Here is a 72,089-nt window from a genome sequence, read left to right on the forward strand (position 1 = left end):
AGAAACAAGAAACATCTCAAATAAACAACCTAATCTTACACTTAAAGCAATTAGAGAAAGAAGAATGAAAAAAACCCAAATTTAGAAGAAGAAAATAAATCATAATAGATCAGAAATAAATAAAAAAGAAATGAAGAAAATGATAGCAAAGGTCAATAAAATTGAAGGCTGTTTCTTTGAGAAGATAAACAAAGTTGATAAACAATTAGCCAGACTCATCAAGAAAAAAAGGGAGAAGACTCAAATCAATAGAATTAGAAATGAACAAGGAGAAGTAACAACTGACACTGCAGAAATACAAGGATCATGAGAGATTACTACAAGCAACTATATGCCAATAAAATGGACAACCTGGAGGAAATGGACAAATTTTTAGAAAAGCACAACCTTCTGAGACTGAACCAGGAAGAAATAGAAAATATAAACAGACTAATCACAAGCACTGAAATTGAAACTGTGATTAAAAATCTCCCAAAATACAAAAGCCCAGGACCAGGTGGCTTCACAGGCAAATTCTATCAAACATTTAGAGAAGAGTTAACAGCTACTCTTCTCAAACTCTTCCAAAATATAGCAGAGGGAGGAACACTACCAAACTCATTCTATGAGACCACCATCACCCTGATACCAAAACCAGACATAGATGTCACAAAAAAACAAAACTACAGGCCTATATCACTGATGAACATAGATGCAAAAATCCTGAACAAAATAGTAGCAAACAGAATCCAGCAGCATGTTAAAAGGATGATACAACATGATCAAGTGGGGTTTATCCCAGGAATGCAAGGATTCTTCAATATATGCAAATCAAGCAATGTGATACACCATATTAACAAATTGAAGGAGAAAAACCATAAGATCATCTCAATAGATGCAGAAAAGCTTTTGACAAAATTCAACACCCATTTGTGATAAAAAAATCCTCCAGAAAGTAGGGATAGAAGGAACTTACCTCAACATAATAAAGGCCATATATGACAAACCCACAGCCAACATCGTTCTCAATGGTGAAAAACTGAAACCATTTCCACTAAGATCAGGAATAAGACAAGGTTGCCCACTCTCATCTCTATTATTCAACATAGTTTTGGAAGATTTAGCTACATCAATCAGAGAAGAAAAAGAAATAAAAGGAATCCAAATAGGAAAAGAAGAAGTAAAACTGTCACTGTTTTCAGATGACATGATACTATACATAGAGAATCCTAAAGATGCTACCAGAAAACTACTAGAGCTAATCAATTAATCTGGTATAGTAGCAGGATACAAAATCAATGCATAGAAATCTCTTGCATTCCTATTCACTGATGATGAAAAATCTGAAAGAGAAATTAAGTAAACACTCCCAATTACCATTGCAACCAAAAGAATAAAATACCCAGGAATAAAGCTACCTAAGGAGACAAAAGATCTGTAGGCAGAAAACTATAAGACACTGATGAAAGAAATTAAAGATGATACAAACAGATGGAGAGATATACCATGTTCTTGGATTGGAAGAATCAACATTGTGAAAACGACTATACTACCCAAAGAAATCTACAGATTCAATGCAATCCCTATCAAACTACTACTGGCATTTTTCACAGAACTAGAACAAAAAATTTCACAATTCGTATGGAAACACAAAAGACCCTAAATAGCCAAAGCAATCTTGAGAAAGAAAAACAGAGCTGGAGGAATCAGGCTCCCTGTCTTCAGGCTATACTACAAAGCTACAGTAATCAAGACAGTATGGTACTGGCACAAAAACAACAATAGAGATCAATGGAACAGGATTGAAAGCCCAGAGATAAACCCACTCACATATGGTCACCTTATCTTTGATAAAGGAGGCAAGAGTATACAGTGGAGAAAAGACAGCCTCTTCAATAAGTGGTACTGGGAAAACTGGACAGCTACACGTGAAAAAGTGAAATTAGACCTCTCCCTAACACCATACACAAAAATAAACTCTAAATGGATTAAAGACCTAAATGTAAGGCCAGACACTATAAACCTCTTAGAGGAAAACATAAGCAGAACACTCTATGACATAAATCACGGCAAGATTCTTTTTGACCCTCCTCCTAGAGAAATGGAAATAAAACAAAAATAAACAAATGGGACCTAATGAAACTTAAAAGCTTTTGCACAGCAATCGAAACCATAAACAAGACGAAAATACACCCCTCAGAATGAGAGAAAATATTTGCAAATGAAGCAACTGACAAAGGATTAATCTCCAAAATATACAAGCAGCTCATGCAGCACAATATCAAAAAAAAAAAAAATCCAAAAATGGGCAGAAGACCTAAATAGACATTTCTGTAAAGAAGATATTCAGATTGCCAACAAACACATGAAGGAATGCACAACATCATTAATCATTAGAGAAATGCAAATCAAAACTACAATAGGCTATCACCTCACACCAGTCAGAATGGCCATCATCAAAAAATCTACAAACAATAAATCCTGGAGAGGATGTGGAGAAAAAGGAACCCTGTTGCATTGTTGGTGGGAATGTAAATTGATACAGCCACTATGGAGAACAGTATGGAGGTTTCTTAAAAAAACTAAAAATAGAAGTACCATACGACCCAGCACTCCCACTACTGGGCATATACCCTGAGAAAACCATAATTCAAAAGAGTCACGTACCACAATGTTCATTGCAGCTCTATTTACAATAGCCAGGACATGGAAGCAACCTAAATGTCCATCGACAGATGAATGGATAAAGAAGATGTGGCACATATGTACAATGGAATATTACTCATCCATAAAAAGAAAGGAAGTTGAGTTATTTGTAGTGAGGTGGGCGGACCTAGAGTCTGTCATACAGAGTGAAGTAAGTCAGAAAGAGAAAAACAAATACCGTATGCTAACACATACATATGGAATAAAAAAAAAAAAAAGTCCTTCTGATGAACCTAAGGGCAAGACAGGAATAAAGATGCAGACGTAGAGAATGGACTTGAGGACATGGGGACAGGGAAGATTAAGCTGGGACAAAGTGAGAGAGTGGCATTGACATATATACAGTACCAAATGTAAAATAGATAGCTAGTGGGAAGCAGCCACAAAGCACAGGGAGATCAGGTCAGTGCTTTGTGTCCGCCCAGAGGGGTGGGATAGGGAGGGTGGGAAGGAGATGCAAGAGGGAGGGGATATGGAGATATACGTATACATATAGCTAATGCACGTTGTTATACAGCAGAAACTAACACATCAGTGTAAGCCAATTATACTCCAATAAAGATGTTAAAAAAAAAATTCTATCACTTCACACAAACCCCCCTGAGAATGTGGACTTGATTCTGGGCCCACAGTCTCCTGGCCTGGACTTCTACCTACTTTGCAATGTTATATGTGTATATGCACTGAACTGTGGATTCCACTTTTATTCATCCCAACCTCAGTGTTCTATATATTATACATTTATGTTTTAGTTTTGCTGCAAGAATCCCAGAAGGGATGGCAAAAAAAGTTTCCCTTTCTTTTCTCTTTTATGTCAACTCTCTTCTTTCTTTTTTCTCTTGAAAACCAGAGCAAAAAAATCATGAACTGAAAATAACATAAACACTCAAACAAAAACTAAGTCATAAGGAAACATCAGTGATGTTTTGAAGAAAGCTCTGTGGTTCAGAATCCCAGCCCACTGACCGCTCCAACACGTTCCTCTTGCCTTTGTTCTCAGAGTCACAAGATCCTCTGCAGCACCCCCTGCAGTTGTGCAGAGAAACTGACGTGGTGAGGCTGGAGGATGTGGAGCTCCTCGTTCACCTGCACGATGTTCTCCTGTCCCAAATGTCCACGCACTGCTCTATTCACAGGCCTGACGACGTTGCCAAAGTCTGGTTCCAGCAGCATCTCTTGTCAATGTTTTCCCTAATGCTGGTGTTAGAAGCACTTTCTTCCTCTTCTGAGCCCTCACTGCCCAGGCATATCCCTCAGCTGGCATTCAAGACTTCCATGTTTCCTGCCCTATGCCTCATCTTCCCCTGCTATGCTCTGTATCCCCTGAGGACAGGGTCGTGGGTCTCGTAAATGCTCACTTGGCACACAGTGTTTCGTACCACACTCAAAGTATATACTTGTTAAATGCATGCAGAAGGAAGGGGCAAGAATCCTTCTAAGACAAAGATCCCTGTGAAATTCTTAATTCTCTGTTAATAGCACCGACATTACATGTAAGGGACCTTATTTCTGGAAGGTCCCTTGACAAAAACAATATGAAAAAAATGTATGTAAGAAGAAATTATCTTCTACTTTGGATGATTAGCTAAATCTTGTCAGAAGAAAGACAGTAGTGGAACAATGGATGATTTTATATTACAAAAGTGCTCTATTTTTTCCCTTGGTAGGGATTAAAAAAAAAAAATTGGCAATGCTCAGATCATTGCTTGATTTGGCACTGAAAGTTTTCTCATTGTGTCAAAATAAAACATTATTGCTCAGGATGTTTTCTTATCTTGATGTTCAGGAGAATGACTTTGAATTTTTACAGTGGAATTATGTTACCATTTTATTTCTTAACTTACTAGAGTTACCTGATTTATCCACCCCAGGAACAATATAGAGATTTTTCATTGCTGAATGAATGATTTACATTGGCAAGGGAATGCAAAACATCTATCAAATATAAGAGAATGAGAGAAATGGGGGGGGCATAGACACTTTAATTATTATGTTTCAAAGACTCTGTTTTGTAGGCATGGCAACTGCCCAGTATAAAGTGACCACAGGCTATGAAAATATTATACAAGTAAGCCACCACAGGAAGTTGTTCCTGAACATTTACAGCCAGAAGGGAACTTGGAAGCTCAGATCCTTGGGTCTTCTCCCTGGCTCTCAGCAGGGAAGTCTCTCCACTTCTAACATACCTGCCCTCTTTTTGAAAAGGAAGCTTTACTCTCGTCCATCTGGGCTGGTTTTCACAATTGCTGTCAGGCTCTAGGTAGCCATCAAGGTGACTTCTGAGTTGCCTGATATGTAAAATGTTTCTTCTGTGGCCTCCTTTCCAGAAGTTTGCATTTTGAAATGAAACAGTACACTTCTTAATAATCTGTGGGTCAACAGGAAATCTCAAGAGAATGATTATGAAAATACAACCTATCAAAATTGGTGAGATGCAGCTAAAGCAATCCTGAGAGGACAAAAAATAACACTAACTGCTTATTGACAAAAGTGAAGAGGTCTTTTCTTAGGTCTCTCAGCATCATTAGTGTACCTTGGTGAAGGTTGAATTTGTTTCTTCCAGAGAAATATGTTGAAGTCTTAATCCTAGAACCTGTGTGTGTGACCTTATTTGGGAATTGGGTTTTTGCAGACTTTATCAAGATGAGGTCATACTGGATTGGAGTGGGCCCTTAGTCCAGTGACTAAGGTCCTATCAGAAGAGGGAAATGTGGGAACAGACACACAGGGACAAGGCCATGTGACAACACAGGTGAGACTGCAGTTACACTGCCACAAGCTAAGGATCACCAATAATCCCCTCAATCATCAGAGGCTGGAAAAGACAACGAAGGGTCCCTCCAAGGAGCATAGCCCTGCTGGTGGTGCATTGACCTCAGACTTCTATCCTCCAGAACAGTGAGGGGATATATCTCTGTTGTTCTAAGCCTCCCAGCTGTGGTGCTTTGTTATGGAAACTGACACATGTGGACACCACTTTTGAAGGAGTATCAGGTCATCTTTATCTGCCACTTACCTGACATGTCCAGAGAAATGAAGTCACAGAAAACACATTTCTCCATTTCCGGAATGTTATGATTCCAAAGTGTACAGACCTGTAGCTCCCCCTTGCCGACTGACCCCATGCTGTGCAGCCTCAGCCCCATGAAGACGGCATCAACCAGATCCAGTGCCCTTATGGAGGGAGCGATGGCCCTAAGGACAGTCACATCCAAACGTGAGCATGGGATCCTTTTGTGACCGTGACTGTAGCACATGTAGGGAGTTATCCTGCCATTTTCAACTCCATTTCAGGCTTTCTTCTTGACTCCCAGTTATGTTTGGCTTGGAAAACAGGCTTCCTCACTTCCTGCACAGTCCACTGCCTCCTGAACTCACCCAGGTAACCAGCCACACATAGCAAGTTAGACAGGCATACAGCCTGACTCTGGGCTCTCCTACCATCACTGTCACAGCTGGACATGCCCACATCTGCCCTCCTGTGCAGCTCTGAGTCCCCACTGCCCTGCAACCTTCCCAAACTCTGGATTCAGCTGCAACTCCATACCCTCCGGGAAATGATCTGATAAGTTTTCACCCTGAAGAGTGGTGCCCAGTCACACTCGTTTTAGGATTATTTGCAATTTAACAAGAAGAAAGATTTTAGCCATAGATGCTCACAGCACAATAAAATATTTTAGGGGCTAGGGTTTGGGAGAGTGAGGTGAATGGGTGAGCTTTTTTCACCCATAAGTCAACTCTCATGCAGACCTCTGACCCTCACACACAAATGAACTCTTTTGTGGCTTTTGTCCTAAAGCTACCCTGAACTATAATTATTTTAGACATAATATAGGAAGAGCTTTCTTAAAATTAACTGTATAACACAACAATCCTCTAGGAATTAGACAAGTTATAGGTTCTTTCATTTTATGCATTCTTATCCGGGGGACCACTGGAGGTTGCGCCAAGAAAAGGTACTAGTGTTAGTTGGTAGGCTGGTTTCATTAAATCAAACCTGTCTACACCAAAGTCTTTCCTTAAGGTAGTCTCCACTATTCTTCCTTAAGAGATAACTTTCTCAAGTCAGAGAGATGGCACGGGACAGAGTGAACAGCAAACACTCCCGGTGCCTGACATAAACCAGTTAAAACGTGGAGATTCACCTTTCCAGGACCCGCTTAGGACATACACATTTATGAGAATTTTCATTATGTTCAAATCAAATTCACGGGACACAGTTTTACTCTTTGGGACTAAAACTACTCCTTTGAAATACACTGAGATGACTGAACTACACATTTAATGAACCAGCAAGCCCTTGTTTTACAGACTGCCTGGAATCATTTCCTCTTTGTTTTCTTCTCTAGAGGTGAGTTGAACTGATTGCAGCCACTTACTCCATTGATTTAGTCTACCGAGGGACGGAACATTCATAGGTAAAGTACTTTCTCACTTGTTATGAAAATGATGAGTTATCAACATTTTGCTTGAAGGCACAAGATATAGCTCCATCTTCATTCAAATCCATTAAATATGCCAGAGACCCAGCTGTCAATACCATTGTGGAGTAAATTTAATTTCCAGAGTCAGTATAGGCCAGCTGCATTAAGCATAAGATAATTCTGGCACATTATTAATTTGAATGGCCATGTAAGGCATTGTCTAGACAAGATATAAGCCCAAGTCTTCATAAGCGATCTGTGCATAAAATGCAGTGTGCATTGTAGAGAATACGACAATACTACTGCAAGGTTGTAGAGAATACTAATAACACCGATCTGGCTTTTTAACCGATACTGATTGCTTTTACTCCAACACGGTCCAGAAGCCTCAGAGGTGAAATGCTGAGACCTACGGCACTAATGCTCTTGTTTCGACAAAACAGTAAATATTCCAAAGGAGTTGCAAAGTGCAAGGTATAAGGAATTTTTTTACAGATAACAACTCAATTTGCAATTCTCAGAAAAATTCATAGCATGATTATGGACTTCCGTATGATGGGAAATATTAGTATCATTAATGTTATAATATTAGTGGCAGCTGGCAACACCTACTCTTCATAATGATTTTAATTAGGTATTGCACACTCCAAGTGCTTCCCAGAGACTTTTCTTTCATATCATTTTCATTTCATATCTTTCTAGGTCCTGTCCTGCTCAGCCTGATGCAACATTAGTCATTGATATTAACTACAGCCCTCTTAACTGGGTGTGGTTTACCTCTTGAAGTTCAATGACAGTCCACTGACCCATCCAACACTGGTTTAGAAGAACTCTCACTGCCAATCACCAAGAAACAAGGATGAAAACATTTAGTCTCCTGTCTACAGCTACTGGTGTCAGAGGGTGGCCATTTTTTGGCAGTTACATTGCAAGGGATATTCAAAACTAACACTAGCAAAACCCAGTCTAGACCCACTCATCAGGAGCATGTTACGGCTCTCTGCTAATCAGCGCTGGTAGAAACAACATGCATCCTAGAGACAGACAGCCCTGAGTTAGAGTCCCAACTCTACCACTTACCAGACAAAGAATTGTGGATAAGGCATTTGTGTGTGTGTGTGTGTGTGAGACTCAGTTTCCTCTCGTTCAAATAAAGAAGAGTAACTGATTTATATTAGTCTAGGTCCAACTAGAAAGTGAAACCATTCTAGGTATTTCAAACAGAGGTAAATTAAAGCAGGGGGTTTGTTACCAGGTGATGAAAGAACTGAGAAACCAAATAAGGGGTGGTGAGTCAACCCAGAGATTAGCCATGGCAGGATACTCTATCACCCCTTGACTGGGGGACGGGTGGGTGGGGCACACCCAAAGTTGACGATGGAACTCTGGCCATGACGGGGCTGTCCAGAGGCACTGTGACCAGCGAGGATGTCATTACGGTCAGAAAACAATTCCTGGGGAATTGGGGAGAAATACTCTGGCTTCTCCCCTATTCCTTCTCTCCAGCTTTCAGCCAGCACCCAGAATCCAAAGGCGAAGGAGGCTGAGAGAGCTAGACCCACTGACACAGCGTGGGGTGAACAGGGCTGGGAATGTACGGGGAGCAGAGACAATGCCAGGTGTAGGGCAGAAGGAGACAAAGCAGGGAGAGTGTCTGGGTCCAGTGGAGCAGCCCACTTTCTCTCATCTAACTATCAATACAAACCTCTCTTTCTCCATCTTCCGTTAAAATAATTGACAAGAGTACATTTTAGGGGAACAGAGCTCAGCTTAGGAAAGACCATGATCATCTCTGGCGGTGGTCAAATCATACAAAGAGGAAAGATGCACAGGGGTAAGGGAAGCCTTGGAGAATGAACACAAAGAGAGAAATGGTGGAATATAAAAACCCCTTTTGTAACTTCTGATGACTGGATTAGTACACCACTGCATCGAGACAAGACAGACTTGGGAAGATGAGTCAATGTAAGTTGTTTTAATGAGGGAATTCTGTGCCTAAGCAATTAAGATCTAAGAAGAAGCAATTCTGCCTTTGCTACATAACATTTTTTTTTGCAATTAGAACTCTATCAGTTTATATTTTCAAATTAATAAACAGTTTGGTATCCTGCAAGTAAGCTTGCCCTAGCCATCAGAAAGTCTGGATTCTGGTCAATGATCTTGCCATTTACTAGATGCCTAAATTTGGGTAAGTCCAGCTATTTCTAAGACTTAGTCTCCTAATTTGTAATACATGGTTTTCCTATGAGAAGCAAGTTAGCAAAATTCCATTAAAAACATAAAATCTTCCGAAGTAACAATCCTTTCAGGAAAATCCAAAGTTTTTGAGGATAATTAATTGAACAGATTTCTATTGAGTATCTAACACTATATCAAGGATAATTCTAGGTTTGGGTGAAGACCTGACATCCTGAAGCTTTTAGTCTAGTGTAAACAACATTTAGACAAATAATTAATATACAATGTAACAGGTACTATCCTTTATGAATAATAGTGAGAGAATTGTCCCTGTCACAGAGATAATGTTCATATGCAAAAGATAAATCACCCAGAACACAACTATAAACACTTCCTATGTTGAATTTGTGGGTTTTGTATAGAGCAATGTGTCCGTCTGTGGGTCTCTCTCCAATTATAATAGGTGGAATTCATTTTATGAATAGACCGCTCCATAAAAAATAAATATAAGTCATTATTCTTCATGACTAGTTCATTGTGGTATCAATGGAATAACAGTCTGGGATTCATTTTTAAAATTGGTAAATTTTTAAGCAATTTGATTAACATCTTCTTAACTTGCAAATACAGTACTTTAAAAGTCTACTTATGTACTTTTCACCCCTTCCAATAAGAATCCAGCACAAAGCAAAGCAAACAGATATACAAACAGAAAACACCACCACCACCACAAACAATGAGAATCGTAAAACAAATGGCAAAGGACCCTTAGATGATGCATAACCAGGGCCTCCTGCTTTGTGGGCCAAAAAACTGATCTTGAAGAGATGTAAATATAACATTTTCCCATATTTTGTGTCCATGAGCTAAAGTAACACAATTGCTCAAAAATACCCCTCCTCCTGGGATGAGACAGGGGAGGAATTTCAGTAGAAGCGGTGCAGCAATATTCCCACCATCTTGTCTATTAACGTCACCGTCTTGACTTTAATTCAATTAATTGAGTAATGAGTTCCATGAGAGAGGGCTCTGATCACAGATCGGGTGCATCAGGGCCAACCGGCATGTGATGCCAACATGCCTCCAGTGAAGGACAGGGGCTGCAAAGTGCAGGCAGGGGGATGTTTCTGAACCTCCCTAGAGCTAAGCATGGTTTTTACATTTTTAAAGGGTTGTAAAAAAATAAAAATGAAAAATCTGGGGCTGCAAAGCCTAAGATTTATATTATCTGGCTTTCACAGAAAAGATCTTCCAACCCCTGCTCCAAGCATCCAAAACAATGAAATTTAAGCTCAGAGCTATTTGACAGCCAAATCTAATTGACTAAGTGATTGATGCTGTTTTTCAAAAATATTTTCTGAGTCCCTACTAAGGACCAGGCACTTCTCTAGGTTCTAGGGGAAAAAAAAGTAAATAAAACAGACAAGGAATTCTACCTTCTCCTCCTCTAGAGGAGAGAGAGAGAGGAAATAAATATGTAAGTACACCAAACTCCTCCAAAGTTCCATAATATTAAAAAAAAAAAAAAAAAAAAAGAGCTATGAGGTATTTCTTACAAGCCTATGAGAACAAGAGATCAAGGATCCAGGCTGGTCTCAGTGGGCAGTTTTTCTGGTCATATGTGGGCTCAGGCACAAGTGATAAGCCTGGGGGCTGGCTGGTCTTGGCTGATCTTAGCTGGTCTTGGCTGGGTTCACTTAAGGATGCATATCCAGAGAGGAGTCGCTAATCCCAGCTGGGCCTGGCAGGGTGGCTCTGTTTGTTTCACTTGTCTCTTATCCTCCTCACTGAATTAGCAGGCACACGCGGGTACATCATTTCCACGATGGGGGCAGAGGTTCAAGGGAGCAAAGGAAACACACAGAGCCTCTCCAGGTCTGGGCTCAAAACATGCACACCATCACATCTACCTCTTTCGACTGTCTAAACCAGGTCAGGAGGGAAAGAGGATCTGTGGTCAGAGGACACTGTAAAGTCCCCTGGACAGAGGGAGGGGAGGCGAGTGGGGGCCACAATGCAGCCCACTGCAGGAGTAAATGACAAAGCATCAGCAGTTGATACAAATCATCAGACATGAAGGGGCATAAAGAAAAGGGAGCATGGGATCTGGAGGGCGAGTTTAATTAGGATTCAAGGCTGGAAAGACCAGCACTTCCTGAACCTAACAGGACAGTGGGGTCAACCAGGAAGGCCCTGCCCAGGCTACCTGGGGGGCACCTTTTTATACGTGCTGTTTGACTGACTCTGCTTCTCCTAAATTGAGACACAGCATGGAATTCAGTGAAGTTTTATTTCAGAAAAGAGCAGTCAACAAGACGCCTTTTAAAGCACACTCTAATTTGTTTCAAAGGAGAGAGTTTATTTACAGTAAGTTCAGGATTGAAATGCTTTGATGATGTTAACTCCTTTGTCATTCCGCCTTGGAGGGTTCATATCACTGAATAAAAACTGAGATGGTGTCGTAAAGGAAGAATCAGAATAGCCAGGTTTGCATATGTAAAATCCTAGAAGCCTTCTCAATAAACACAGAAATCAATCATGTGAGAAAATTAACTTTTCACTATTTCTAATCAGTTATAGCTGAACTTGCTTGGAGAGACTAAGGAATGTAGTGTGCCAAGCAAAGATGGTGCAAAGACATTCTGGGGGCAGTTTGGCTTGCTGAGCGAACATGAACGTGAAATGAAGTTGCCCATGGGTTTTGCGTGAGGCTTAGGCCAGCTGTATTGGCGGGAAACACTTGAAACTTCTTCTTGGACACTTGGCTCCCACTTAAACTGCTCAACACCTGCAGAAACTAAGCCAGTTTCCTTAGAAGGAAACTTTGGTCTGAAATATCTTTTTGCTGGAATTTCGTGATATATGCAGTCTTCTGCAATCATTTCCTGAATGAAGATGACTCATTCTGCATACACCACATTGTAGGAAGTGAAAATAGAAAACTCTTCTGCTTCTCCCTAATTCCTCTTCATGGCCATCTTAAAACATGCATAGCCCACTGACCCCCCACTACATTGTTTTTTTTCCCCCTTTTAATGTTTTATTTTCTTGATTTTTACAAAAGATTATGGAAGGGATCTTTGCTATGATGGCTTTACATCATTCATGCATTTTTTTATCCCCTCTTCACACAGCCTGACGTGGCGTTCATTCTTTCTGACTGGTGCTCTGTGCAGAGCAGATGTTTCCACTGCGCTATGACGGTTTTTAGACCTTATTCTCAGGAGGCTACAACTAATTCAGAACCCTCCAGCATAGAGGAAATGTTTAATTTATTCTGGTAAGTTTCCCCTTATCTGCAGTGGATTTCATCTGCCGTCAGGTTGCCCAGTTACTGAGTTTTGTTCCGACCAACTAGGGTGCTCCACCATCCTCCCTGGTCTCCATCAACCTAATCATTTCATGTCATCAGCACATTTCACCCTCCTGCTATTCAGGCACATTTAACATCATTAATAATCAGCCTTGAACTCTCTGTCCCCTTCAACTCTGCCTTCAATACTGCTGGGCAGCAGAGAAACTATGTGAAAGGCAATCTCAAGATCAAACCTGCTTTAGGTTCTACCAACCAACCTCACCCATCCACTCTTTCAGAAAGACTGCTTGACCACTTCATTTTTCTGCTGCCACCTCTGGATCAAGTGTGCGTGTATAGTTTTACATCTTCTTGGTTCCTTGTACCTCTTGCTCCCCGGGAGAAAACCAGTTTGGATATTCCAACATAATTCCTCAATCTGTTCAGTCATCTTCTCAGACACACCACTGTGACGTGTTTAGCTCTAAAGAAAGGTAAAAATATTTTCCACAACTATTTCCATCCTTGTGTTATCTTTTGAGCAAACCAAAAGCACCCAGAGATTCTGTGATTCAAGAGGAGGAAGGAAAAGACAAGGGTGTTCGAGTATGTGCAGGAAGGGCAGTGGGTGGCCTTCCCCGCATGCTCTCCCTGACTTCATGGGTGGTGATGAACATGCAGAAGCTGAGTCCTTTGCCCAGTCCTTTTGCTATTTGCATAAGCTCTCAAGGTCTTCCTTCCATCCACAGAATCCAAGTATTTAACTAGGACAGGGAAAAATTAATTCAAAGACAAAAAACTCAGGGCAACTGTTGTAAGATCACAAATAAAGATCCTGTTTATCCTAATTTACATGTTTTCTCCCTCTGCTGAATCTGAACCCTCCTGCTCATCTTTAATAATAAATATGCTGGCATTTTTCACTGGAACTACCTGGTTGCTGCTGCCTGCACAGGTGACAGGTGTGCGGTCTGCCTACTCCCCCCTCTATTCACCAAACCTCCCATCTTCCAGCTACCTGTTTCAGTGCCTTATACTTTTCCAACAGAAACGGTCACACAACGATCTCTCACAACAGTATGCTGCTAACAGTTCAGAACGATGTGCTGATTCCTCATCGAAATGGTGCTACTGATGACAGGGTGAGATTACCTTGAAAAAGAAGGAAGTAACTGAACGAATGTGGGTGTTCATTACAAACACAAACCATTGGAAATGCTGGTAAATAATTTAAAAAATACTTCAGGCAACGTACCATGTGGGTGTAAAACACTTACCCTTTTGTCCAACACCCCTCATAATTTACCCTAACTATAGGGGGAAAAAAACGAGCTTCTAGTCTTCCATAATTCCAATTTTATCTCTCACCCCACGATTAATTCCTTGTTGAATCCTGTTGGCTCTGCCTTCTAGATATTTTCAGTGTACCCCATCATACCAATTTAGAGACCACAACTCCAGTCCAAGCTGTCACATTTACCACCTGGACTTTTTTAGTATTAGTTTCCTAGTCTCAGCAGATCTTATAGCGTCCTTCCTCTCTTGCTTTCACCTTTCCGGTTCCTACAGGAGCCAGGGGACACTTCAATACACACACACACACACACACACACACCACAATTTAGATGATGCTACTTACGGCTCAAAATTCTCCAATAGTTTCCCGCCTCCTGGGAAAAAAAAGATGGCAGTCCTCACCATAGCCCCGAAGGTCCTGCATCATCCCAACTGCCTACTGCAAATCCTCTGACCTCAGCTCCTCCTTCTCTATGCCTCTTGCCTCCAGCCCATCTCAGCCCGTCTCTACTGCTCCCCTTCCTGTGCCCAGCTTCTGCTCTCATGGTTCCCAGGCTCTTCCCTCCAGAGAGAACACTGCTTATATGGCACCTTGCGGAGCAGTCTTTCCTGGACACCTCTACCATCATCCTTGGAATCACATCACTGCCTGGCATGGTTTTTATTACCCTAGTTCATTCATTCATTCATTCTTTCATTCCTTCATTCGTTCGTTCCTTCCTTCCTTTCGCTCTTTCTTTCCTCTCACTTTCTCTTTCTTGCTTGCTTGTTTTCTTTCTGGCTTCCTCCCTCCCTCCCTCTCTCCCTGACCCTCCCTCCCTCCCTCCTCCCTCCTCCCTCTCTCCCTCTTTCTCTCCCTCCTTCCCCCTCCCTCCTCCATCTCTCCCTCCCTCCTCCCTCCCTCCCTCCCTCTCTCCCTGACCCTCCCTCCCTCCCTCCTCCCTCTCTCCCTCCCTCCCTCTCTCCCTGACCCTCCCTCCCTCCTCCCTCTCTCCCTCCCTCCCTCCTCCCTCTCTCCCTCCCTCCCTCCTCCCTCTCTCCCTCCCTCCATCTCTCCCTCCCTCCCTCCTCCCTCTCTCCCTCCCTCCATCTCTCCCTCCCTCCCTCCTCCCTCCCTCCCTCCTCCCTCTCTCCCTCCCTCCCTCCTCCCTCTCTCCCTCTCTCCCTCCCTTGTTTTCTCCCTCTCTCTCTCCCTTCTGTGTGCTTGGTTGGTTATTATCCTGTTTCCTCCCATGATGAAGCTCCCTGAGAGCAGGGCTTTTGAATTAGCTCTGCGTCTTTTGTTCCTCAAATAGTACCCAGCATACAGTAGCTGCTAAATATTTGCTACATGAATAATTGTCAGTGCATTCTCTTTGACTAAAGAAAAATAAAGTGTTTTACTCTAGTAGAACAATGAATTATCAGTAACTGACTCACTCGTTGGGAAGGCAGCTGGTCTGGTGCTATGCCAGCAGCGTGAGCTGCTTCAGACTGTGCGCTGACTTCCATAAAGCGTGTCCTGGAATTCAAGAAATTGTAGTGCTAGTTCTGTTCCATCACCAACAGGGACTTGGGACAATTCTGTCCCATCACTAACCAGCTACGGGAATTTGGGGCTCTCACTAATTTCCCTGAGGTGCTTGTTCTTACCCATCAAATGTAGGAGGCATCTGGTGTGGCCACAATGTCATGGAAACTGAATGTTATTATTGAACTATGTTTTACTTGTGTAATAGTTACTTAGCAAATATTGAACTCTGTTTTACTTGTGTAATTGTTATTTAGCAAAGAAAGGCCACTCACTGTGTATCCCATTGGCCTTGAATATTGGTGGGCACTAGCTGTAGACGCTGAAACAGCAGGTGACAAGGCAGGAGAAGGGCTGACCCCTTAACTGCAGAAACGGTAACCTGAGGAATGTGTGCTCAGGAAGTAATCTACCACATATAAACAAACACGTGTGTCATCCCCACAGGCGTGAAGTGTCCCCTGCACTACTTCTACTAAAAAGGATAACAGAAACTGTAAAACGTTGTATTATAAGTCAGTTTTAAAGTTATGTACTTAGTTTTTAATAGTCTAGACCCAAAAGGACTATATAAACAAGCTTATTAAGAAAAACTTTGAAGTTTTTCTTTGAAGAAAAACGATTTAAATGTCTATGAGTAGAGAAAAGGGTGAATTCCAATACATTCTTTGAAAGAAATATTACAGTCATTTGAAAATATGTGTAGAAAATTGCATAGCCCTAGAAAACAATGCTTCTGTTAAGTGAAAAATGCAGAATGCAGGAACTATGTAATCTGATTACACTTTTGCAAAGTATCTGTGTATGTGTGAGCACAGACTGGAAGAGACTGTTCAAAATCAATATATTGTTGAGGCGAGAAGATAATAGTGTTTTTAAAAATTATTTTCATGTTGTTTCATTGTTTGCATACAAGGATTCCAGAGAAGGAAATGAAGGTCTCTTCTGAAGCATAGCTACTCATCCACAGTGCGGATTTGGTTGCCATTGGTTTGGGAGAACTCCTTACTGGGCATTCGAAGAAGACTGGGCTGGATGGTCTCTAACAGGGCTTCCATGTTGTCCCTGTAACTGACCTTGTCCAGGGCATGGACCATGACATCTCCGTCCTCGGCCAGAGCTAGGGAAGGAGGGTGGATAGAGCATACTCAGATGAGTGAAAGTCAGGTGGCCTGGATGGAGAGACCCAGGAGAGAATGAACCACAATGAGAAGAGCCAGAGAGACACAGGGAGGAGAGATGTGTGTCAACCAAGACCCAGATCTCACCTACCTCTGTCACCTCCACCAACTGCATCCTTGCCTTGAGCTGGGGGGCCTCCCAAGTGCACTCACCATGGGCTTCAGGATGGAAGTGTTGAGGAGTGGGCTGGACCATGCCAGCTGTCCCGAGTTGATGACTCACAGAGCTTCTGACCAAGTTTTCATTCTGACGATTGAACTTGGTATACAGAACGTCTTAGTTCATTTGAACTGCTATAACAGAATCCCTTAGACATGTTGGCTTATAAACAACAGAAATTTATTTCTCACAGTTTTGGAGGCAGGAAGTCCAAGATTGAGGAGCTGGCAGATTAGGTGTCAGGTGAGGACCCGCTTCTGGTTCACAGACAGCTGTCTTCTCACTATGTCCTCACATGCCCAAGGGGCAATGGAGCTCTCTGGGGTCTCTTGGGGGAATTAAGCCCATCATGGGTGTTCCATCCTCATGATACTAATCACCTCCCAATGACCCCACTTCCAAACACCAACACATGGAGGTTAGGTTTCAACATATGAATTTTGGGAAACAAAAACCTTCAGCCTAGAGCACAGAATGATGATACTGCCCCCTCCAAATTCAAGACAAATTTGTAATTGCACTTTAAACAGACATTGCTCACGTCTTTGCTATTACCAACCACATTTTTTATTTTAAAAATACTTTGAATTCAAATTCACATGAAACATATTTCAAAGGTGCTAAAAATAGCTGAAATTAAATGCTTACTGAATTCCTTGCAGAAATCCTCAAAGATGCTTTTCCATCTGATCTTGATCTAACATAAAAATGATTTTCAGAAACTTCTTATTATCATAGGAGCAAATATAAATGTATCTATTAATAAGGTTTTGTGTATTTATTAGTTGAATACTGTACACCAATTTTTTCAATTAACCTTTTTTATTTATGCAGACGTTGAGGATCAGAGAGGTTGATCCCACTGTGAGCAGATGGCAGAGAGAGGGTTACACATAGGAACCATAACTGCCAACAAAACCTGCTTCCACACGTTGAAACTGTCTCTTAAAACCCCGGGGTCTGGGGTAGGGAACCGAGGCTGGGGACAGGTCAGCCATAAAGTTTGGAGAGACAGGTTAATTCAGATGTGCCCACCAAGGGGGTGGCCAGAACATGCTGACTCCCTCAGCCGAGACTAGGAGACCAGAGGACAGGATATGACAGGGAGCCTGTTTTCTAGTTAAAAATGCACTTAGTCACATGATACCAACTTGTTTAAACTTAGACTTCAAAAGAACAAAGACACATTACATTTTAAAAACGATTGATTGAATGAATAAATTCTACGTCAATACTGTAAATACTTTAACAAAACTGGACTGGGCTGAATCCTGTTGAACTAACATTCATTGGGTAGCTTGCCACATGCTAAGCACTAGGTTAGGTTTTTTTACGTGTATTACTGCATTTCCTCTTTACAAGTGGACCCTAATATCCCAGTCTTATATATTGATAATCAGGAAACTGACACTCAGAGGGGCCACGTGGCCTGCATGAGGTCACAGATGCCATCTATGCATGTGTGTGTGTGTGTCATTGCATGTCAGTGTGGATTCTGGTGGAAGACAAGACCTCATATGAAGGAGCCCATCACATGCAAACAAGGGGCTGTCATTGAAATCCTCAGCTCCCCCGCCTGGAACTGCCTACGGCCAGGTTTCTGGACATCACTCCCTTGTTGGAGCATCACACAGAGGTTTTGTGAAATAGTGATAACTAAAATAAGGCTTAAGGTGAATATATGCATATGTACGGCTGAATCACTTTGCTGTACACCTGAAACTAACACAACATTGTAAATCAGCTATCCTTCAATAAAAGAAAGAATTAAATAAAATGCTTAAGGTAATGTTTTTTACCCTACTATTTGGATTTTTTTTAAGTCACAGCTCTTAAAGAAAGCACCTGTAACTTTCTACTCAGAAGCAGAGGCCGTCAACCAAAATCCCAGAGGGATTTGTTTCAAACACCATCTCTCCATTATCTTTCTCATTTCTAATTCTTACCCACTTGCTAATTGAGCCTGAACTTCCATGGGAAGGGGCTGAATCCCGAATAGAAGACCTCTTATCTTGACATGTGGCCTGGGCAAAGGAGGGAAGCGATATAGCTTCATCAGGCAGCACCAATCCCGGTTTAAAGTCAGCCGCATCTGCCTTCCTCACTGAAGTGCCCTTGATCAAGAACGGCAGCACAAAGGATTTGTCTGGGCATTAGTCCTCTCTACTGTGTTTGAAAATACAACAAAACTTTGTGCGCAATACAAGTTATGCCATCTGAACGATGAAACTTGGGGGAGACAGCTTCTGACATATCATATTTATACTAAATCCCATCCTGTTATTTTCAATTTCCTCAGGAAAGCTATCATTAGCAACACTTAATGACCAGCTTGAGGCAAAACCCAAGGTCTTCTCACCTCAAAAAGTCATAATCTGTAGCAGTGATGGGCAGAGAAGAGATTAGCACAATTATGAAATTCAGCCACTGCTCCAAATGGCACTGGGGACGGCTATCACCCTTCCCGAGTTGACAAGTGATCTGAATGAAGATTAGTCCGGACGCGCCTGACTGTGACTCCCTTTGCTATCCCGTCTCTGTCCCTCTAGAAGCTACCTGAAGGTACGCTGGCATTGAGATTGTATTCTCTTCATTTACAGTGAGAAAGACATTCCTAAAATTGCTCTGATTCTCAAAGCATCATGCCACCGAATGGTTATATGATATCAAATTGCTCTATGCAGAGTAATTTCCCTTGGAAGGTTGATATATTTTTAAGCGCGTAGAAGTAGCAAATATACATTTTCACATAGAAACACATCTTTCCTTGAAGGGTTAGTAAGTGATCTATGTTGCTTACCTTTCAAAATAGAAGCCAGCAAGAGAGCTTCATATTTTAAAAGAAAATGTATTCTTTAAAGGAAAGAAAAATAAACCAAGAACAAACGTTGTGAGGGCAACTAGTTATAATCTCTTAAGTTGTCCATAAGTGAGCCTGGCATAAGGCATGGTAGAAAGTATTTCTGAAGAACTGTCCTAATATGTTCGGCCTCAATATTCCTCATATTGAATTTTGCAGCTTTTTCACCTCAGTGGAAACTCAAGGACTGCTCAGTTATTGTAACTGTGGGCATAAACGATTTCAGCTATCAGTGGACATGAAATGGCCATCTGAACAAGTGGCAAAGGACAGGACGGCAAGGAAAAGGTGCTGACACAGGGGAGGACCGCCTGCACCCCGGGGTCAGTGACCCTGGCTCTGACATCAGAGTGCTTGCCCTCTGAGCACGGCCCCCTTCAGCCCTGGGTTGGGGCCCTTGCAGGGCTGTGAGTGGCATTTTACTCAGGAAAGATCTAATTCCAGTAGGCAGCAGGGGCTGTACTAGGGCCAGTGTCCGCCTCAACTTCAGGAGGTCTTTTTGGACCCGGGAACTAAGCTGTCACCTGCAGACTCAGAGCTCCAGCTTCTGGGACAGACTAGGAATGGTGTCAGGTCCTGGGATGTGCCAGCTGCCGCCGCCCGGCCCCTGAGGGTCTCCCTCCTCGGCCGGGAGGCCAGGGCCTTGTGTGAGGGTCTGAGCCAGAGCAGGCCCTTCCCTTGAAGGCTCCTGCAGAGAATTTGGCCTCAGCTTAGGTCTGAGGGTTCACATTTCAGGACTGTGAAGGATTCTGCACCTCTGAGCTGATTCCTGGAGACTCTCAGATCCCCAGCTTCCAAAGAGAGATATCCGTTCCAATTTCCCAAGGCTGCCCTCCTCTTGTCACTGGGGTTCATGTAGACCAGGGGCAAGGGGGCTGGCCTGGCCCAGGCACCCAGGCCTCAGGACTTGCCAAGCGTGTGGCTTTGGGCTTCTTACCTGCCCTTTCCTTGACTTACTTTCCCAACTGCAGAGTGGAGATAATAATCACACTTTCTTGAGAATTTTGCAGGGCTGGTAAGTGGACCCGTGTAAGGAAGAGCCAAGAAGGGCGCTGGTCCAGCATAACTCCTCGGAAGGGCGCTCCCTGGAGCCTGTGGTCAGGTGATGGCCTCCACCTGGCACCACTGCCCCACCCCCACCGGGACAATGCATCTGTGCTGCTGCCCTGTCCCTCCAGACATTTACCATCTCTAGGTAGAAGCCTCATCCTCTTCACGGCCCTGTGTGTGTTCCCAGGGCCTTGCGCACAAGGCCAAGTCAGATTCCTGCAAAGCAGGTTCACTGCTCACCCGCTCCCACTTCCTGATCTCTCCCCTTTCGGGACATACCTGGGTCTTACGAAGCAGTCCTTCATGTAGTATGGCCTCCCCACAAAGGGAGCTTGTCTTCAGACATCAGTTCTACTCTGGCCTCCACCAGGAGACCTGCTCGGACAACATCTCCCCTTCTTTCACCCACTGTTGTCAGCAAACATCCCTCCTGGGCAGCTGGTCTGTCCTTACACACTGGTGGGTCCTTATCCAAACCCACTTCATGGTGCACAGTAATAATCCATTTACCCTCTGTGGACCTCCACCAGAGAGCAACCACGCTGGTGCGTCACCTTCTTCAGACTGACCCCTAGTTAGTACTGGGACCACCCAGACCAGCGCTGTTCTATCAAGGGCCTGGCCTTCCTTGGGCCACAGGTTAAGACCAAGGAGTGTCCCTGTGGTCACCACCAACTTCCCTCAGGCATAAAAGAACTGGGCAATCTGATGGGGACACTCACATGGTTCCTTTGTGGACACAGTTTATATGTTTCCCGTTCAGAAACCCTACATCGGCATTTGTAGCACTTGAAAACTGGACCCCAAATCTGATCACTATTTGTACAGAATTTTTGAAAGTATAGTTTCCATCCTGGGTGCTGCCATATTCTGAGAAAGGGAGCCCATGACATTTATAAGAACATCAGTTTGTCTTTGCACTTTCCAGATACAAGGTCCCTGGAACTCAGGATTTCCTGAAAGCTTAACATTGTTGAAGGTCCAGTCACTCTGACTGAGATTCAAGTGTGGGGGATTTACTGGGGAGGGGACTCAGGAACAAACACAAGGAAGGGTAGGGCAGAGGAAGGGGTTTCACTGAAAGGCAGTCACAAGAGAAGTGGCAGGTGCTCCCAGGGGCTCTGGAGCCCGGATGCTCTCCAGAGTTGCCTCCAGCTTAGGTAAGGAGTTGACTTTGTACCCCAGAGCAGTCATGGAATGTGGGATGCCCCCTGGGAGGGGGTGTAAACTTCTAGAAAAGTTTCTGGAAAGAAACTCAGCTCTGTAAGGTGAGCAGACTATAGCCCAGGGCTGGAGAATGTGTCCCTCAGTCCTGAGGGGGGTCTGGGTGCATGGGCACAGCACTGCCACACCCAGGAAACTGCAGGAACAAGGGGGCGTTGACAGGAGGGCATTTATGCTCCTGGGAGGTTTTGCAGCTGTAATCAGATTCTCAAAGACCCACAAATAACAACAACAGAAGCAAAACCATTCCCCTACATCCTGAGTGGCAATATAAGAAAGAAAGTTTCTGTACTACACAGCGAGTTCATACATTTTCCCCTTCTTCACCTCGTGTGAAAAATTGGCAAGTACTGCCAAGCTTCTGCAACTAAGATTTGGCAACTATTCTGTTTGTTTATTTTTTTCCACCTTTGTTCAATTGTTGTATAATTCCTCATATTGATCCACCCATTCTGTTCATAATAAAATTTACTAAAAAGGAAACAAGAGACTAAATACATTCTTTCCTCCCTGTGATTCTCTGATACCTTTATAATGGAAATTCAGTTAACATTCAAGTCTAACTTGGAGGTATTCTTAATTTTTTAATTAATTTGAAAAATGTAAAATAACATGAAAAGAGCTGGATGTAATAGCACATTCCTAAAAATGCCCTATCCTTTTAAGCACTACTGCTATGGTATAGTCTCCAAATTCTCACCATTTATATTTTAATTGCACGTGAACCTGTTTCTACAGAGAAAATGAGAACATTCTGAGGGTGAGGCTTTAAGTTGAAAAGGCTGTTCAGTCGTTCCCAAAACAAAAGACCTTTAGACCATATACAGCAGTCACAGGCCATGGAAAGACCACACCCCCTTTATCAGAGGGCTCTTCCTCTAAGGCGCCTGCGAGTGGGCAGGGAAGACCCTGTGGGAGCCAAGTGGGGCTCAGCCATGTGGGGGGGACAGCTTCTCCAGGAGGAAACAGGAAGTCCTTGCTGGGGTCTGGCATCTGCATATGCTGAACCCCCAGAAGCCATTGATTATTTTAACCAGGCTCAATTTGTCTTTGAAAGAGATGTTTTAAAAAGCAAAAGAGCTTAAACAAACATGTAAGTAATCTAATTCAGACATAAACATGAAAGTTAATGAGATTACCATGAATTGATCTAAATATGGCTTAAAATAATTAGAAATGATTTTTGATGGCATGCCACTTCAGTCGGGACACTTTTATGTTACATCATGAAGCCAACGGATTATTGCTTTCTAGAATATTTTCTGGTTGTTTATGACCTTCAAAGACATCCCAGTGTTGGCAGACCTGTCAATCAAGATGTCTCCAAACAATGAATGAGTTTCTGCATCTACCATAGCTCTTTCTTCATACTATATTCATGTAGAAACAGTGCCTTTGTCTTGTTTCAATTAGTTGCTTTCTCCTGAAATAAAGTCACAGGTATATGATTTCAGAGAGGAAAAATATTTAATTGTTTCAAGTCTATGGCAAACACATATGAAAAGAAACATGCTATGATTGTTGAAGGCTGCAGGCTGTACTTCAACATAAATGTGAAGATTCAGAGACTGTGGGATAGGCTCTTCCTGGGTCTACTCTATCCCTAGGCCAACACCAAGACTAAGGGGCCCTGTGAAATAAACATTTTTGTTTTGTGTTTGAGTGAACTCAAACTCTGGCAGCCTTTGAGGTTAGAAGCCATTACCATTGCTAAGGGCTTGCCACTGTGTCAAAAACATTTTCCTGTGACATCTTGTAAAAATCTAGTGTTGACTATTGAGAGCTCTCTATTCAGCTTTTCTGCTGGAAAAACACCATCAGGACTGCCAGGGTACCAATGAAGCTCAACTGTTTAAATCAAAACAAACATTTGACAGAAAGTGTATTCGAAGTTGAATGAATCATCCTACTGATTTACTAAGGTTGTAGCAAAAGCTTTCTGATTATTAATTATTATTATTTTCTTCTGCATCAAACTGAAATGGTAGTTTTTTAGGACCTAATGTTACTCATCTCCATGGTACTAACCATTCAGTCTAGAAAAATGGTATCATAATTAGCATATCCATTTTTAAATTCAGAGAATGTGAACATATTCAATAGATCAAGTAAAGGGAACATTAAATTTAAAAGTTAATATGACAAACCAAAAATATTTCAGTTAGTACTAGCAATAATAAGGTGTTTAAAAGTATTGTGTAGAAATGGGTGTTTTATTTTTACCACACTAAGTTTACAAATTACAGTATAATACCTAATCATTCTTGTTATGTTTTTTACTTTTGTGTTGGTCTGAGTACCTCAAATGTGCTAAGCTCTTCTCATGTTTATGAAGACATGTGCCTATTGGCATCATAAAGAAGAAGATGAATGTCTATTTGGAAGTGTTAAGTCATCATTAAAAGCTGGCAAAAGAATCATATTTCTACTTCAACTTGGGATGCATAAGACCCTTCAACCAGACCGAACTTCACTGGCATCATGAGTGAGGCTTCATGTCTCCTTCCAGAACAGATCTGCAGAGGGACTTATCTTCTCTTTGAGAAGCAACACAGCTTCCCAGGTAAGCTTGGGACTGTGAGAACACCCACAGTCATGCCATGAACCTGTTTCCAAACACTGACATAAAGTACAATTTTGTATTTCCTTGTCCTCTTGCATTTTCCTGATTTTTTAAAAAATATATTTTTCCCTTAAAGAAATATATGCATGTGTTACTCATTTCACAATATATATGCGTATCAAATCCTTATGCTGTAGACCTAAAATAAATAGTGTTATATGTCAATTACATCTCAAAAAAACTGGATAAAATTTTTTTTTAAAAAAGAAAGAAATACATGCAAGATAAATCGGTAAGAGGTACCAAAATGTAATATGTGTTTTCCTTTCCATTTCTGAGTAGGAAAAAAAAAAAAAAAAAAGTCTATTGTTGACTAGTCAATTTTTGATCTTTTTTTTTTTTTCTTAATCAGGTATTGAGGTATAATATAGATATACTGAAAGCTACCAATTTCAGGGAAAAAATACAATGAGTTTTGACAAGTATATATGATTTTTAGCCACCACAACCCATCAGGATAGAGAATATTTCCATTGCTCCAAAATGTCCCCTTGTGTTACTTTGTAGTTGACTCTTTTTCCCCATGTCAGCCCCAGATAACCACTGATCTGCTGTCTGTCACTGTGTTTTTAATGTTTTTAGAAGTTCATGTAAACAAATAATGCAGTGTGTTTTGTCCTCTTGCACTGCACACAGGGGCCAGTCTGACATGCTATGCATTTGTGAATAGCCCTTGAAAGACTCATTATATAAAGATTTCCTTGACGTTAACCAGTGGTGAATGCACAAATTTTCTCAAGCATTTACCAGCCTTGGTTTTATTCTACTTCCCATGTGATATAAACTCAGATTTCCTTATCCCTTTGCTAAACATCATTAGACTTTAGGACCTGAAATATTCAATCTACTGTGTCAACTCTTATTGGCCATTTTCTGATGGTAGGTGACACATATCATTGTTCTTTGATAATTATTGTTTTCATTAAACCCAACATGGCAGAAGCCCATGGTGACCAAAGCAGTGAGAATGGATTCGTGAGGTCTTTTCTTGTCTGTTTGTTTTGTTTTGTTTTTCTAATCTTCCAAAGTCCTAGACAATTTGATGCCATTGGAGCAAGAGAGGTCAGGAGCTACCCTATGAAGCAGGAGGAGTGATTAGCTCTCATTTTGCAAGTAACTTAGGCACCAACAGGATGGCCCTGGATTGCTGGGTGCTTACTCTGAGCTCAGAGGTAATGAGACCAACAGCCTACGAGGACTTTCTATGATGAAAAGAATAGTCAATTTACAAAGAGTCCTTCCTCAGATGCCTCATATGTCAAACTTCAACGGACAGAATGTGGTTTTATGACAACACTTTATCAAGACTTTTAGGTAATATTTGGCAAATTAATCAATGTGTTTTTTGGGGGCACTATTTTCTATCAATAAACAGCAGGAAGTACAGAACTTTGACATCTACTTTTGAGACACGAGGTTCCAGAGACACAAGGCGATTATAACAACCTGGAGGCCTTAAAAATATTCCTGCTGCAATAAATAAAAGGAAAATGAAGTGTATGGGCTATAATTGGAAATGGGCTCCCCGTCAAAGAAATGAAGAAAAGAAGAAAAACAAAAATAAACAGAACCTTGACATGCAATAATTGGAGTTGTCATTTTTCATCCCAAATAATTAAAGGCTAAACCCATTTTCTAAAATCGCATTATTTAATTATAAAAGTAAATAAATATAATTAAAAAGTTAGACAGATATTGTTAGATGCACTGTCAGCAAAGCACTGAAATATATCAAATGATATTTTGAAGATAGTTTCTGTCATTTCAAATGGCTATGAAACAGCCCCGCCACCACGAATGATGAAAATAACCAACATATTGCAATAATTGGTTACGTCCACTATTTATTCTTATGCTGCTTGAGCATAAACAAAAAGAAAATGCCTTTTCCTATTTAGTCTAAAATTACATATCACCTACCTGTCAGAAAATGTATAGCAGAGAATCTGAAGAAAGATATATTATTTTGGAGGCCAGAAATCTACCTACAGGCAAGAATGATACAGCCCAGCAAATAGATCACAGAAATCTTGCACAAGTAATTCATAAACATTTCCATGCTTACTGCAATTTTTTTGCCGCTAGAGTAGATAAATTTCCTGCAATAAAGGGACCTGTTGTTTCCATTATAAATAAATGATGCTCAGCAATATAACCAATAGACATTACAGATTATTTTTACTTCTAGAAGAATGAAAATACAACATAGTCCCTGTACCAAAGGTCTGATTTTATGGTTGGCCCCCCCACCTCCAGATCTAATATTAGGGATCAGAAATGTCAGAGTCACTATCTCTCCTCCAAGAAGCGTTACCAGCAGTGTAGACAGGTCTAGAATCCCGGGAAGTCTCTTTCAGATATTCTACATGCACACTCAAAGCCCATGTTTGATCTCCAGGCCTTGCAAGCTCAAGGTTTTACAGCTCACAGACTAGAGTCTATAGGTCGATTCCCAGAGCAGTCTCTTCTGTATTGGTCTTAGACTGCCATAACAAAACAGCATAGACTGCAGGACTTAACCTACTGACTGTAAAATAAAATTCATATTTTATGACAAGACAAGAACAATTTAAACATAAAAATTTGGCCTCTTCTCTCCTCACACTGTGCACTGTGTATCTGCATTAGGCCTTAAACAAACCTCCCCCATCAGCAGAAATACCTGCTCAACCATAAAGAGCAACATTCTCCTAGCACTGACAAGACAACTCCTTAAAAGACAACATTCCTTCTTGATCTTGTAAGGGGCCATGATAACGCTTAGCTCTGGATTGTGTAAACTGTCAGTAATATGTCACTTAATGTATAGAACCTCTGCCTCAAAAAACTTATAGAACTGTGCCTGGACTTCTAATGGGCAGAACAGTTCTCAGAGTTTTCTGAGGTGTTATTCCTGGGTTATAACCCTGAATTTGGCTTGAATAAAATTTTCCACTTTTTTCATAAATTGACTGATGATTAATTTTCATCGACAGATATTTCTGTGTCACAGTTCTGGAGGCCAGAGGTTTGAGATCAAACTTCCATCCAATCTGATTTCTGGTGAGGATTCTCTTCCAGGCCTTCAGATGGCTTCCTTCCTGCTACAACAATCCCAAATGGCCTTTCCATGCAGTGTGCACATGGAGAGAGAGAGAGATAGAGAGACAGAGGGAGATGATAGAGACAGAAACAGACACAGAGTCAGAGAGATTTATTATAAGATATTGCCTCATGTGCTCTTTGAAGCTGACAAATCCTAAGATCTGCAGTTGGCAAGCAGGAGACCCAAGAGAGGCAAAGGTGTAGTTCTGGTCTGAAAGCTGGCAGACTCAGGCCCCAGAAGAGCTGATGCTTCAGTTTGAGGTCAAAGGGAGGAAAAGACGATGTCGCAGATCAAAGGCAGTCCAACAGGAAGAATTCCCTCTAATTTGGTGGATGGTGAACATTTGGTTCTATTATGATTTGTCTTTGACAAATGGGATGAGGTTCATGCACGGTAGGGAGGGCAATCTGCTCAGTCAATCAATGTATTGGGTGGGCCAAAAAGTTTCATTTGTTTTTTTTTCCATAAGATAGCTCCAGTAGCACTTAGTTGTCTTCAACTTCATTTGAAACAATTTTGTTAGATTGTACTGTGACAGCTGTCATATCAGCATGCACTTAAAAAAAAAAAGAAAATCAAAATTGGTGAATTTTTGTGTAGCCATTTTAATATTGAAGATAGAAGAAAAAAAGCAACATTTTTGGCATATTATGCTTTATTATTTGGTAAAAACGCAACTGAAACGCAAAAAAAAAAAAGATTTGTGCAGTGTATGGAGAAGGTGCTATGACTGGTCGAACATGTCCAAAGTGGTTTGTGGGGTTTCGTGCTGGAGATTTCTCGCTGGACCAGGCTCCATGGTCGGGTAGACCAGTTGAAGTTGATAGCGATCAAATCGAGGCGTTAATTGAGAACAATCAACATTATACCACGTGGGAGATAGCCGACATACTCAAAATACCCAAATCAAGTGTTGAAAACCATTTGCACCAGATTGGCTATGTGAATTGCTTTGATGTTTGGGTTCCACATAAGTTAAGTGAAAAAATACCTTCTTGACCGTATTTCCACATGGGACTCTCTACTTAAACATAACAAAACTGTTCCGTTTTTAAATAAATTGTGATGGACGATGAAAAGTGGATACTGTACAGTAATGTGGAACGGAAGAGATCGTGGGTCAAGCGAAATGAACCACCAACAACCACACCAAAGGCCGGTCTTCATCCAAAGAAGGTGATGTCGTGTATATGGTGGGATTGGAAGAGAGTCCTCTATTATGAGCTTTTTCCAGAAAACCAAACGATCAGTTCCAAAAAGTACTGCTCCCAATTAGACCAACTGAAAGCAGCATTTGATGAAAAGCAACCGGAATTAGTCAACAGAAAACGCATAATCTTCCATCAGTATGACACAAGACTGCATGCTTCTTTGATGACCAGGCAAAAACTGTTACAGCTTGACTGGGAAGTTCTGATTCATCTGCTGTATTCACCAGACATTGCACCGTTGGATTTCTATTTATTTCAGTCTTTACAAAATTCTCTTAATGGAAAAAAATTCCATTCCCTGGAAGACTGTAAAATTTACCTAGAACAGTTCTTTGCTCAAAAAGATAAAAAGTTTTGGGAAGACAGAATTATGAAGTTGCCTGAAAAATGGCAGAAAGTAGTGGAACAAAAGGGTGAATATGTTGTTCAATAAAGTTCTTGGTGAAAATGAAAAATGTGTCTTTTATTTTCATTTTAAAAACCGAAGGAACTTTTTGGCCAGCCCAATAAATGTTAAATTCATCCAAAAGCACCCTCCCCAAAACGCACAGAACAATGTTTAGTCAAATATATGGACACCGTATGGCCCAGGCAAATTGACACATAAAATGAACCAGCATGTCATCTGCAGCAGACCACCTGGCCAGGTAGCTGAGGCTGGTCTAGGAAATAGGCCACCTCCAGGGCTGAGAGGGTGGCCTTGCAGCTCTCAGTGTTAATCGCCTTCCATTCAGCTCAGTGTGTGCGCGGAGAAACTAACTCAGTACCTTCTCATTTAACCTGTTCGAGATGTTTCATATGCTTACTTCTCTAAAGAAGGGAACTGAAGTTTGAAATTCACATTCAAATGTGAAGTTTAGATAAGGAATACATTTATTTTTAGTGTAAGTATGCCCTGTGCTGTATTTGGAACATGCTTGTACTAAAAAGTAGTGGTTGTTTATCTGAAATTCAAACTTACCTGGTTGTCCTATATTTTTAGTTGCTAAATTTGGAAAACATTTTATTTTTAGATTGCTATTTTAAACTATTGTTCCAAATAGCATTTATATGATAGGTGAGTAAGAGAGAAAGGAGTGAATTGTGAAGAGACTATTTAGAAAATTAGGACTCATGTACCAAAAAAATTCAGTTTAAAAGAAATTTATCCAAGCACATTAACTGCATGAAGTGAATTCAAAAGATAAATATTTCTAAAAAGAAAACTACAAAAAACGAAACAGAAAATTTTAATATTCAAAGATGCTCTGAGATATATTTAAATAGACTTTTAATATAAAAATTACAAAACAACACAAATATTACAAAATATCGATTACTTTTAGCTTGGATAAACTTTATCCACGATTATCCAAGGATGAAAGATTACATAGAACCGCACCCCATTATGTGAAGGGCAAACTGAGGCTCAAAAAGATTAAGACAGCTAAATAAAACGGCACCCCAAAACTCATCTTGATAGAAAATAAACAACCCTTTGATAACCTCCACCTTCTTATTGAAATTAGGTTGATAATCCTTTATTTCTGGTATCAATTATACACTTGTTTTGTCCAAACTTACATTTATTTTAAAACTATCTGCTCATTTTCTTTTCTCAAAGCCCTGCTAATGCTCATAGGTAAGAGCCTGCCCTATCAGTATTCTGCTTCGGGTATAGCTCAGGGGTACAGCATTTGATGGCTTGGGTAATTTAAATGTCCAAGTTTTTGGTCAACGGCCATTGATTCATTTCAGAAGCTTTTATCTGCAGTCTTCTTAGTGACAGTTATTGTTTTCTACCCTGGGTGACCTTTGACACAAATTTGGAAGAAAAATCTCTAGAATAAGCCCCGAAGGAATCATTCATCCTTAATGCATCTAATTACTACCTAGAAAATGTGCGTGACATTATGCAGAAATTATAATGAAAACCAACCTATGTAATGTTTCAGCTCAGTGATTCCCTAATTATATTAAGTTAAAATGTAAATATTTTCTAGGAAGAAATTTAGAAACTATGACATTTTGTGGAAAAACAAATCAGCTAAACCCAGGTGGTAGCATCATAATTTCATGTAATAAAGTGTCTCTTGGCTGCTTTATCCACACCCTGTACCTATCTGGATTTTCGTGTATTTCTCCCAGATTAAAAACATACCTCTAAATGAGATTCTTTTTCCTTCATGATCTCTAAAAAAATGAATGGATACATTAAAAGTCATTCAAATTGGTATTTAGCATAATTAAAATAAAAGGCTGATGTGCTTAAACTTGCAACTTTCATCTTATTGTTGGAATTCTGCCGGGGAGCGTGGTCAGTACTTTACACATAAAGATCGTCATGAATTGGAAGTGGTGATTTTTCTGCACAAATAAAATATGTAATAAAATAGAAGGCTTCCTTCCTGACCAATCTCTTTATCATGATATGTTTCCCAACTGGAAGACTTGAAACAAAGTGGTAAACAGAATGATATAATATTGACCTAACATTAACCTGAACGTTTTTTGATGAAAATCTTAATGACCAATTTGTTGAGACTCTTTATATCTTTCTACGGTATCTTTGCTTTCCCTCAAAAGATAAATATTTTAATGGGCAGACACACAGACAAGCACACATATACCTTAACAATGACCCGGATGCGCCATTTGGTCTCAAATTATTCTAAGATTAAAATAAGAAGTTGGAGGACAAAGCCCAGCCTCCAGACACACAGCGCCCCATCCTGCACGGTGCACCTGTGAATAAATGAAGAGATGCCGGCTTCATTTCTCCATCGGATTTCTGTGTTTGTTCCACAATCCCCTACTCAGCTAAGAGTCTGCTATGTTTGACTTTTATTACCTTCAGGACACAGGGTCAGCTGATATCCCATTAGGTCTAAGAGTAAAGTGAAGCCAGCATTCTCTGGGACAGCAGGCTGCCTCACTCTTGTTTTTTAAAGAATCTTTGCCAATTATGCATTGCTTTTTTTTTCATCTTGCAAATATTTTTGAGACCCTACCATATGGCAGACATCACTGAAAACCTTTGGGATGCATCAGTGAACAGAGCAGAAAAAGATCTCTGCCCTCAGTGACTTTGCATCTCCTGGAGAGCTCAGACCATCTAACAGTAATGTGATAAATAGGCAAATGCTCTATGGCACCAGAAGGTGTAAATGTTGTGAAGAATTGGAGCCCAGGAGTGCCAGGGGAGCTGGGCAGAAATGTGCTCGCAATTTTAAGAGAAAGTGGGACTTGAAGGAGGTGAAGGAGTTCACCACCACGCTCCCTAGGACAGAAGAATCCTCACAGAGGGAATGTCCACCGTATAGTGCAGGGAAAGGAACTGTATGTGTTACATTTGAAGAGCTGCAAGGAGGACAGCGTTGCTAGGACACTGTGAGCTGGGGAAGGTAGCAGAGAGTTAAGGCATGGAGTCCATTGCAGGAAAACCAGGGGAAAGCCCTTGCAGAGTCTGAACAAAGGCAAACCACAGTCTGACTTACATTTTAATCAGCTCACGCTGGGTACCACCTTGAGAATAGCCTCTCAAAGAACAAGGGCAGAAGCCAGGAGAACACATAGACAAATAGTAGAATGATGCAGGTGAAGGGCAATGGAGGCTCAGTCCGGGGTCATAGCAGTGGAGGTAGACAGCAACAGGTGGCTTCCACTTACATCTTAAAAGTAGGGCCAAAAAGATTTCTTGAAGTCCTGCATGTGGAATGTGAAAGAAAACACGTAATCAAGGATGGTTTCCGGTGTTTAGGTCTGGAAAGCTGATGGAATGTTGAAGGTCATCCTCCCTTTCTTGACCCTGATTCCTCCTTTCCTGTGAATCCCCCTGCTGACCTTGGGTCTTTGCATTGGGTCACTTCTCTTGTATTTCCAGTGGCTGACTATTTGTAGGACTCTGCCCTGTTCCTCACTGGCTCCTGAATCTATGACCCTCAGGACCGCCTTTTCTACCTCCCTCCACTTCTTAGTTAGTCACTCAATTGATTGCACAAGGTGTGTCCCTGATCTGGCTTGATGGACACCTCCTGCACGTTACAGGAAAAGAGGGCTTTTATGCTACTGTTTTTACAAACTCTAGAAATCTCACAGAGATTACTAGGCATCTTTTGCATGGCATGTGCCATATGGAAAGAAAAATTAATTCCAAGGAACTTTTAGAATTCTGGTGGTAAAACAGACCCTGTGTTTGACACAATTCTTCTTTTGATACTTTTTCTGACAGTTACTGGCCCAGCTCTAATGGCTTTCCCTGGGATGTTTCAGAGTATTATCATTTAATTTATCTAATTCCAAAATTGCTGTCAGAAAAATGAAAATATAGTTCTTCCCGATCCATCAGCCAATTGTATGGTCTACATTATACCAATTGTATGATCTACATTTTACAGTCACAGAATTCATTCAGCTGGCATTTTCCACTGAAGCTACATCTTCACAGTGCCAAAATCACCATTATGATCAGTCAACTGAGTTAAAACCAATCAGTCAAATCAGATGTTTGGTTAGGATGCTGGATATATAGTCAGAACCCACAGTTTTAGAGGTGCATCAAAAGAACTTCTGTACTCTCTTTGTTTTTTCAAGCAGCAGCAATGTTAACAAACCCCAACCGAGACAGTGAGTGTTGATGGCAATCGCATTGCTCTTGGTCTCAAGATACATCTCATGCCTAAGAAGTTGAGAGGAATAAACTAAAAACATCGCATCTCTCTTCACAGCTCATCTTCATGGGCGTGTCCAATACCTAAAGGACCCAGCTCTAATGAACCTCGGAAATTGAAGGCAATGATTGTTGCCACGCTTTATTTAATTTTAATCTTGCTCTATGCCAGCACCTAACTTGGAATCGAGTCCGATCTTTGCTCCTTGACTCAGGTGACTTAAAGAGAGATCACTGTAATTATGAATTTTGCACCATAATTTCTTGATTTCTTAGTGAGTTTCTTAAAATTGTTGTCATTAAGTCTTTCTGTTTTAAAGAAATCCGGTTCATGTTGACATGGTTCTTGGGCTATTCTGGAACTTAAGCTCACCCATATGTGTCTCTCTTACCAAAATTAAGCTGCTCAACACATTATTTGCAGAACTCAGTTTTCAATTGGAGCTTATCAGAGTGTGGCATCTTGTAACATGTGTCTTTTTCCGTGACCCTGTAGCTCAGAAATAGGCCAAACATACAACACAACAGAGGTTAAATATGGTCACAAACTGATACCACGGCTCTCATTGTGAACGCCAAAGCTGATGGGATGGAACAGAGTGTGTCTCTTCTCAACATATTGATGGGCAGCTGTAAACAGAAATGGTCTTCTCTCTTTATTGCACTTTATTCCAACACATAATGCTTCCCGATGGCACTATGTTTGTTGTGTAGTTGTAATTGTTTTGTTCTGTTTCATTGATGATCATGATGATGATGAAGATGAAGATGATGATTATTCTCCTTGTTTTAAAAAAGCCTTAAGAATTTCTAGCCAAATGCTATTTTGTCTTAGAAATAGGCCTCAGTCCAGGACAATCTCAGACAAATTGCCACCGTGTGCCAAAAATGTTTTTAAAAATATATTCACTTTTTAATTTAAGGCCATAGGTAGGTTTTAATTACACTCCTAAGGAAGCAGTAGAAGTGACAGAAGTGTGAGCCTATACTTGAAAATAATTATAATGATATCTTATGTGAAACTCATGTTTTAAAATCTTTCCATGTTCTCCTTCACAAACTATTTCACTAGATGGTCAAAAAGACCCCTTGAGATAATCGAGGACAGTAGTTATCCCTCGGCACTTCTTCTTGAGAAAGTGGAGCCTGAGCCAGTCTCAGCAGCTGTACCAGTAACTTGGTCATCTGGATACAATGCAGTTACTCATCTGTGGAGGCAAAGAGGGTCTCTCTTCTGTAGGATATCAAAAGAAGCATCATCATGTCCACTAGTGTGCATTTTAGTAAGTTACAACATGTGTTAATTTACAAGATATTCATTCAAATATGTGGACCCTATTTTGATATTGACCCAGGCCCAGAAAGTATGTACTCTAAGTTATCGGAAAAAATAAACTGTGCATCACCCTGTATATATGCAATTTGATTTGACAGACTGTATAATGCTCTAGGAAGGATGGCGAGGTGTGTGATAGTTTGTTTTATTCTTTTAAAATAAATAAAGTCCAGAGTCTTCTCTCTCAAACCCAACTCATTATGTTTGCACAGTTTTCCAGACCCTTCAGGCTTTGTTCTAAAAATTATTTCTATTGATGGGTCTTCAAATGCAAGTGTACGTTATAAATTATTCTTTGGAGATACTTAGGGTGCCTTTCACTTGAAGATAAGATGACTTACTCTTTCTCAACATATAAGGAGGGATGGTAAATAGCACATGATTTCCAAGTTGAGAGACTATGGGATGGGGTGGGGTTGCACTGTGCCTTATTTATAAAGTGTTTCAAGGAGACATTCATTGGTTCCTTCACAGAGATGGGGTCATGCTGAAAACTGGGAAGAACATTCTATAACAAAATATCCAACATTGCATCTTTACATTACTCACATATCTGATACAATTAGCACCATCTACTTGACGAGGTCAATTTAGAAAAGTCCTGTGGAATAGTTTCTAATGCAACTGTATTCTTTTCTCGTGCTTAGTAACTCTTTACCTCATTCAATGTGCTTTTCTGTATATTTGTCAGGAGAATATTAATGTTTTACTTTCCGATTTCCACCACCTTCCTAATCACTACTTCTTGTTATTTCTTTTCAACGTAACATCACCTCCGAGCCGAAGCAGTGAAATGGGGTTTAGGAAAAAGAAAAAAAAAAGGAAAAGAAAAAAAAGCAAATCCTGTATTATATCATCGTCTGGAGAGCATGATGGTTTCTGCTGTGTTAATTTACACTAAAATCCATGACCCGGGAGCCTGATTGATTGCCAAGGGCAGAAATCCAGCCCCTGGCCTAGTTTATTTTGTGAACTGTAGCCTCAGCGCTGCCAGCCACAGTGATATTGATTTGATATACACTAGATGGCTCTTTATGCTCTTCGGGAGATTTATTGTGCCGAGTCAGAGCCCCGGCAGCCGAGGAGAAGCCGCTCTTTAGATTGAAGAGTGCTCTCATGGTTTGACCCCTGGGCCGCTCAGGTTACCGAGTGGCCTGGGTGAGGCTAGGTCGGAGCAGGCCCCGGGGACCAGTGCTCATCAGTTTTGAATGTCAAATCCCTTCGGAGGACCTGAGTTATTGCTAATAGGAACTTGCTGGGGTCTATGACATTTGGATGCCCTATAAGTTAAACATCATAACACTTTCTTCATGTCAGAATCTTTTAAATGATGGCTCAGAACAGCACCTTTGCTCTGTCTGCTTAGCTCTAGTCTGCCGCACAATATGAGACGACCTGCCTCGAAGCAGGAAGATCAGCACAGCTATTATGAGCCGGAGAGCTACAATGGCACCAATCTCCCCATGCGTATAAATTAGGAGGCTTGTCATGGGAGCCCCAATTGCTAGAACATTGTTGCCATCTTGTTTCTGCACAATCAAAACCTGGTGGCCTTTGGCAACCCACACCATAAAAGTTAGGAGGCAATTCTGATCTTGATAGCTTTTACTATTTTTCTTGGGGGAAGGTAGGCTTGTGCTAGATAAAAGACGGACAGAGAGAAACATCACTCTTCATGGGCATCTTACACATGAAATAGAAAAGAAATCATTTTTTTTAGAACAATTTGCAATCATCCTGCTCTTAGGGAGGCCTGCTATGCTTATGATTTCTAATTTCTGCAGAAAGATATTCCAGAATGGACCATTGTCACTTTGGTAACAGATGACTCCATCCATTTCCATTGGCTTATGATGACAAATTCTAACTTTGGAACTGCTGGAATATACATGAGGGTCATTTTACTTAAGGTCTGGAAACAGACTCCTGACTCTGGCAAATCACATTTCTAGGACACAGCTTTATAAAGACAATCCTGACTGTCTGTTGGAAATTTCCTACTGCTGGGGACTGTAGACAGTAAAATCTATAGCTGCACTGAATTTTCCCTAATAAATAGCTAACTATATTTTATTGGAAACCAGTGTGATTTCTATATTATCAGAGTAGCTTAATAATAGGGTCACAAGTAAATGACAACCTATGGAAAAAACAAAACAAAACAACTCCAAGTAAGACTCCATTTGGCTTGTCCTTAATCTGCTTACATACTATTATTTTAATGTCCTCAAAAAGTCCTCCTAAGCACTTTTAATATTATACTACCAAGGTGCCTGAAATAAAATCCCATAATTAAGTTTTCTTCTGGATGTCTTGAGGAGTTACAAATATCTTAATTAGGTGGAATAAAAGAGAGCTTAACATAAAAACATTGAAAGTCAAGAAATAATGTATTAAAGCCAACAATATCATTAGCGGGTATGGGATATGAGAAATTAATTTGTTGGGTAAGAAACCTCCACACAAGTGTGGCATACAGGCAGGAGCTATCTGCAAGAGTTGGGAGATGCAGGTAAGAAAGTCCAAGGCTTTGGCCCTCGTGAGTGAAGGGAGTAGTCATGTTGAGCTTGCCTCTGAATACCTCAGTGTCCTTAACTGTAAAATGAAATTAATAATAAACTTCAAAAGATTGATGTGATTACAAAATGGGATAAAATGTGTAAAGGTCTATGTCTAGTATAGAACTGTTACTGATGTTCAGGAGGGCAGACCTGTATGAGTTTGCTCTAGCTGCTGTAACAATGCACCAACCAGTGAGTGTCTTAAAGAGCCGAAATTTGTTTTCACAATTCTGGAGCCTGGAAGTTCCACATCAAGGTGTTAACAGGGTTAGTTTCCTTTAAGGCCCTTCTCTTTGACTTGTAGATGGCTGTCTTCTCCCTGTGTCTTCCCATGGTCTTCGTTCTGTGTGGGTCTGTGTCCTAATCTCTTCTTATATGGACATCAGTCATATTGGATGTGCGTCCACCCAAATGACCTTATTTTATCTTAACTACCTCTTTAAAGACCTTATCTCCAAATACATTCACATTTTGAAGTACTGGGGAATAAGACTTCAGTGTCTGAATTTGAGCAGTAAGGGGCACAATTTAGCTCATAAACAGTCTTTTATGATAAGGTACCATGTGTCCACGGGGTCTCATACATGTTGTTTATTTCTTATTTTTGTTTTATCTCCCTGATGTTTCTGTTAATATTTTTCATATTATTCCATCAGCCCATATATTTATAGAAGACATCTAAAACACACATGGGCAAAAAGAGAAAATGGAACAAATAACATCTATAATTCTACCACTCAGAGAAAAACACTGAATTAAAGCTTTGATGCATATCCTTCCCTTGGCATATGTACACATGTAAATAGACTTTTAATAAAAATGGAATTGTATCATATATAACCTGTTTCTTTTTTTACTTAACAAGTCATTAACATTGTTCAGTGCCACTGCAAATAGAGCTACCTCAGAATTTATAATAATGACAGGGCATTTCACTGTAGAGAGAAACCATAATTTATTTATCCAATCTCATAAATTCGAACGTTTAAAATGTTTCTATATTTTGCTCTGATCAACAATGCTGCTAGGCACATATTTTTTCTGATGTCCTTATGAATGTGTTCAGTTATTCCCTGAGAATGTTTCTCTGGGTATTCACTCCATAAATACAAGGAGAGTATCTCTCATGTAGTGTGATGGACTGCATCAGATGTCATGGGCACCTATTATGGGCACTCTCTCTGCCAAGTGCTGGTAAATGTGCAACTGTACCGCACCTGCCCTGTAGGAGCTTATGCCCAAGAAGGAAAAATAAGACAAGGGAAAAGCCACTGCCAGTCCCTCCGAAGGCTGGAGAGGGGTCATCTGAGGTGCTATGGAAGAACCTAGCAGGGGCCACTCAGGCTAGCAGAACTTAGCTCCAGATCACAGCCCAGATTTGTCTGTCCCCAAACCCGACTCTATGTGGAGAAATGCCAGAGACTGCCCTTCCCCATGATCATGTGCTTGCACTCACAAGTTCAGTGGATGGCATGGGGTTACACACCAAGGAGTGGCACTAAGATGTTACAGTGCTTCCTTTGAAACAACTACATCCTTGAAGGTAGTAATTGAGATATTTGATAATAATTGAAATGTTTTGAAAGGTTCAAATATCATCCATTTTCGCAGCACTGAAACATTTATAAAGGCAATGCGGTTTATTAGCCTCTGGAAACACATTAAATAGTCCATCTGAGCTTCCTGACTTACAATATATTTTTTTCATTAAATTTCAATTGAATGATTTTTCTAAATTTAGTGGACACATTTTTTTTTTCCAGTGAAATTAATAATGTTGTTTATTTACAGCTTCATGAAGAAACAATGACTTGAAAGGGACAAGTCAGTGTCCAAAACCTGAGGCAAATTCAGAAATCCCCCTTCTTATCCAGACTAATGTGTGTGATGAAAAGCCATTGCCATGCTTGAGCAACCACAGTTGATGGTTAAGTTCAATACATGCCAAACTCTGGTTCAATTCAAAGGATCTCAAAAGGAAGTGGTTAGACAGTCACCAAGATCCCCTAAGAAATATTTATCCCCTCCTTAAGAGACTTTTTTTTTTTTTTATTGTGGTATAGTTGATTTACAATGCTGTTAGTTTAGGTGTACAGCAAAGTGATTCAGATATATATATATATATATATATATATATATATATATATATCTTTTCAGATTATTTTCCATTGTATGTTATCACAAGATACTGAATATAGTTCCCTGTGCTATCAGTGGGTCCTTGTCGATTTTCTATTTTATATATAGTAGTGTTTATCTGTTAACCCCAAACTCCTAATTTTTCCCTCCCACACTTCCCCTTTAATAACCATAAATTTCTTTTCTATGTCTGTGAGTCTGTTTCTGTTTTGTAAATAAGGTCATTTGTATCATTTTTTAGTTTCCACATATAAGTGATATATGACATTTGCCTTCATTTTTAAAGTGCTCTATAATTCATGTTATTTTTATTCATTTTTTCCCAACTGAATTCATAATTTTGAAATATTTCTAATAGTTTTCATTTAAGAGTGTTTTTTAAATTATGCTATATAATTAAAAATAGAATTTTGATGAAAGATATACATAAATGTCTCGAACGTAACTTGGACCTCACAGAGCAATCACCTGGGCTGTACAGAGGTAGGATGCTCAGTGGGGAGATTAACCCACAAGTTGTGTCCTACCTTAACAGAACAGACCTGAGCTTCTATCCCATCTCTGCTGTGTGGGTGTTAGGGCATTTCCATACATTTCCCAGAATCTCTGTTTCTTCATCTGTAACCTTCTTACTTACCATCTACCATCTAGAATTAAATGAGTCATCCTAGGTTGGGTCTTCTGCACACAACCCAGTCTGTTTCTCTTTTTCCTCTCCCCCAAGCCCTCAAGAAATGTGAGCTAAAAAATAGAATTTACATAACTTGAAAAAATTCCAGTTCTAGCAATTGTTGCATATAAAGATGCATATGTGTATGATTATACATATATGATCACTGAAAAGCATGAAGCTGGAGACAACATATGTTTATCAACTAGATATAATTACTCTTCCTTTGTTGCAGCTATCTCATTGATTTTAGAATCCAGCACAATGTTCTCCAGTTAATATTGGCAGAGAAGAAATAAATGATGGTAAAGTAGTAGCCTTAGAAATACACATCCCGAAGAGATACAGACTGTGCCCGAGAGTGATGCCTGATGCTGAGCCTTTCCAGTAAAGAATGAAACCAGAGAATCTCAGTGGACTCATGATGGATGCCCACAGCCATGCTGTGTCTGAGATAATTCTCAGAATTAAGGTGGGAGAAGGTATTTTTCAGATGGGAAAGTGAGTACTTTGGGATCAAGAGAATGGATTTGAGAAGGAAAGTTAGTTGACTAAGGTGACACAACTCATTACCAGCAAAGTCAAGACTACAATCAAGGTTTCTTACTCCAGTTCAGCAGATGCTGTACAAGCGGTCAGTGGATGGACGTGAATGACCATATACATTTCACAGGGAGAAAGGATGTGCTGACGACCTCTGTTGTGAATCACTTCCATTGTTATTATAAAACACTCCTCCTTACCACTTTGGACACCTTAGTTCTCCATCCTTTCTGGGAGTGCAGTGGTAAGTTTCCAGGGCCCGTCAACAAGGAGCCCGTGTAAGGCCAGCACTGCCCATGATGGCGTAACCCACGTGCTGGGTGGTGGCCATGTTGACGGACCGCACTAGCTCAGCTGTGTACCTCAGAAAGTTTGTAAGCAGAAAAGTCCCTGAAAGAACTAGAAATTTATATCCAGCTGAGGAAAGGAAAACAGAGAAAAGAGAGGTAGAATACAGACCATGAAAGCACAGTTTCCATCTGAAGGCAATGGTGTGGGTTAAGAGCTCTCCCTAAAGTCCTCAAATCAACAAACATGCACAGAAATATGATTGAAACCACATGCAGTTGTGGATGAGGAGGAGGACCACGGTACTGAGTCATGACCTCTACTAGCATCGTGGATGAATAGACAGGCGTTTCCCTGTGGGTGGGAACATCCGCTTCATCTGGCACGGCACATGCCTTCTTTGAGTTCAGTGATAGACCCCTTTCCCCTGGAATTCATTTTGAGTGTGGGGTGGATCCTGGGAATGTGTATTTTTAGAATATTCCCCAGGTCAATTAAAGCACAGCTCAATAGAGAAATCATCTTCTAAATTATGGTTTGCTCTAAAATGCTGAGTTTTCACATGATACTTCTCTTAGTCTAGTCAGGCGGCTATAACAAAATACCACTGTCTGGGTAGCTTATAAACAGTAGAAATTTACTTCTCACAGTTCTAAAGGCTGGGAATTCCAAGAGCACAGCACTGCATGGTCCAGTGAGGGCCCTCTTTTTGGTTTATTATAGAATGCATCTTCTGTGTCCTCACATGGTGGAAGGGACAGGGGAGATCTCTGGGGTCTCTTACTTATATAAGGGCACTAATCCCATCATGGGGGCTCTGCCCTCATGACCTAAATCACCACCCAAAAGCCCCACCTTCTCATACCAGCATCTTTAGGGGTTAAAATCTCAACAGATAAATTTTGGAGGGACATAAACTTGCAGACCATAACATTACTTTTACATGTAAAATATAAAATCTAATTTAAACATTGTTGTGAGGACCAGTGATAAAGCTCTTAGGGCCCCAGGACAAATGCTAACACTTGGTAGGATGACGGTTGCTCCCCCCATCCAGGGCCCTGATCACACAGTGGACACAACTGGCCTTTGGCATCGGCTGGAGGTGTGGAAGGTCAGGGTCTGAGCAGAGTCTCCCAGGCAGTACCACGTGCAAACCCTGGCTCTCCTACAGGGTGCCCTTGTGCACATCACTCTGTCCTGTAAATACGGAGGGCAAGGAAAGAGGCAAAGTTTGAGCTCATCTGGTAGATGAAGCAATGGAGAGTCACCTAAAGGAAAACCAACTGGAAACAGTGATATTCTAGAAGAAAATATAAAAAAAGGCCAATTGGACACAGAATTGAGGAAGAAGGAGGCCAGAGAGAAGATTCAGGGAAATCTGTCCTTTGCGGTGGGGTCAAAAGTTGGCAACTTGACCTAGAGGACTCAGGAGAGACCAAGACTTGATGGTGGACAATAGGCTTGCTTTTCACAGTGTAGAATTTAACGTGGGGACTGACAACAGGGCTTTGAGCTGAACAGGACACGATGTCAGGATTCCAGATCTGACCTTCACAAAAGAGCTCAGGGCAGGAGATACATATGGAAGGATGATCTGCATATAAATGGGTCTTCAAGTTGAAGCTGCCCTTGTAGTAACATTTTCTATACAAAGAATCGGTTTTCTCCACAACTGCACTCAGCCTGTTTATATATACAGTTAGAAGAAGGAGCAGTCACTTTCTTATGAAAAGTATTGTTGAACTTGGAATTGTTTTATGATTCAAGGATTTGAGAAAACTATTTCATTTTTAATAGATGCAGATAATTCTAGAGGGAGAATTTCATTTCTTTATATTTAATTAATAGAAACTCTTGAAGGAGGAAGAATCATAAAATAAGAGACGTGAAAGAGGAACATGAAGGATGTGGAGATGAGGATTAATAATGAACTAGTCACAGACTCTCCAAATTGCCCATGGAATTTGCTCTTCATTGTGGATGGTGGGAGCGGGCCTCAGGATCCCCTGATTAGAACAATCACCTAGGCACCAATTAAAATGACAAGTTTTAGAGCCGCTTCCCCAGAGATGCCCATTGAGGAGACCTGGGGAGAGAGGTGGTTCGTAGTTGGCAGGATTAGGAAACATGGCTGTCACAGAGATCTCCCCCATGCTGCTCTCAGAACCACCTGGAGGGCTTGTTCAAACAGAGGGCTGGACCCCCTTCTAGGGTCTCCAGCTCAATCTGCCTGATTGTCACCCAAGAATCTGCATAGCTGATAATGTCCCCAGGTGAGGCTAACACTGCTGATATCCAACAGGTGACACTTTGGAAACCACTGCCATATCATATGCCTTTTTCCAGGAAAAAATAATGTCCCTGACAGTCACCGTACCCATGAGCCTCCTCCTTGGGTGCCTTTGCTCATCAGGTGCCACCTGGAGCTTCAGCCCCTCCCCCCTCCTCCTGCCCACACCTGGCACTCTCAATCAAGGTATGGATGCCACTCTCGGACAGGGGAAAAGGGAGCCTGGGAGAGGGATTCCCAGCAGACCTCGAGTGCTTTCATAATCGACATATATCTCCCAGGGATATCTGCACTGAATAGGAAGAGTGGGCCTGGCAATATCAAAGAAATGCATTTCTAGTGACACAGTTCTGGTTGAGGAGGGGAGAGGCTTGTGGACCAGGAAGAGTCCTTTCACATTGTGATGAAACACAATTTCCACCTCTAAATCTAACCCCCATCTGTGCTTATTTGCCTGATATTTAACTCTCATTTCCCTACCTATTTTTTTTTAAAGTATGTATGTATGTATGTATGTATGTATGTATTTATCTGTTAGAGTGTCCATTTTCCCCCTTAATTTAATATGCAACAATTTGGAGGATACTAAAAAGTAATTTCCTACATAAAATGTTGCAAATTTCAACTGACAGTGCCAGTATCGTGCCACTTGAAAATCTGATGGCCCCTGAGCCCTTATTTCTTCTTCCCTTCATAGGGCCATCTCTGTCTTATCATCAGCTCGTGGTAGGCAGAGCGCGATGGGGATATTTTATGAGTACCCCCCAGGTGCCAGGCACATGCAGCCCTGCCTTCTCCTCCATTGTACTGTGAGAAAAACAGGCTGGTAGCAATGGACTCAGGGCCCTAGCTGGTTACCTGTCCTGACATCACGCTGATTCTCACAGATGGACCCATACTTGGGCAGGTGAGGCCCAGAGAAGCTCTCTCCTTTTACTCAGCATTGAAATCTCTGAAATAAGATAATGTTGCATTCCATCCTAAACACATTCAAGACTTCCTTATTTGCCTATCATATCTTTTTATTCTGAATATGATTTCACATTTATAGCTTTACTATTAATTCCATTGTTCAATTTTTGGGATGAGGTATAGGTAAAACAAAAATTTCATGTGGAATATTTCATACTTTTTTCTTCAAATTATACTAATGAGCTTCATAATTTTAATTGGTAAGTTTTCTCTTAAACTTTTTTTCTTCCCCAGAAATACCAGTGGAGCACATTTTTTTTCAGGAACATAAATTTTCGAAAATCCTAAAATTACTACACATTAAAACATAAGAAAGCATATTAAGTGAATATTTGGAGTCTGTCTGGCTTACAACCAGGAAGCATGGAAATTAAACCTTTAGGCCTAAAATTTGACATAACTTAAAAGTTCTACATTAGAGTTAGACTAATGGTGTTTTTCCCAAGTTGGTTTTCAAAAACTCCTTTAAGCTTTGAATTATGAAGGGATAAAATACCCACAAAAGAAATACAGAACTGCAGGGTGATGATTAATTTTTTAAGATTCATTGCCAGCTTGTACAAAATTCTATACGTCTCGTTCAAAACTGCCTCTGTTTAAAGAGAAAGATTGTTTCTCAGAAAATTTAACTCCTTAGAAATAGTCCCTACAGTTGAATTAGCAAATAAAACATGACTGTGTTAGCATTTGGGGGAGGGGGAGAATTAAGAAACTGATCTTATTTTCTGGCTTTTGCTTTTTTAACTTTAGAACTTTAGGATCAGTAATTCTCTCTAAAATACAATGACATTGGAAGGAAAGTACTTCAAATATACGTATTTTCATCTCAGCCAGATTAAGAAGAGCAATGAGAGCAGATGGGCACATGAGGTATAAAATACACTAGCAGAGGTTGACCAACAGCTGCCTGATTTATCCATCACTGAGACCTTGACTCTTCAAAATATGAAGCATTTCCTGCTTCTGAAGCAAGTTTCATTTCTTTGATATGGGAAACCGTAACCTCTTTTCATAACAATAAAACAAGGATTTGGATCAGTGTACTTTCTTCCTAGACGTATGTGTTAAAGAAAACAATAATTCATTTAGCAGTTGAAAGATTTCTAGTGAAATATGGGCCCACTGGAACATTCGATTCACTACTGAGTTGAGTATGTGCATAAAACTTTAATTTGATTATTATACTCTACTTACAGCAGCTTCCCCAATGTAGAAAAATGTAACTGTTGGGGGAAAAATGATTAGATATCATTTGCTTAACCTTATCCACACATCTAGAAGAAAATATAAAAGTGAATGAATTCAACATTTTGCCACTCAAGGTGAGATATTGGTTAGAAATGGATATTTTAAAAATTTCGATGTGAATGTTAATCATTGAATAGAGACCTGGCTTCCAGCTGATGCTTTTCTGGCAACAAATCACTGACCTTATCTGTTCCCGGCAAAATAACTGCTCCAGCTTGACCATGGCCTTGAGTGACCCCTTGGCTTTTGGAGCTTAGTTCCTAGACACGTCCATTTCCTTACACCTAATTTCAACCAGGGATTCTGTCTCCGGAGTTTGTCCCAGATGGCCAGCTGGCTGCTTCAGACCTGTAGATATCTGCTGCATCATTGTTCACTTCCATCTGGGGCTTTCTCCCCGATATAAAGTTTGGTGTCATTAGGAAAAAGTACGGAAATTCCTTGATCCCTGTTTATGGGAAACAGGCTCCCAGCTCCCCTGCGCTCCCTCTCATGTGCCACACAATCCCAGACATCCTCTGACCCATCTTTTCCTTTAACTTGCAATCACTGAGAATTCCAGCCAGTGATGATGCACATGGAAGCCAGCAAACACAACTGGAAATTGAAAAATGGTGCTTATTTTGATCTGATCTTTACAACTCCTAGATTGATCTGTTTAATAATGCTCATTCCTGGTTTGATCAACTTCTTCGGCAACAGACTGAAGTTTGTTAGACATGAACCAGCTCTACCCAGAGCTGCACTTGCTAAGAGAATTGGGGGCTACATAGACACCGAATTCCCACCCCTGTTTCATTTGCACGTGATTCTGCAACAAGAATATTTTTCCTTGCCTTGCATCACGCGAGCCAACCAATTCTGGCAAGCAGGAGCCACTGATGACTACCTTATGAGACTTCACATGAATCTATTTCCAAATGCTTTTTCTCTTTGTGATAATATATTTCATTAATGAAACATATTTTTGACCACAAACTTTGAGCCAATGGCTTAACAGCAAAGTCAGAAAATATTAGCTTAGAGCCATGGTGATTTAGTCACTCTTGATGAAACTAACCACATTTTACATTCAGTTGAAAGAACGAAGGGCTACAAATGATGTATTTAAACATATCTCACACCTTGCCTGGTGGGTTGGAAAATGAGAGTACAGCTGAAAATGCGATGTTTAAATAAAAGCTGTGATGAAAACAAAAGATACTATTGCCTTCGATAAAATGGGCTGCTTTCAATGCATTTGAAAGTTTTGTTCTTTGCTACCTCACTTTTCACATTTAGTGACAAGATTTTTTTTTTTTTCAGTGTCACACATTGTAAATCGAAAGACTTTTTAAGGGCTGGAAAAAGCCCATGATGGGGCCCAGACTTCGTTCCACCTCCTTGCAACTATGGCACTAGATAATTATTCATACCTTCCCGACACCCCCTAGTGTTTTGGGTGTTATAATTAGGGGTCTCTATTAGAAATAAGGTAGTAAAGTCTCACTGAAGAATGACTGAGTTCGTGTGCCAGAATATTGGACTAGAAGGGCTACTTTTTGTTGGGTTTTTATTATAACATGTGCTACATTAACTCACTCACCTTTAAAAGCTCTTTTTCCCCTCCATTTGGAGGTTGCCCAAACATTTTTAAGTTGTTTCCTCATTTTTACTGATTATAGGAAAACCTCAATCATGTCCCCAAACTCACATTTGAATAATAATAAAAAATCATATTTTATGGCAACAGTGTTGGCAGGAGGTTAAAATATCTCTTTGAAAAGCACTTACTTATTTTTATTTTTCAAGAATCACAAGGCAGCCTGACTTAACTGAGACAGGTGGTTAGCTTTAACTTCAATTTGTTTTATTTGAAAAGAAACAAAAAAACACCTTAGTTGGGGTCTTCAAGAATGTAACTTGAGTAAGTCCATAAAAATAAAAATGAGGCACGCTTCATGGGATTTTTGGGTCTAAGGCAAAGTCTTACAGGTAGAGAAGAACTCAGAATCCTGGGATACCCAAAGGCTGTTGGGTGCAGGAAACTGAGAGCTTGCTCCGATTTGCCCATTCACACCATGTTAGCAGGTTTGGCCAGTTATAACCAGGGAAGCTTGTACAGTTTTTGAAGAGCTAGAATCTATAGTGCCCATAGTCTTTAATAGGCACTAGATGAATGAGTTCTATACGAGAGGGCCAAACTGAGTGATGTCTGGGTTCACCCCCACCTGTTGGGTTTCCTCAGCCCTGGGTTCTGTTTAGACACAAGCATGGAAATGCTTGCCTCCAACCCCATGTGACTGAGGATGGACAGAGATATTTTTGAAGCATTTTGGAATCAATAAGTAGTCACAGGAACATGAGAATGACTTGTATTTATGTGTTTTCTATAACTACTCACCCACCCCAGACATCTGTCGTTTCAGACCCTTCTAGAAACATTAAATACGAATAGAAACAAAGTCAACTCCATAAGGTGTCCTCCCATTCTATTTTCAGGATACAGCTCACATTTTCTCTCTGTAGCTTTTCTTTCTGTCTGCCTTCACCTCCTTCTCCACCCCAAGCAGACATAACCTTCCACCCCTGATTGCCAGCTCCCATGTCTTTTGCATACTTAAATGATGAAATTTGTCACAGGGTATTTTAAATATTTATATATTTGGTCTGTCTCTTTGCTGGACTGTGGGCTCCTGGGAAACATGGTCCTGAATAGGACATAGTAGATATTCTCCTAGCACATAGTAGATTTTCAATACAGGTGGTATGGGGAAAAAATCAGGAATGGAGGGCAAAATAGAACAAAGATGGTCCCCCTCATAAAATTTATAAATTTCCATGGACTAGTTAAGTAAACAATTATATAAACCGATCATAGCCTTGTATCCTATTTTAATAGTAGTCTAAAGAATGTTTCCATTCCCTGCTATCATGAATCCTTTCTTCCAAGTGTCTGATTGTTGCCTCTTTGAAGTGTTGTTCCACTTTCAAAAATATTCTCAGGTTATTAATTCAGTGGTTGAGAATTCTAGGGATTAATCATAATAACATTAGTGATTATGAGTGACCAAGGAGCTGTTGTAGGTCTAATGCCTTGGGTACACAAAACCCCTGCAAGAGTATCATGTCCACAACCGGAATTCTCAGAATGTGACATCCCTGGGAGAAAGCCTTGATCCTCCACTGGTCCCCCAGCACTTGACACATAGGACAAGCCCCATCAATGTCTGCTGAATGAATGCCATATTGATGTGAAACCGAGGCTCAGAAAAGGTATTTTCTTCTCAGTTACCAAATGAGGTAGGACCACTTCTGACTCTCCGGTCAAATGCCCCAGAGCAGAAGGTCAAGTGCCATGAATTCCTGTATTCATCAGCCACTCGGAAACTTTGATCATGCCGAGTTATGCATGTAACTCTAAATCTTGCTTGTTGTGGGACCCAAAGTTAATTTTACTCTTGAAAGTGGTTGTCTATGTCAATTAGACTTAACCCTAAAACAGCCTTACAAAAGTGAAGCATTTTAATAACTCTATCAAAGAAATTAGAAAGGCTTATTATTGCCCACCCCACAATCTGATAAAAAAAACTCAGCACCTGTCTCAATGAAGAGACCCATTCTCATAGATAAAGACAATATACAACAATCCTTATATATTGCTTATTTATCAAAATGTTCTTGTTTGGCAAACACGAAATGAAGGAATTCCACTCCTTGTGAGATGCTGTTCTAAACTTACGGTGTCATCTCTACAAAATACACCTCAATCAGAAGAGAGCTATAACATATTTATTTCTTACTAGATATATGGTTACTAAACTACTCAATAGCAATTTTACCAAACTTCTGTCACATATTTACTTCATAGTCCTACATATAAATATGGCCAGTCCTTGTAAGTCTTATATCTAATTATAGCAAACTGGAGATAAATATATTGAATGCACGCCAATGATTCATATGACTCTATATCTATAAATATGGATTCTAAGGTGATTAATTTCCTTTGTATTTCATCTTCTCTGAAATTGACGTGCAACTTTCCATCAGTGGTGTCATGTAATCACTGCAGGCCTGGATGGAGATTGGAGTCTTCTGAAGAGGATTTGCATTTCGACTATTTGTAATCCGGGAGCCCATCAGCTTTAAACCATTTTCAGATAAATTCTCTGCCTGAGGATCTTTGTACTTTGCTGGCATTGTGAATTCCAGCTAAAATCCATGTGTACGCCAGCATGAGGTGCTGATTTTTAAAAAGATTTTGTTCTTCTTCCACTCTAGGCCGACTTTGAGATAGGCAAGTATCCTCCCTCTTCATTGGGTTCTGGCTCTGTTTTTGTTCACCCTCACACTGAGGCCATGACTCTTTGATCACCCCGCTATGCAGGTCTCCTACAAGATTGTTATGTTAGGACTTTTTTCTTAATGGTACATAAAATAAATGTACACTTGCAGCTCAGCATGACCCATTCATCATAAATTAAGTCAAATATAAATGGAAAGTTATTAAATACTGACCTACACCTCATTAATTCCTTAAGAAGGTTACGTGAACTTGACTTCCCCAGAGTTTTTTTGGGGATCTTGCTCCCACAGAATCTTATCCAGTCATAGTACAACTTTTCCCTTCCTACCATTGTCTGTGTTGCCTATGTATGCATATCCTATGGTGAGTTCCTAGAGGGCAGAGATAATATCAATACACCTATGTCATTGCAACACTTGGTGCATCAATACTTGGAGGTGTAAAGGCTACCTGGCTGGCTGGTTGGCTGGGCAAATGGATGATAATTTGGATGGATGATTAGTTGGATGGATGGGTGAATGGTGGGTGGGTGGCTGGAAGTTTGGGTAGATAATGAATGGATGGATGATAGATGGATTGATTAATGGATAAGGATTACATAGGGATAAGCTAGTGTTATCTTCCCAAGAGATGTGTGACTAATAAGCAAGTTAATGTTCTGTATTTTGCCACTATCCCCTGAAAAACAGGGAGATTCACTTTGTCCAAACATGCTTTCCTTTTGGAGAGCATGACAAATAAATTATATCCTGGGTCAAGATCTGTCTTTTACTTGTTTACAGAATGTAATTCTGGCTTTCAAAGCAGCATGCGATATAAACTATGATGTTACTCTTTTCTCTATCCTTCTTCTGCGAGGTGTTATCTTGACCAGGAAGGCAGAGGACAGGGAAGCTGAACAAAAGAATGAAGGAAAAAGTACAATTTGAAGAAGATGCTGGACCTTAACCTACTTCATGGAACTTAAACATTTAAACTTAGAATAACATCTGAAGCAGGATAGTTAACCATAACTGTATTCAGACTAAATGTCTGATTTTTAAAAATCATTCTCACAGTGAGGCCTACAAAATGAAAATTAAGGTGAGCTGTGTAGAGCAGGAAGTGAGCGGAGTGAGCCCTTCAGCCTGTGGAAAGTCCACATAGAACTTAAAATGCTAACATGACTTCTTTCACCTCAGGTGAATGTATAAATGAAACTTTTTTTTTTCTTTTCTAAGGCTACAGATTCATTAGTATATATCCTTAGGAATGACTGATTCGATTCAAAGTATTTTTAATAATTCTGGTAACTCAAATCTGCACCATTATGTCTAATTTCTTAACATGAAACTAGAAATATTGGTGACCTAATAAGTTTTACAGCATTGCTCACAACCTTCCTTATGGAGCTTACACCATTATGTAATATGTTGTAAAGCAAGTTGAATGTTGTAAAACTCATTATCATTATTTTTTTCTCTTAGTTAAAGTGCGCGATAGCCCAAAATTTAAGTGGAAAGCTATTAAAGTTCCGGAAATCCCAACCTTGCATGTTGCTTCAAATGTTCTATTTTGCTCTTTGGTGCTTTATGTCACACTTTCTGATGCTGGGTCTATTGAAAAGTAGGCCCCTAATGCTGCAAGCCGAGTACGGCCTCCATGGACTCTCTGGGCATTATAAATGTCTATCTGTAGTATTTTTCCCCCTTTGCTAAGAAAACTATAAACTAAGTGGAGCAATCAGAATGAAAAGTTTAAGAGAATTGGTTAAAAAAAGACTGAAAAAGATTTAACACTCAACATTAGAAATAACCATTTATTGGTGATGAGAATGTTAGGATTACCCTAAGCTTCAACCCCAAACAATTTTCTTCCTCTTAGCAGGCCTTGTCCTGGAGCAGTGAAGGAAGTGCTTTCTTACTGGCTGAGGTTTGCTTTTTCTCTGTCAGGGTTCTTACTGGCATGGATCTGAAATGTAATCACAGACAAAAGTCAACTTTAGAATCAATACGAATATAGTCTTTAATTCTTTGACTTCAGTGTTCATGTTATACAGAAAAATTATTGCACAACTTGTGGCAGAGATGTCTACCTGCCAATACCCATTTTATCCCTTTTTTCTTAGCAATTTTCAGCTCAGCTTATGGATCTCCATAACAAAGACTACATTTCCCAGCTGGCATTCCTCACAAGTAGATGTGGCCACACGACTAAATTCTGACCAACAGACTATAAGAAAGTGATATATGCAACTTTAACAGTGTCCTTAAGAGAAGGGTATTTCCTTATTACCTGGCTTCCCCCCACTTTCCACCTGCTGTCTTCTTTCTGTTAGATGCAGAGAGGGCAAAATAGCTGGAATTCAGCAGCCATGGTGGACCATGAGGTGTCCTCAAGATTAAGCCATAGTCACTTCCACCATGGAAGACCTCACCCGCCTTGAACTAACAACCTCCAAACTTCTCAGACAGGAAGGAGAAAAATCCCATCATGTTTTAGTTACTTTATTTTTTTCTATTACTTACACAGTGACAAGAGATTCATAGTATCATCTATTTTCCATCAATCCATTCAGAAAACTTAATAAGAGAAAAGATATTAAAACCTCAAACAAAATGCTTGGCACAGACAAGGATCTCCAGACATAGTTAAATAGTTTATCAAATCCAAAAATAAGTGAGTTCAATAAAAAGAATCAAAATCATTACTTGAAACACAAGATAAGCAGTCTGAAAGGCCCTATTGTACACAATCTAAGTAAGTATCTGTTAGTGTTAGCCTAGAGGCCAAAATATGCTAACTTTGGGTTAACAAGGGTTGGGCTCATTTCGGAAAAGACAGAAAGAATGAATTTGGTCTGTGTGATGCTCTTCTTCAGTAAATGAGCTATTAGGTTGGACTTTCTTGCCCCTGGCCAAGTTCATGTCCCTTCTGCATTTATTCCAGCATAGGTTAGTGTGCTTCCCACTGGAGTGAGGGTGAGTTCAAATCTGGGCCCATGGTCCTCAAGGGTCTACCTTGTCTAAGAAAAGTCCATAATTCCAGATGAGCCAAGGGAAAAAGACAACTCTGGAAGCAGTCAAATTATACTAAAAGAATTTTAGGAAAAAGGAATATATCTGTAAGCACAGGCAAACAAGTTCTTTCTTAATTATGGTTATGACATATATATCTTTTGCTAAATACATGAAAATTGGGGATCATTTCATTCAGAGGAGAGAAAATTGTATGCCATGGTGATTCATTCTTCCATTCACTCAATAGGTATTTATTAAGTGTATACTATGTGTCCAACACTGCAAGTGGTATCAATGCAGAGATAAACAAGACAGGTAACACCTCTCTTCTTACAGAGGGAACACTTGACACTCAAGTGGGAGAAAGACAATGAAAACAAAATGAAACAAAATAAAACAATACACCTGCAACACTGATGTCATCATTGGAAAAGAATAGAGATATTTTGTTTATTGGCTATCAGTATTTCTACTTTATTTTCTCTTTCTACATATCCAGTAAAAAAGTTGTCAGTTAATTAAATACCACACGTTTCAAAAGCCTGAATGTCCTTCCTTTGCCCTTGCCCCATCTCCAGTCAGCATCCCGCATCCACTAAATTGATCAACCATGGACCAATGTACCTAAGTCCCTCACTTTAGATGCATGAAGAGGTGAATGTCTTGTAGAAGTTATGGAAACAATAAGACATTGGTGGTCCCACCACGTAATCCAGTGATACTCTCACTATACGCTGTTGCCTCAAGACACAGAGAGAATGAAATTTAGAATATTTTCATGGAGAATTTGGTTTTGATAACACCTTTGAGTTGTAGAGTCTGCTTTGGCCATGTCATTCTCACTATTCGGGAAAGATTTCAGTGCTGTGTCCCCATTATCCCTGAGTTTGGGTTTCAGAAGAATAATCACATTCTCACATCTTAAGATTACTGGAGGAGTCTTCCAGTGTTCTCCTGATGTATTTCCTGAAGTCAGTCCCTCCTACAGGGAGGAGGGTGGGGACTGAATAGAACATCAGTGATTTGCCTAGAAACCAACCAGCCATGGGTTGAGGGGTCTTACCATGTGGGGTGGCTGGAACTACTTAAGGGTTCCAAATGTGTTTTCTGTATATAGAATACAACACAGACATCATGAGTGCCAGCTCAATGTGCTTTTACAAAGTTCACCATCTATGTAAGTGCCAAGCCATTCAAGATATTGAAGGTGATGACCTGTACTCCATAACCCTCCTTGTCAGCCAAACCCTCAGTCATTCTTCTGAATTTTAATCACATAGATTAGTTGTCTTTGTCAGAATTAAATATTTTTCTGTGTCTGGATTCTTTCCCTTGATCTGCAAGCTCCATCCCACGCTATTTTATGTAATGGGTTCCAATTTGTTTTCAGTGCTGTGTAGTATTTCATGGGCTGAAAAGACCACAATAAATTGATGGACTCTACTGTTTATGGACGTTTGGGTTGTTTCCAGTTTCAAGTACATAGAAATAATGATGCTGTGAACAATCTTCCACATACCTTTTAGATATTTCCTAAAAATATTCATTTTTGTAGGCTACTGAGCTAGGAAGAACCTTGCTGGATCATGCTTAGCATTGGTAGACCCCACTGCACAATTTTGTGAAGTGGTCATGCTAATTCACACTCCCACAGGCAGTGGGAGCACCACGTGTTCACAAACACGTTTATTTATTTCTGTAGTTATTTAGTTTTACCATTATATTGGTTATGTAGTGACGTGTCTTTATAATGTTAATTTGCATTTCTCTGATAACTATTAAGATGATAACTTTTCATTTGTTTAGCCATTTGGAAGGCTTCTTATGAGTTATGATTATTTATGTTTCTTATCCATTTCAAGTTAGGAATTCTGTCCTTTTTTTATTGAAATTAAGAATTTATGTGAGCTATTTATCAGATATATATATATGTATACTTTAAATATCTTCTCCTACTCTGTGGCTTGCCTTTTTCTCTCTTAATAACATCATTTGATGAACATGAGGGTTTTTCTTTTTCGTTTCAGTATTCTCATCTATAAAATGAAGAGATCAATACGTTCTTGCCTTTTAACTGTCTAAATATGACAGCAATTAATCTTATAATCTATATAAAGTATTTTGAAATACTATTTAAGAAAAATCCCAATAATAAATTAAGATTCCCTTAACCTGAATTAGATGCCTTGTTTTACCTTTCTTTCGCCATTGGCTCTCAATGGTCTCCATTTTAAATTCTGTCATCATATTTCTTTTGGTGCCTTCATAGACTTACTCAGATGCCCTCTTTCTGTTGTTGATGTTTAAATAAAGAAAGCTCAGATGGGCAGTTTTTCTTTCCTAAAGTAATGTGGAACATTTTTAATGTGTAAGGTATGGCAAGTGTTATTTTCTGCTATAGCTACAGGAGTCAGAACTACCCCAATTCTCTTTCTAATACATCTTGTTGTTTGTATTTTAAGTTATTTATTTACCTACATAAATCATAGCATAGGCATTATTTGTCTCTTGTGTAAGTTTTATCATAAACTCTTAAAAATGGATGTACCGTGAGGGCAATTTAATGTTTGTTTGGATTTTTGCAGACTCTCAGCAGGTTCAAGAATCTGGAAAGATTTTTTAGAACTTTTCTGAGGGTAAAAAAGAAAGCAACTTTTATAGCTCTGCAAAATAGGATTCCTTGCCTACTAAAAAACATTCTTAAAACCCTCCTGCAGCTTCCATAAAACACTTTATTTAGCTGTTCTTTGTATTTTGAATAAGCTTAATCTTTGGGGACATAATTTATTTGTGGAAAATATATTTTTTACTTTATATTGTGTTTTTTTTTTATATTGTGCTTTATACCATTTTACAAGATGTTTTTATACGGATCTTTAATTTCATTTGCTCTAATACAAATTTATCGGTGCTTTGCATGCAGATATTTTCCAGTTTTTCTACGTCAAAAAGAAAATCTGTGAAGAAAAATCAATCTTTGGGTGAAAGATTTGTGTGTGTCATCAAGTGAAATATAGACATATATTTCTACTTTTCCAAACAGTAGATCTAAAAGATGTAGAGATGATGATGATTTTGTGTTAGAAATAGTAGAAATGCATTGCTCAAGAAAATGGCCACTGCTTTCCCTCGAGGCTTTTTGCAGCTTGGATGGAGAAACATTCTGGACCATTGGCATTGTCCTAAGTGGAGTTTTGATGGGGCTTGTGGAATCTTCATCAAGACTTCCGATGCAGAGGATGTAAACAAAGCGCTACCGTCAGTATCCTCTGAGAAACAGGACGGGGGAGGTTCAGAGGACAATGTTGATATTTTGCTTCACAAAATTATCCAGATTTGCTTTCTCTATAACAAGTCTATGCTATGTAAATTTTTTAATAAAGAAAAAATCATAGTAATTCCTTGAATACTATTATGCAAGAACACCTTTAGCTATTTGGGCCATTGGTAGAGTTTCCCTTGCCACCTGCAGAAGTTCTGCTAAGGAGGTATTTGAACTGTATTGAAAACAGAGTCAAACTACATCCACGATGGAAAGCATACTGTGAAACTCCACTAAATACTCGCTTTCTACAGGTTGGAAATTGCTGTAAAGAAGTTCTAAGAATATACTAGAGTTAGGTGGCTGTCTCGAGGATGGCATCAGGCAAGTCTGCAGAGAGAGGTGACTATATGGGGCTCAGGGATGATTTTGAATCTCTCCGGTTGGAAGACAAGGCCATCCTCTCGTTACACCCATGGATGCCATCCTGTGGGAATGGCAGCCTTGTCGGGTACTGGCCCAAGTGTAGGCACCATTTAAAGTGAAGGAAGCACCTCGTAGGATGGAGCATTTGGTCCTGGGCAGTCAAGCAGAGACCTAGCCTGGCGGAGGCCATGATGCCGGCTCCACGTGCACTGCTGATGGGATCCGATTAGAGCCTGCATCTTCACTGGGCCAAGGCGGGGCACCCATGTCAGTTTATTCTGAAGGGTAACAATGGAGAGTAGGACAGAGCATACAGCCACTTCCTTTTTCTGTCCAAAAAGAGACACAGCAAACTGAATAGGACAAGTCAGTTTTTCTTCACATTTCCAAATGATGTTTCTGTGTGTGTTTGTGTTGGGGTCTGGATTGAAGAGCCCCCTGCCTGCTCAGGTGAGGCCCATCAGGACAAAGGATGCTCCTCTTCTGACTCCACACCCTGCCACCTTGATTAGCACTGAGAAGAAGTCACGCTGACAACGCAAGCTCTGGGTCCGGCCTTAGGAGTTGGGATGTATGTGTCTGTGTGTATATATATATATACTTAATATATATAACACTATGTGTGTGTATATATACATAATATATATATCTATATATGTGTGTATGTATATACATAATATATATACTACATATGTGTGCATGTATATATATACACATAATATATACGTACTATGTGTGTGTATATATACATAATATATATATCTATATATGTGTGTATGTATATACATAATATATATACTACATATGTGTGCATGTATATATATACACGTAATATATATGTACTATGTGTGTGTATATATACACATTATATATATACACTATGTGTGTGTATACTTTATATATATATATGCTATATATGTGTATGTATATAGAGATATAAAGACATCCTCTCATATTCACCTCCCCTTTCGTCCAGGGGAGGCTGGTTCTGAGCCTCCCTGCCACAAAGCCAAGGTCAGCCTTTGGACAACAGAGGCACCCAATCCAGCTCTGTTCCGCTGCCAGTGGCTTATGCAACCCGCTGTTCTTTCCTCCGAACTGTTGCAAAAGGGACCACTGCGACCTCGGGCTGAAAGTTGTGACGTTTCCTAGGAACACCATGTGAAATCCCCTCCTCGGCCTGTGCAGCTGGCAGGGAGCGCATCTCCCAGGAAGGTCCACCTCCACCACCCAGAACTTCCTCCAAGCCCAGGATGACGGGCCCGCTGCTGCTTGAGCACCAGGAGAGAGAAATGGTTTCCGTTTATAAATCAGAGACTTTCAGGCCTCCACACATAAACTCTGAAGCTCACTAATGCATCATGATAAATAAATCACCCAATGATCTGGTTGTGAAACAGTCATTCAAAAAAAAAAAAAAATCAGCCTGTGTGATGAACCTACGGCCTCTGGTCTGTAGGGGGCGCAAGAGCTCCATTCCCACTCCAGCAGCACCGCGTGTCTCTGCGGGTCAGACCCCACATTGAATAGGCCTTTATCACCACGACAGAGCCAGCTTGTCTATGAATCCAGACCTATAAGAAAGAGGATCAAATCAGCATGCGTTTTGACAGTGTAAGCTGCAATCTTAAACTCAAAGCTGAGAGTGAGAGCTCAGAAAAGGAGCGAGCTTGTATTCATCCCATGAATCGCCTGCAAGAATTCCCCTCTGCCAGATCTGCAGGATCAGTTCAGTTGATTACAAGAAGACTTCCTTACCCCAGACATGAATGCATGCACTGGCTGCTTTTGTGAAGACCAACGTGGCAGAAAAACACAGCAGAGAGGCTGTCTTGGCCCAGGAGAGAGCGGATGAAAGGGCCCTGGAAATGGATAAGTGGGTGATCTTAATTAGTTCTAGGAGAGGGACTGAATTTTCTGGGCCCCTATTTGAAGTGGTTAAGCCAGGTTCAGGTGTGTGACCCAGGGACCACGTGACATCGTGATGTGCCCCAAAGGAAAATTCATGGGAGGCCTTAAGCTGACGGTGGAGGCCTGCAAGGTCCGTCCACAATCCACACCGGCCCTGCACACCCCTCCACTCAGCCCAGCTGCGTCCACACTCTGCTTCTCAACAAGACGGGCCGAACTTGAGGTCACTGCACAGAAGAGGGTCACAGGTGTGACTGGTGAGGAGTGACACAGGGAAGCCAGAGTCTGCTCCCGACCACGTCTCCAGGCCAGCAGAATGTCTTTGTAAACATCTATATTTTATAGGGCTATACTTTTGTCACCTTGAGTATAAAACTAAAATTAAAATCTACTTGGTGGCATGACTAAAAGTCGTATTTGGAGTGTGTGTAACGCTCCGCCCCTTCTTACTGATGGTTATAGAAAAACCATTTGTGACCAGATCTTAACCATCTTCTGTGAACCCTGCACAGAGAAGCACGTGCTAGTCATCCTTAGACGGGGCAAAGGACACGTTTCCTGGGACTTCCCTGGCAGTCCAGTGGTTACGACTGCACTTCCAATGCAGGGGACCTGGGTTGGATCCCCAGTTGGGGCACTGAAATCTCTGCATGCCGCATGGCACAGCCAAAAAAAGGAAAAAGAAAAAGGCACATTTCACGTGGGAATGGTTTCTAAAGACAGTTGTAAAAATACTTCTCCTTTTTCAATTTTTAAACAAAAGATAATAATCATATGGGCTGGGGATAGTGTGTATAGGAGGAGGGGTCTGGAGAGTTAAGAGACCTTGGATAAGTAATCCAGAACCCACAGGAACGACCCCAGCTCTGGCCTCTTGCACCACCGGAAAGAGCTGAGGACAGGGGTCTGCAGACGGGTTGGGATAAAGATAGAAAACAAGCTTGGACCTGGAGCACCATTCCCAGGCCTGGTCCCCGCCTCCGCAGGAGAAGTCTCCATAAAGAAGGGACCCAAACGGAATGATGGATGGGGAGAGCCTGGGCCATACCATCCACCTGCGCCCTAAATAAGGAGGCGGGGGTCCCTTGGGCAGCTCCCATCCGAAAGGCTTCTGCGGGTAGAGTTTCCTTACAGGAAAGGTGAGGAGGGACAGCATTGGGTTCGTGATCTCCAGATAAAACCGGTTCGATCCTACCAGAGCCCTCTCTTCAGAGACGACCACTCAGCACATTTGAAGAGCACAGGCCCGGATGGGAGCTTAAGTCCTCAGAGCACTTAAGAAAATGAAGAAAAGCTTTATCCACTCTTCAGTCTGAAATAACGAGTCAGAGGGGATTACGGTCAAAAAAGCGAACAAAAGCGGTAAATTTGTTGTGCTGACAGAAATAAGACTTACGCAAAGACACTTAACTTAGGCTTCTATCGGATTCTCAAACTAACCATATTGTTAAGAAAAAATAACTGTTCAAGAGCTGTCTTTCCATGTAGAGTAACAGGAGGACGGTGCCAACAACTGAGAAAATGAGTGTAAATCACCATGATTAACATTCAGTGCGGAGGGAGGGGACGGTGCTATTTCTTCTCATTGGAAGTGGTGTGCAGGGCTGTCTGCGGTTGGGGGCTTTGCTGTGTAAAGACCAGGAATTTCTACACTCATGGATTTTTATGGGTAGTATTGATGGCAGACCCATAAAATCTATAATTAATCTTATAACTTGGTTTATAAGGAAAGAAAACAATAAGAACATCTTTACCTACTTCATCTTGCTAACTCTTCCCCATGGGCCTTTCCATGTATATTAAAAAGGAGTAATGACAAAAGTATTGGGAAATCTTCATTGTAGGTCATTTAGTTACATTTTTTCCTCCACTTTAATATGATGGCATCAGGAACTTCTCACATGGCCAGCCAGATCAGATTGAGGAAACTATGACCATGGCCGTGCCACACGTGTACTAGACTTGGTGGATGAAGGCGGACATTTTCGGCTACGAGTGTTACTGTCTCTGATCAGCAGAAATAGGCATCTCTGCCCAGTGATCGAGCTCCGTCCTAGGAAGTGACCCCTTTACTGTGTCCAGTCGACAAATTGACATCAAGAAGGAAGTGCCCACACCTGGGAAACTTTCTTTATACATAATCTACAGAATCATTGATTCCAAGGGGAATCTCTATATCATACTGACATTCTTTTCTCAACCTAATAGTTTGCTTTATTATCTGGAAGTGTCTCCATTGAACGCAGCTGTATTAACCCTCTGCAACCCTGAGCCCACCACTGACTCCTCGCCCGGCTGTGCCCAAGGGTGACCGAGGCGCTGGGTCCTCAGATGAGGCAGACATGCATCAGGGCTCCAGCTGTCCTGGGGTGGAAGCGACCTCATCCTGGTAGGGAGGACACTGGTTGTCTTTCTGCTGCTCTGGCATCTAGTGATTCCAGGCACTTTTCAACCCAGGATTGAAATGTGTTTCTGTTTTGAACCCCAAGGCCCAGGTGCTATACATGACATTGTTTAGAAAATCCTGCTACGGACTCTTCTGAAATCAACTTCATAGACTTTGTACACAGACGGATCTTTGAATTCATTTTATTCCTAGCAAACTTTTTATACCTTAGGAAACCAAAAGTTTATACCTTAGGAAACCAAATGTTTATAACTTTTTATACTTTAAGAAGAGCCAAATGTTTCATTAATATTTCAAAATGCATGTGTGAGCCCTGTAAGATGATATGATTGTGCTTTTTGTTTTCTAAATTCTCTTTCAAGCATGGATTATTTTATATCTCCCTTCAATATTATAACCAGTCTGTAAAGAAGAATGCTAATTAAATCAACAAAAAGAGTGTGTTTTGGTAAAGCAGTAATAGAAATATATCCTAATTTTTTATGGGAATTCACATGCTGCTCTATGTCAACCATGACAGGGGCAATGAGATACCCATGCTTATAGTATATTACCAGCCGTTACATAATCCACTGGAGGAATCCTTCCAGGATTTAAATTTAAATTCAAATTTCATATGGATTCTTCAAATGCAGGTGTTACACAGTCCTTCAAAAGCAGTTGGTAAAATTTGTGAATATGTTGCCACTGCTTTGCAAACATTTTTCAGTAGTTTGCAAAATAGTTTGCAAATATTTTGAAACACAAAAGAGGAAGAGGAAGAATAGGGATAAAGCAGAGGACAAAACAGGAGAGAGGTGGTGGTTACGACCAGGAGAAGAAGGGAGACAATAAGAACAAGAACTAAATGCAGCTTTGGGAAGAGTGAGTGGAGGATGGAGAGAGAGAAAACAATAATATTCACACTGCGATGTTCTCCTTCAGACTGTTGTTAACCCAAGTATAGAATGTTGACTATCTTGCTCTTATGTTTTTAATGATGAAAGAGGTAGGCATTTCACCACTTGAAAAGGAAAAAAGCAAACAAACAGAAATCCAGAACCTGTTGGCAGGCAAGTGTGCTTGATGGAAATGAGGAGAGATGAGTCAGCGTGTCAGCAGGGGCTGGTCTGGCAGGAAATTAACCTGCAACTCTGCCTGGGATTGTGCCTGCATTTCCAACACACTGGCTGAGAGGTTCACAGAGGGGACACACCAGGATGAATGACATCACTGGGCTGAGGCAGGGAGGACACACACCTGCACGCAGCAGCTACATCAGCCCTTAACAAGCCTCTATGTATCAAATCCACCAGCGCTGCACAAGGAGGACATGGAGGTCTGAAGATGCATTTTCAGGCTTTGTTTCTTTTGATGCTGTCTGGTCTGTACCTCCATCCTTGATGACCAGACTCCTTGGGCCTTGAACTAGCTCCTGGGCTGCCATTATAAAGGACCACAAACTGGATGGCTTTAAACAACAGAAACGTATTCTTTCACCGTCTGGATGACAGAAGTCCAACACCAAATTGTGGGTAGTGCCGTGCTCCCTCTGAGAGCTCCAGGGGAGAACCTGTTCCGAGCCACCCTCTTAGCTTCTGGACACAGCCCTTGGTTTTGGTGCTCCGTACGTGGCTTGCAGACACACCGCTCCAGTCTCCACCTCATCTTCACAAGACCTTTCCCATCTGTGTCTCCTCTTCTTACAAAGACACCAGTCAGATGGGATTAGTCCCACCCTAACATCATCTCAACTCAATCACATATACAAAGATCCTATTTCCGAATACAGTCACATTCACAGGTACCAGAAATTAGAAAATCGACATGTCTTTTGTGGGACACAATCCAACCTGTACAGGCACTGAATGATGTTAGAAATGAGCTCTGCTGCTGCATCACAGCCTCACTGGTCATCTGCTCCAGGGAGTCAGGAAAGCGTCCTCAGGGACCATCTGTCTTCCCGTGCCCATCCTCCATCTCCCCATCTGTATCTCCATCCACTCACGTGCTGAACTGCAGCTCACGGCCACGCTGGGTCAGCCCCAGAAGTAACCCCCAAAGTCAGAAGTTCTAAATGGAGAAGAAGAGAGAGGGAACTGTGTTTCTGAGATGATCAACTTAAATCATGGTTTTTGTGATTTGCTGTACTGTCTAGGTTAAATAAAAATCAGCTTAACCTTAAGGCATTTAAAATTTGTTATTTAGTTAAATTCTTCATCTTAAAGAAGGTGTTATACTACCCTCTTTTCGACTATCCTGATAGGAAAAAATAATTCTTTCTACCAAAAGAAAAATAATCATTCTGATAATTTGTGACTATTCCTAAAAGGTGTGGATTTCTAGAAATGTATGTCAGTTAAATAGAGATGTAAACAAGTGTGTATTTGCAAACAGAATCAAACATCCTTACTTGTGATAAAACATTTTAAACAATAACTACATCCCCTGTTAAAGGGATGGTAAGTTACCTCAGTGCATCATTAGAGGGTATTCTCTTCAGCCACAAAATAACACTCTCAAAGTGTCTTTCCGTGTAAGGGAAAAGCCTCACAATAAAATGGTAACTGGTTAAAGAGATTCTCAAAAATATGTTTAAGAACCTCCAAAAATAATTGTGAGGATATCTCTTGATGATATAATTACAGCTGATTTTTATTTTCTTCTGTGCACTTTTTTTTTGTGCTCTCCAGATATTTCATAAAGTAAATGCATTGCATTTATATTGAGAACAGAAATAGTCAGAGTGACTTGGTGAGTGCGGTGTGGGGGGGACCTACCCAGTGCCCCGCTATGGGGGAAATCAACGTGATGTTGATAATGGACGCAGTGGGGACCATACAGTGATGCCACATCCCAAGCAGAGATGCCCCATGCAAGTTTCGCAGGCTTTGCTTTGCTCTAAATTTTAAATGAGAAGTGGAGGTGATGATCCTGCTAGAAGAAAAACTTTGGCAGAAATAAACATTTTGACCATAACACTGAACTACAGAGAACACTAGAGCAAAAAAAAATCGTAAGTGCCAGGGCTGTGATAAAAAAGAATAATTAACAGTCACAGACGAAGCTTCCATCTTAGTTTCTGACAATGCAAAAAGGAACTGAAAGAATTGCTTAACCAACTGTGAAATCAACCCAAATTGTTTTTAATTATAGACCTCATCTTATGACAACTTTCTAACTTTTTATTTCCAGTGAACCATAAGGAAGAGATGAAGATATTTTCTTCCCATCTGTTTTCATGCTATCAAACAACATACTTAATGGAAATTACCTTAGAGATTCCAATTTAATATTCTTCTTCTTGACTTGAGCTCTAAAATCATCTGTGAATTTCCAAGGAACATTTGAGTTAAATTTGAATAGAAAGAGAAGAGCCTCACGCTGGGAATGGGGGAGAGATGTGATATACAACATCGATGTGGAATAATCCTGTTCATGGGGCATTTTCAATTCTTCATCCTCAGACTGACAAACATGCCACACTCTCTCTGTTATAATAAGATGGTGCAGGGGCTTCCCTGGTGGCGCAGTGGTTGAGAGTCTGCCTGTCAATGCAGGAGACACGGGTTTGAGCCCTGGTCTGGGAAGATCCCACATGCCGCGGAGCAGCTGCGCCCGTGAGCCGCAATTACTGAGCCTGCGCGTCTGGAGCCTGTGCTCTGCAACAAGAGAGGCCGCGATAATGAGAGGCCCGTGCACCGTGATGAAGAGTGGCCCCCACTTGCCGCAACTAGAGAAAGCCCTCGCACAGAAACGAAGACCCAACACAGCCATAAATAAATAAAATAAATAAATAAAGATACATGAAATTGCTAAAAAATTAAAAAAAAAAAAAAAGATGGTGCAGAGCCTCAGGACCTCATCCATCCATTCAGAGAACAGGTACTGAGTCCCTGCTTTGTGCACTGCTGGGGGTGCTGTAGACCACGAACCAACAGACAAAGATCACTGTCCTTATGGAGGTTAACTTCTGGTCACGTCTGAATGGATGTTAATATATTAATTCAACAAGATTTTTCATGCCCAATCATTTGCACCACATGTTCAGAAGTGCCGGGCCCCCACTGTATACACCATTGTGCAGTGTAAACAGAGGGTAGCAGGGACCCCAGAGCTAAGGGGTACCATGACTCCAATAGGCCCAAAGGGGATCCCATCAATGAGGCTGGAATAATTGACCATAATGAACTAAGCAGATCCCTGAGGGAATAAATGTGATGATGGCTCCCAGGGGCCCATGGAAGACAGTGGAAAGCAACAGGAAGTAACATCCAAATAGTTGTCAGATTTAGCTGGGAGTTTGAAAGTAGCGTAACTGAATATTAATGTATCTATATATATTGGAAGGTTGGGAGAGAGGGAAGAGAGAGAAAGAGAGAGAGAGAGAGAGACAAAGAAGAAGCTTAAACACACAACAATGAGAAAGGAATAAAGTCAAAGGCTTACTGGGCTCTGTAAACAGAAATAAGAAAAGTGGGGAACACTTTAATTGTGGGGGAGAGATTTCCCATTAAAAGAGGCTTTAAAAATCTTCAAATGGTCAGAGTCATTTCCAGAAATTGTCTGCCACAGCAGGAAACCATAGAAACACCAGAACCCAAGAACCAGGAGAGGACTTAAGTTGGCTCAAGCCAGAATCTTTGCGGTCTTTGTGGATCAAGATCCAAAGCTAACAACCCAAGATCTGGTTCTGAATTGAGTAAAAAGGAGACCTTGCTTTACATGGATTGTCACAACACATTTTAATACACATGAGAAAAATGAAGAGCTGAGAAGATACAGGAAAAAAGAAAAATCTTTCCAAATGGGAGAAATATCTCACCAGAAAATTGAAATGACAGAATAGTCTAGAAATAATATTGATAGAATGTTTAAATTATTCAAGAAACAAATACATGAAGGAATAAGCATCATCTGTAAAAATAAATTAAAATGAAAGGATTAAAAATATATTTAATATTTAAAAGAATCAATTAAAAATTCTAAAAATAAAATATAGAAAACAAATACATTTTTAAAAACTTGATAGAATAGATAAATTCTAGATTAGAAACTGCTAAAGAGAGAATTAGCAAATGTGAAGACAATGATTAAAAACACACGTCACAGAGAAAAATAAAAGGTCAAAAATTTAAACAAAAGAAAGAAATGATGGATAATATTTAAAGTGATAACAGTCATGCATTTTTTCCATGGTTTTTAGATATTCAACATATATCCAGTGCTGAGAAGAATAAATAAAATGTAAAATAGATACATTTTAATGAAATTACACAAAATAAATTATAAATAGAAAATGTATGAGATTTAAAAGGAAAAACTTATAATCATCAATGTGGATAATTGCATTGTCATTAGGCATCTCCTCCACAACTACAAAACCTGGAAAATCATAAAAAATACATCTTTGAAATGCTGAGGGAAAATAATGGTAGACCCAGTTTGTCATATGTGGTTTATCTATCATGAAAGTGTGAGGGCACAATAAGGAGCTTTCCAAGCATGGAAAGATCATGAATTTAGACTCATGTGTCCTACTCTGAAGAACTAAAGTAGTTACTACATAATGTCATTCCTTAAGAAAAGGTTTCAAAAGGAAGAAGTTGGATTAAAGTAAATAGAAATAAATTGATAAATTACATTTGTAATGTAATTAACTATTGATTATAAAAATACTGTTTATGTTTTATTAAAAATGGAACTAAAAAATAAAAATAACAGCATGCAAAATAGAAGAGGTGGTTTTGGAGGGAAGTTAAACCAAGCTAAGTCCTTGCTTAATTCTGAAGGAGGGCAGAAACAATTAATAAATTTAGATGAGTAATTAATCAAAATTATTTTGATATTTTAAAATATGCAAAAAATTTGGATTTTTGATATAGTTAAGATAAATAGATAGAAAGTAGATACATACATTTCTTTACGGTAAAGATAAAATCATGGATTATAAAAAAGTGCTCCACATAATTCTTGACTGGAAGTAGGGAGAGAAACTGGACTGGAAAGAAAAGCAAAGAAACACACCTAACTAATATTATCATATTTCAGTTTAGTACTACTTTAAGTTTTGAAAAAACTCTGAAGAAAGGCAGAATATCACTATTTGAGTGTTTGCTTTGTTATAAGCACTCTCTGTGTGTCTTCACCATGCTGAAATGAAAGCTGCACATAACATGTATAACACAGGTACTTTCTGACACTCTTTAAGATTCCATTTTATCACTATTAATTTAATTAAAAATCCCATCATTATTGAAATTTAGGTTGTTTCCAATGTTTGTTATCATACATTCCACTGAATTAATGCTGTATTTATTCTTATATACTTTGTATATCTTAATTATTTCCTTAGGGAAAAAAATCTCAGAAAAATGATTTCCGTGTTAAAAGATGTTTCGGTTTTTAAATATTTTTCAATGTATTATCAATGTACATTTGAAAAATCACACTCCTAAAATTTTGTGTCTGATTAAAATACCACCCAAAATGAATCAAATGCCAATTTTACTGAACCTATGACAATGTGGCCTAGACTGTGGTCAGTATTTAAATTATCTAAAGCAGTAGTTAACAGAGCAAAAACTTATTTTAGGAATTGAAATGATGGTTGCATCATAATTTTAGATTTTACACATCTACAGTAAGAAACATTATATGGGTTACTATCACCCACAGCTCTTCTTCCAAGCAGGACTCATTGCTAGGACTGCAGCCAGTGTTCAACAGAAAGAAGGGAATAAATCTTTCGATAAAGAGAAGTAAATAAATACAGAAAACCACAGGGAAGTTTAATAACATATATGAAATAAACTAACTGAAAACAATAATGATGGAAAGAATACCAGTGCTAGCTGTACAAGTAAGGACATGCCATGTAGATTTGGGCAGTTTGGGGAACACGTTACCTAACTATTTGCATGGCTTATTGATTTACTTATTAAAGTGCAGCATATGCACACATCTGAGTGTGTGTGTGTGTGTGTGTGTATGTATGTATGAAGTAAGGAAGTTTTGTATGTCTTGATGAGTTGGATCTTACTTTTTCTTAATTGAACCACACAAAGTCATCTTAGAGAAAGTCTACCTTAGATCTTCCAAGAACCTTATGAAAATTCTTTATAAGTGGGCACTCACTGCCCTGGTTGAGTCTAGCCAAGGTTGGCTCTCCCTACGGCCCTGGCATGTGGAGTTGTCATGGGAAGCTGGCAGATAGATAGTACATGATCCAAGGGTCTTTGGGAAGGAGGGATAGAGATGTCTGCAGTCCTGCCCAGGTGAGGATCATCATAAGTGGAAGAAATTGAACAGGTTGGGTTAATTCAGACTCTTGTCTGTTGTAGAACAGGAGGCCAGGCACCAGCAGTGGGCTCACCACAGGGAAGGGGATTGTGCTGTGGGGTCCAGCTCACAGGGCATGACTGGTTCCTGCACAGTGTCTGGTTAGGCTAGAATATGCTCTGACGCAACCACCTGGACGTGGCACTTGGACCTTGGGAAGCCCAGGCAGCACGAGCTGGAGAAAGATATCCCTGTGTCTGGAGCACAGAGGTCCTCGGGGGTCCCTGCAGGTGACATATTTAATTAAGCAAATCAGCACTATGATGGACAAAGGCCTATCAGGCAACATAGATGCAAACATGAATACAAACCAGAAGCTCTCTGGTCAACTCTTGGTGCTCTGCATTCTTTCTCTGCCTAGTCTTTGACATCATGAGAATTCAATCAGACGTGAGGGTTCTGGGGAAAGTCAGGCATGGGGTGGAAGTTTCAGGAAGGAGGTACTGCATTTCTTGATAATTTGGCAAGAGGAATCTTAAACTTGATGGAAGAACACCTGTTATAGAGATGTATATATTCATCTTCCTGTGTGTGTGTGTGTGTGTGTGTGAGTGTGTGTGTACATATGGGGATTGGATAGATAAATGATTGCCATATATTTAAGAAGAATGGAGAGAAGAAAAGTCAGGTGATCCTCTCAGGTAAATTCCAACTGTGATATCACTGTGAAATATGGACGCGGTTACTACCGAGATAACATATCAACCTTTGGCTGAAACAATACTGCAGGGCATCTCTACTGTCATGGAAGGGGGGAAGTTACAGGCTCATTAGACTGTGGAGCACTGACTTGAATAAGAGCCTGGTGCAGAGCTTATTTTCTGCTTCTCTGCATTCACATTCCATCAGCCATGATAGCCAAGCACTGGAACAGATTTTGTGGTTCGCTGGGCCACAGTGATCTATCATGCCTACAGTGGGGAAGTGGCTTCAGAGCTCACAGAAATCCCGAGGTGGAGAAAGAGGTCACTGGACTGGATGTGACCCCACATTCCCACCTTTAAGAGCAGCATATGAAGATTCCACTTGTGGATCCTTGTTCCACTTACCTGGGGAGACACACAAGCCCCCTCAGAGAGGCAGCCCCAAAACAGTAAAAGCAACTGCTGTGTTCCCCAGACCCTCTCATTTATTGTGCTAAACAGACCAAGTTCTTCTGCCATATATGTAAAATGCATGTAGATATATTTACATAGATACAGAAAATTCACTGAGATAAATTTTAAGACAGAGAGAACGTATCTTTAGTGTGGGTCTGTGTTATTACCCACCCCCTTCTCCCAGCAGAAACGAAAGGCAGGCACTCTTATCCTGTTGTAAGAGTCCAAGCTTGGGAATGTTCATGCAATGAGCTTCAGGGTGACCTCAGAATCACATGTTTCTGCCACACCACGCAGGTGCCAAATAACCACGGCTTTTCTTTCCACATTCCAGAGCCCCCTGTACCTACTTCTAGGGTCACTCTTTCCTATATGGCTTCCAATTGGTCTTTTCAAATGTACAGTTAGAATGACTAGGAGTTGTTGAGGTAAAGAAGAGAGAGGTTGTTCCCCCCAGGCCTTGTTTTGATGTCTTCACTTCTGCTTTAAGCCCAGCATGGCCGGCCCATCACAGTGTAGACACCTTTGTCTCCTGCTGAACTGACCGGTGGCTTTGAATTGGTCTGAAATTCATGCTGACCCCTGGTTGTCCCTCACCCTCTCACCCGCCTTACAAGTCTCTCCCTGTGTTTCTGGCCTTGATGCCGAATGGGTGGTGTCCTCCTGATTTGGTCTAAACATCCAAGGGTGTTATGGAGATAGCTCCATCTGTTAGCCCCATGGGCATTGTAAAAGAACCCACTGCAAGGGGGATTGATTGATAGAGCAGGATGAACTCTTACTATGCCTGCTCCAAGTTAAAGGAACCCCTTGAAAAGGGGAAAAAACTCAATTGAATGAATTTTTTGTCCATTTAACTCGAGACATAAAGTTATAATCATGTACCTCCTAAATTGATATTGGAATTGTGTGTATATTTGAGGTGTTAGATCCCATTACATAGATCAGTTGTCCTCAGTCAAGGTTGATTTTGCCTCAGGGAGCATTTGGCAATGACTGGAGACATTTCTGATTATCGTGACTGAGATGAGGGAATCTATTAGCATCTAGTGGGCAGAGGCCAGGGATGCTGATAAACTTCTCACAACACAACGACAGCAACAAGCACAGAATAATCCAGCCCAAAACATCAGTCCTGCCAAGATTGAGACACCTGGGTATTGACAGAGAGTTAAAGGGTTGATTTATGTCCTCATGCACAGCTAGCTTGATAATTTTCACAGAGTCAGAAAAATATCTAGTTTTATTTCATCTTACATTATGACAAGTTTTTCAAAACACTCAGACTGGTATAATTGTGGAAAAAAATGTTAACATTTCACATTCTTATATAGATTGTTTCATGTCTTTCGATTAAACTTTCAAAAAAACAAACAAAAAAGCTGCTTTCCTCTGTGAACAGTGAAATATCTGAAGGTTCTGTGTCATATGGAAAATACCTAAATATTTCATTTCTCTGTTGATTTTAATTTGGGACCTGGAATCACTACAGAAAGTCTGTGAGACTAGACAACATTTGTGTTGGAGCTGAGATGAGGCAGCAACTGTGAAGGTGATTCCCAGCAAGGACATGACGCAGAAGGTAGGATGGCTTCCTCCCTCAGAAGATCATGGCCTTTGTAGACAAAGACAGTTATACTGTGCGTTGTTAAACACCAGGCCCAACATATTTCATATTAGAGCACATATCCAAGTGTCCAATGCAAAGCATTTAAGAATATTGATTGATTGATTGATCGACTTGCCTTCTTGCATTACTTGATACCTACTACAAAATATTTTATGAATGAGCGTTTTTGTGCAAGTCTTCCCATTCTTTAACTATCACAGAAACAAACTGACTCAATGACAATGAGAGAGTGATCTTTCTTACTTAAATCCAAGCTAATTTTTTCTCTCTACTAAATCAAACAAAAAATTCCAAAATAAAATATAAACTGTGTAAACTTCAAAGAAGTTCACATGTACCAGAAAGCTCGAAAAGTTACAAAATCAGCTGAGTTGTTAATGAGCATGGGAACCTAGACTGTACAGAGCATTCATTCTTGGAACCAAGAACCCATGAATGGCAAGAGAAAGACAAATTAGAAGTATTTAGGAAATTGGGCTTTATGGTAAAAGTGAAATAGTTTGGCAGCACAAGGCACTGTTCAGCCCTTCCAAGAAGACTCAACAGAAAAATTTATGTAAATAGAGGAATCGGCAGGCTACATCTTCCCTCACTTCCCCTACTTGTAGGGAAGGAAGGAGGGTGAGAGGGAAGGAGGAAAGGAGGGAGGGAGGGAGGAGATTTGGGGCACTATGAAATGTTTATCTAATATGTCATTTCATAACTTTTGTAGGATTCCATCGTGAGGACGACTAGGTAATTCTATCAATAACCTGGCTCATTAGAACACGAATTAGAATATGCCATAAGGGGAAAGAGTCAATCAAACAAACCAGTGTTCAAAAGCTTCATATTCAGTGCTGTGGCCAAGTGTTTACTGAGCTCCTACTACGTACGGGCCTGGCGCTAGGAACATCACAGGACACGGAGATTCCTCCAGAATCTGTCCCTTCCTCCAAGTTGTTTGAAACATAATAGAGGACTCATTATTAATTTATAATGATTTCATCAATGAAATTCTGAAACACAAGATTAGAAAAGGATTTCATTGTTTATTTCAAAAATTGAACCTCAAACCATTTATGACATTATTTTCTAGAAACAAACTACATGTTTACATCTTCTATTTGGGGAAATAGACAATTTTGTCCCTAATTATAATATTAGCTTAAAGTGTTTCAAATACAAAGTGGCAGAATGGATGATATTAAGAAAGCCATTGGACATGGGGTCAAAAGTGTTATCCTAAAATGGATTTTTCTCTCCAGTATGTGGCACTGGGAGAAT

General features: G+C 40.4%; 1 long non-coding RNA gene across 1 annotated transcript; it reads right to left on the bottom strand.

The window, feature by feature from the left end:
• Positions 1 to 31,041: 31,041 nt before the first annotated feature.
• LOC309657259 lies at positions 31,042 to 58,846 on the bottom strand. The gene is made up of 2 exons (XR_014261745.1): positions 57,142 to 58,846; positions 31,042 to 57,104 (listed from the first exon to the last, which is right to left on the bottom strand). It is a non-coding gene; the product is annotated as an uncharacterized lncRNA (long non-coding RNA).
• Between the last annotated feature and the right edge of the window lie 13,243 nt (positions 58,847 to 72,089).

The sequence above is a fragment of the Balaenoptera physalus genome, assembly GCF_965194825.1.
Source record: "Balaenoptera physalus genome assembly, chromosome: 3".
Taxonomy (NCBI): Eukaryota; Metazoa; Chordata; class Mammalia; order Artiodactyla; family Balaenopteridae; genus Balaenoptera; species Balaenoptera physalus.